The following is a 60948-nucleotide window of genomic DNA, read 5'->3' on the forward strand; positions in this document are numbered from 1 at the left end:
AAATGGGAATATTTGATAATTCCCTTCGGAGCTGCATGCAAAGAGTTGCCACTCTCCGGCATCAGCTTGGATCAAATCCTGATGAAGTGAAACATCTTCTCAACCCACATCAAGCCCATTTTGTATCCTACATACTGTGGCATGAGGGTGAGAGTTGTAACGGGATCATTATCATGTCATAACATGTGTTATTGCGCTGGAAACATGATGCAAAGCCACCAGTCCGTTTTGTCCCTTGGATTGGTGAGGGGACTGCTGTGGCTTCACATTGCTGAGATGTGTTGTTCACACTGCAGTCTCCAGAGCACACCGTCTCCCTCATCACCACTTGCTGGGTGTGAAGCAATCTCCCGTTTTTGTTGTCATGCTACTGTTATTTATCTTGGCTATGTGGTAGGCCAGGGCCAACTGGCTCCTGTAGAGGCCAAGGTTCAAGCTATTGTTGAGGTTCCTGTTCCAAACAGCAAGAAAGCTTTAAGAAGGTTTTTAGGAATGGTTGGGTATTATCATAAGTTTTGTAAGAACTTTGCTGTCATCGCTCTCCCCCTAACAAAACTCTTAGGGAAGAGTGAAAGATTTGTATGGAATGACCTTTGTCAGGAGGCATTTGAACGTCTGAAAACCATCCTGTGTTATCACCCTGTGCTCAAGGCACCTGATTTTTCCAAGCCATTTTCTATAGCAACAGACGCTAGTGATGAAGCTGCTGGGGCCTATTACAGAAGGGTGTGGATGACATTGAACCCCCAATAGCTTATTTCTCAAAGAAATTTAATGTGCACCAGAAAAATTATTCAACTGTTGAAAAGGAACTGTTAGCACTTATTCTGGCTTTACAACATTTTGAGGTCTATGTTCAGAGACCTCATAATCTCTCTATTGCCCAGAGACCACTTATGGTTTACATGGGTTATAATCCGTTGGTGTTTCTAACTAAGATGAAGGATAAGAATAGAAGGTTATTAAATTGGAGTCTGATATTGCAAGAATGTGACTCAAAAATCAAACATGTGAAAGGAGCTGATTGTTTATCTAGATGTTAAGTTGGAAATTGTACACGATTTGCTCTGTCATCTGATGATCATACATGTATTGTTTCAAACTCTGTAATTTACATGTGGACTTAAAAAAATTCATCTTCGTCAAGAAAAAATTTTCTCTGAAGGAAGGGGGTGTGACGGGGTCCTAAATTACCCCTATGAACTGTGCTCGATTACCCCTATGAACTGTGGTTTTGAAAAGAGAGAGAGAGATAGAGAGAGAGAGAGATGAAGACTAACTTTTGGACTGTCACTTTAACGCACGGGGAGTAACTTTTGGATTTCTGCTGAGTTGGAGAGCACCGAGCAGCTCGTAAGTCACTATGGTGACTGAGGGCGGCGTTATTTGATGGACAATCCATGTTATGATTTTTCGGCAGTGTGTTTATACTTCCCAAGGACATGGCATGCTAGTGCATTTCTTACACAGACAAAGGAAGGAGGAGTTATTTGACTGACAGTTGGTACTCAGTACCGTGAGGTAAATAGGAGGTCAGATGATATAGACCTCAGACACATGTTTTGGGACACTGAATGAGCTTTGTTGTGCCCACAGAAAAAATGGGTTTTTGGAGGATCGATCAGTCGCTCTTGCAGTGAGAAAAGGGATTGACCGGTGGGGAGTTGTCCATGCGTCCAACCTTTGCCTAGGTTGATAGCTCCACCACAGAAAAACAGTCCCCTATGCTGTGGTCACAGTCGGTGACTTTTAAAGGATTTCAGAGGACAGCAAGAAGATCGACGGCGTCAGCTCACCTGAAGACTCAAATCTTTCCCTCTCTCTCTCTATCACTTCTCAACTCAACACCACGAACTGAACTGAACTGAACTTTACTCATCATCGTGAGACTGTATCTTTTTACCCCTAGACTTGAAGAAGCTTGATTTTCATATATTTCCACACTTACTGATATACTTACTTAAATATAATCATTGCTAACCTGTTTGATTTATCTACATTTATATTACTGTATTGTGTAGTTACTAATAAATATTATTATTGGTTAATAGCAATACTGGACTCCAAAGTGTTTTCTATTTCTGCTGGTTCTTTATTCCCATCACGGGGTATGTGACACTACCAATAGAGATTAATCAGAATCAATTCAATGAATGGAACAAAATGTTATCAAGATATATATAACAAGGTAAAAGGTCTGGAGTTCATCTCAAAACTTTGCAATTAGCCAAGGAAAAGGGGGGATGGGGCCTACCTTCTCTTAGAGATTATTATTTTGCAGCACAGTTGAGAACTGTGATATGCTGGTGCAACCCATCATATGACACTTAATGGAAAAACATTGAGGAGAGGATACTTCCCATCCCCATACAGGCAATTTTGGCTGATAACAACCTACAAAGGTACATAAATACTATTGATAAGCCATGGATGAAATGGACTCTTAAAATACGCAAAACCATTATAAAAGAATATAAACTAGAGGGAGATACTGCAATTCTTAAATGGTGTGTGTATGACTCGGATTTTATGCCGAATAAACTGGATGCTAGATTTGAGGACTGGACAACTAAAGGAATAACAGTTATTTGCAATATAATGAAAGAAGGAACTCTGTTCAGTTTTGAAATGCTTAAAGAGAAACACTTATTAGAAGAACAAGACTTTTATCGGTATCTACAGATGCGACAGTATGTTAATAGGAGAGTTAAAAATGTAACCAAGGCAGGTACATGTTTGATAGAGCTATTTAGAAAAGCATATAATTCAGATAATGGTAGTAGAATCATTTCAAACGTGGATAAGGGTTTGTCAAATCTTAAAACACATTCGATTTCATACATTAAAACAAAATGGGAGGAAGGAGAGATAATAATATCTGAGGAAGAATGGACAATAATATGGAGGTATCAATGGAAGCGTGCCATTTCACAGAAATGGGGGGAGTTTGGATGGAAAAAACTTGATAAGCTATTTTATTACACCCTCTCAGAAATCCCATTATGATAGCAACCTCCCTGTTTGCTGGAGAAATTGTGGAAATCAAAATGCAAACCATTATATTTTCTGGGATTGCCCCATTAACAAATACTATTGGAGTGAGATACACAATGCCCTACAAGACATTTTTCAATGTGAAATACCCTTAGAAAGTAAGACCATATATTTTGGGTATGTACTTCAGGAATGGTCGAAAAGAGGTAAATATTTAATGAATATACTGCTGGTAGCTGGTCAAAAGACTCTTACCAGGAAATGGTTATCACAGCAGAGCCCAACTTTAAACGCATGGATGGAAATTACAATGGATATTTACAAAATGGAGAAGATAACAGCATCTGTTAATCATAAGTTGGAACAATTTGATTCATACCGGGAAAAATAGTTCAACTACATAACACCTCATAGGCCTAATTTTATTTTCACAAATCAATAAATATGTTGTAAAAAAAAATCACTCCCTACCTGTACATAGTTTTCTCCTTTTGCTTGTTGTTTCTTTCCTCTCTTTTCTATAGGTGTATACCTCAGATAAATATTATGTGGAGATTTGTGGCAAATATGATTATATAATATATATGTACAATATCTGAAATACATCTTATGGAAATGTCTGTTTGATGGTGAACTTCAATAAAAAATAAATTACAAAAAAAAAGGAAGGCATACAGCGTATTGGCCTTCATCGACTGTGGGATTGAGTTCAAGAGCCGAGAGGTAACGTTACAGCTATATAGGACCCTGGTCAGACCTCACTTGGAGTACTGTGCTCAATTCTGGTCACCTCACTGCAAGAAGGATGTGGAAACCATAGATAGGGTGCAGAGGATGTTGCCTGGATTGGGGCACATGCCTTATGAGAATAGGTTGAGTGAACTTGGCCTTTTCTCCTTGGAGCGACAGAGGATGAGAGGTGACCTGATATAGGTGTATAAGATGATGAGGAGCATTGATCGTGTGGATAGTTAGAGGCTTTTTCCCAGGGCTGAAATGGCTAACATGAGAGGGCACAGTTTTAAGGTGTTTGGAAGTAGGTACGGAGGGGATATCAGGGGTAGGTTTTTTACACAGAGAGTGGTGAGTGCATGGAATGGGCTGCTGGCGACGGTGGTGGAGGCGGATACAATAGGGCCTTTTAAGAGACTCCTGGATAGGTACATGGTGCTTGGAAAAATAGAAGGCTATGGGTAACCCTAGGTAATTTCCAAAGTAAGTACATGTTCGGCACGGCATTGTGGGCCGAAGCCCTGTATTCTGCTGTAGGTTTTCTATGTTTCTGTTTTTGCAATATGATATGCCCTCTCTTTTGCTTCAATGCTGTCTTTGACTTCCCTTGTTAATCACAAGTCAAACACAGGCAAGGAGGATGTTGTGATAAAGGCCTTTTTCCGTGCTGTATTGCTGTGACTCTGTGACAGCTGCAGGGAAAGTGCAGTGCTGGTAGTCTATAAGGTACAAGATCATAACGAGGTAGATTGTGAGGTCAAGGGTCCATCTTAATATATTGGGGACCATTGTCTTAATTATCCTAAGTAATGAAATCTGTTCCTTTATTATGGAGGCACTGATTCTGACTTATTGATGGTGATTGGTAATTGAGTTAATTTATTTGTTGTGACAGGAAGTGGAGGAATTTACTTTTATTACCCAGCTGGCTGGGTTGACGGACCACCTTCCAATTGGAATGAGACTCTTCATTTCCATGACAGCAGAGGATGGCAACAAGAATTGCGATGAACTTTGAATCTCCTAAACTAACCCACCACCCAGTAAGTGCCAAAAGCTTCAAGAGGTCTACAAAACTATCTTTTAAATGGTATTTTTAAATATGTAAATTATAAACACAAATCATGATACTTTGATTCTGATGGAGATGTATGTTTACATGATATCGAGATATTGATTCTGGAGTATGAGCACTTTGAACATTTGGAACAGAGACCTGAAAACTGGGTCCATCATTAACTCCCCTCCTCTCTCCCAAATCGAGACCTTAACTAAAAATCCAGTACAGTATTGTCTTTTGCTTTTCCAACAGTTCCATGCAGTGGTTACAAATCTATTGCCAAACAAGTCAGTTCCGTGCTGCCGTCTGTCCAGTTCCTTCAGTGTAAGATTTCAGAGTCAGATCCATTTTACATTTGCAAGCAAAAGAACTCTACATCCGGACCCACATTTGAACTGCCTCCAAGGAATCTTGCTGATTTGAGGATACATTTCAGGTTCCATTGTATTGGTCTTATCGGTCATCACAGCCCTGATCAATGTTTTCATAATGAATAAATGAAAGTTGAAAATTCTAGAAATGTATTCCAATTGGTCTGACAGACTCACTCCCAGCACTGAGACAGATTATAATTTTTTTACATATACATTCCCTTCCTCTGGTGCAACTCCTTTTCCTTTTCTCCAGTGGTCCACTCTTCTCTCCCATTCAATTCCTTCCTTCAGCCCTTTACCTCCCTCCTTACTTCATCCCCCTCCCCACGCACTCACCCGGACTTGCCTATCGCCTGCCAGCTTGTACTCCTTCCCCACTTTCTGGCTTCTACCCCTTCCTTTCCAGTCTCGATGGATGGTGTTGGCTGTTGTACTCCCCTCCACAGATGCTCTCTGACCTGCTGAGTTCCTCCAGCACCGTGTTTTGTGTTGCTCTGGATAAAAATGTAGATGGGTGGGTGAGTTATTTTACAGACAACACAAAGATTGGAGCGGTGGTTAGTGTAGCATGTTGTTGAAAGGATACAGCAGGAGATAGACCTGTTATGAGTGGAGAAATGGCAGGTGGAACTTAATCTGGACAAATGTGAGGTGTTGCTTTTTGGAAAATGAAATACAAGGGGAAAGTGTATAGTTAACACCAGGACCCTTAACAGCATTGATATACAGAGGGACCTTTGGTCCAAGTGCAAAACTTCCTGAAAGTGATCATGCAAGTAGATAGGATGGTAAAGGTGTATTGAATGCTTGCCTTCACTAGTTGGAAAACTGAGTATAAGAGGAAATCATGGCGCAGACGTACGAGGTCATCACTTTAAAACAGATGAGGAGGAATTCCTTTTGCCACTGCCACAGAAGTGAAGATTAGTAGGTTCTTGATTAGTTAGGGCATTAAAGGTTACGGGGAGAAGACAGGAGAATGGGGTTGAGAGGGATAATAAATCAACTATAATAGAATGGCAGAGCTGAGTCAGTGGAATGGCCTAATTCTGCACCTATATCTTCTGGTCTAAAAGTTTGATTAGTATTGTGCAGTTCTGGTTGCCTCATTACAGGATGGAATGGAAAGCTTTGGAAAGAAAAGGTGTGGAAGACGTTTACTAGGATGCTGTGTGTGTGTTGGTGAGAGGTTTGACAAAGATGGGTTGTTTCCTCTGGAGTGTCAGAGGCTAAGGAGTGACCTGATGCAAGTTTATAAAATTAAGAAACATGGAGTAGATGGTCAGAACCTTTTAACTCATGGAAGAAATGTTAAGTACTAGAGGAAATGTGTTTGAGTTGAGATGGGGGAAAAACTTTACTTGCCCCACACATCTTTTTTTTAAAAAACACAAAAATTGGTGTTGAGATTGTTAAAACAAATATTCAGGAACTGAAGGGATATGATTTGTGCACAGGTAGAAGAGATTTAGTTTAATTTGGCTTCGTGGTCTGTTCCTGTGCTATGGTTTCTGTTCTAAAGTCTGCCACCTAGTGGTGAGAGACTACCATTTGTTTGTTGCTTTGATGTGCTTTAATTTCACATTCACTAATCGAATCAAAATAGAAACACTGTAAACTTTCTGGGTGGACAGCTACGGTGGTTAACCCTTAGCGTAATAGAACATAATAGCACTGTACAGGCCCTTCAGCCCACAATGTTGTGCTGACCCTTTAATCTACTCTAAGCTCAGTTGTCATGTTTCTAAGTTTTCTGATGAGACAAATCGACAGGTCATTATAAGTGGAGAGGAGAATGCATGAAGACATCATGGGGACGTGGAACTAATTGAACTGGTCTGTCACAGCAAAACCAACTATCCAGGCCTTGTGCTCTACCATCGTGCAGGAGGTACAGGAGCCTTGGCTCCCTCGCCACCAGGTTCAGAAACACTTGTTACCCTACACCAGTGTGGATAACTTCATTCATCACAACTCTGAATTGATTCCACAACCAACACTCATTTTCAAGGATTTTTTTAACAATTCATGTCTGTTTACAGTGCCTAAAAAGTAATTAGGGTAATTAATTTAGATCACTTTGTAGTGCTATGTTTTCACTTTGACACAAAAGAGTGTTTTTCTGTTGATCGGTGTCAAAATAGCCAAATTAAATCCACTGTGAGTCAATGTTGTAAAACAATGAAACATGAAAACTTCCGGGGGTGGAGGTTGGTCAAATACTTTTTATAGGCATTGCATGTATATTTTTTGTAAATTCTATTGTTTCTTTATTTTCCCATAAATACTTACAAGAAAATGAATCTCAAGGTAGTAAATATATATTGATGATAAATTTACTTTGAGAATATGGCAGGTGCAATAAAATACTTACTTTGGTGCACGAAACTGAAAAGCAGTGTATTCATTAAACAGACTAGAATATCCAAGTGGCCTGAAACACAAATGTCAGAGCCAACAGGTGCATGAATGCTGCAATGAGGAAGGGAAAGGGCATGATGGTCTTTGTTAGGAGAGTAATGAAGAATGGTATCACCCAGTTATATACCCAGATGTAGAGGTAGGTGCCATTAAAGAAACAGCAGGGACCAATACAGTTTGGCACCAGTGGTGTTGCAGGAGTTGCTGGTCAGTGGTGAACTCAACATACTACTGACTTAGGGACTCCAGCTCTGTGCTTACTTCTGAAGCTTGAGGTTTGAGATCAGTGTTTTCCTTCTAGATAGATGTCAACCACAGCTGACGTTCCATCTGCCTGAAGTGATTGGTTTTAAGGCACCAGTAACTTGCCTTTGCCCTTCCTCCTGCCAGTAGAAACAGTTCTGCCAGGCTTAGTAGCTAAAGCCACACATGAAGGGCAGGAGCTGGATTTGGATTTCAGAGGCTATTTGAGACGTACGCCATTGGGAGCATCCCCACCAGCTATGACAATCTTAAGGATTCATCGTCATAATAAAATGGCATCACACAAATTTGCTCATTAAATCTTTTACATCATTTATTGTCTGTTAAAATTATAGGTCACAATAAACATCAGCTTTAACAAATATTTTATTGCATGTCCACACTTGCATATAGCAGTAGTTTATAACCACTATCAATAAGAGTCCACAAACATTTTCATAAAACAAAAGCATTTGCCAGCTTGTTAAAGCACCAAGCACTGGTTCATCAGTTGCTGATGAGTTGTTGCTTCCCTTGACACCCACCACCACCACCACCACCAGAGGGCCTGTACTGCGCTGTGCTTTTCCATGTTATTTCCACGCAGCAGTTCACTGAACGTTAATAGTGAATCCCAATACTCAACGATTAGGACATTTGGAACCAGTTCCTTTGACTAGGTCCTTAATCAGTATATCAATGAGAAGACAGTGAGGCAAGTTCTACACAGTGCCAGGAAGTAAGAAACTGCACCATGTGGCACCACACAGACTATCTTAGAAAAACAAACACCAAAAAGTGCTCCAAGAAAAAGAGCAACCAAGAAGTTCCTTACGAGGAAGTAAAATTAAAAGACCCGTCCAGCTGAGGCACAACCTAGAAAACCATCAGACCACCTTGGAGAGTGGACTGTATGATGCTGGGGTCCGGGGAATATAAAGGAATGGAAAAACCTTAAGGCAATAGATGTTTTATCTCCCGTAGTGCCTAGACCAAACTGTTTAACCATATACAGGTGGCTACTCTCCACAGTCAAGGCGTAGTTTACATTTAGTGACTGATGAAGCGTGAACCAGTTTGCTGGTCTGAGAGCGGGAGATCACCTCTCACTGTCACGCTGCAGTTCATGATCACGTATTGCCTCAGGAAGCCCTCAACTGGCCAAACCTGTCCCCCTTAACATCCGACTTGCCCAAGCTTCCTTTATGAATTGCATCTGCCTTGCAACGTCTGCCCAGCTCCCTCACAAGGCAGCTTCAAACTGCAGGCTCAGAGCACAACATATGGTCTGCTCAAGATGTAGATCAGGAATCAGGAACTCTTTTCAGTATTTTGCAGCAAATTGACTTCAGCCCAGGTTTGGTTTGGAACAATAAATGCTGCAGACCGCAGCCCAGAGTAGTTCCAAGCTGTACCTAGAATACATCTTGACAGTCCCAGGCCCCGGCACAATGCAGTCAATATATTTTTTTGCTTTCTTTATTGATAGTGCTTTGAACTTTAAGGAAGGAGCGAAATCCTACATAAAAACTTTATGAAGGCATGCCTATGACAGCACCCGTTTCTACCATTGGGCTGCAGCTGTTCCTGGTGTCTAATGAGCAGAGCCTTTAGCTGTCAGCCTCTCCCTGCGGCCTGTGGTCCCCAGTGGGTTGCTGCTCACCCACGCTGCGGCTCAGCAAGCGGTTGATCAACTGGCTGATCTCATGCTGGCCTCGGTAGATGCGCTTTAGGTCCTGGGGCAGACAGCAACAGGATGTAAGGTTCAGGTAGCTGAGCTGTGAGCAGCTGCTCACCACCACCCTGGAGAACAGAGAAAGAGAAAAATCAAACATCTCTCCACAGACCTAAAGCAACAAACAGAAACATTTCCTGAGAGAACTGTGGTAATGAAAGGCAGGCTCTGCTTGCAGAGATTCTGCATGGAAAGGAAGATTTAATTAGACCGAATGCTTTTGTGACGAGAAAGCATTTCAGGATGTATACTGTATACATTTCTGACATTAAACTTGACCTTTGAACTGAATTAAGAAAAGATTCACTTTATTTGTCACGTGTATAGCGAAATAGCCATACACCATAAAGAAAGCAAAAGCAATGTTAACATTCATTTGGAGAGGACTAGAATATAAAAAGCAAGGATGTAATGCTGAGGTCTATAAGGCATTGGTCAGACTGCACTTGGAGTACTGTGAGCAGTTTTAGGCCCCTTATCTAAGAAAGGGTGTGCTGGCATTGGAAAGGGTCCAGAGGAGGTTCATGAGAATGATCCTGGAAATGAAAAGGTTAATCCATCGGGAGTGTTTGATGGCTGTACCAGCTGAAGGTTAGGAGAATGAGGGGAGATCTCATTAAACGTAGTACGTAAATGCCATTACATAGAAAGCACGGCAGTACCTCCACTTAGAAGTTTGAAAACATTTGGCATCGGTGTGCAGTGGAGAGTATACCGACTGGCTGCATCACAGGCTGGTATGGAATGCCCTCGCGTGGAAAATCCTACAAAAAGTAGTGGATATGGCCCAGTCCATCACGGGTATGGCCCTCCCAACCACTGAGTGCATCTACACAGAGCACTGTTGCAGTAAAGCAGTACCCATCAAGGACTGCTGCCACCCAGGCCATGCTCTGTTCTCACTGGTGCCATCAGGAAGGTGCTACAGGAGCCTCAGGACACACACCACCAGGTTCAGAAACAGTTATTATCCCTCAACCATCAGGCTCTTGAACCAAAGGAGATAACTTCACTCACCCCAACACTGACCTGTTTCCATAACTTATGGAGTCACTTTCAAGGACTTTTCATCTCATGTTCTCGATATTTATATATTTATTATTTCCTTCTATTCTTTTGTATTTGCCTTTTAAACACTGTTTATCCATCCTGTTGGTGTGGTCTTTCATTGATTCTATTCTGGTTATTGAAGTTACTGAGTATGCCAAAAGGATAATGAATCTCAGGGTTATATACAGTGATATATATGTACTTTGATCATAAATTTACTTTGAACTTTGATTAGACCACACTTGGGAGTATTGTATTCAATTCTGGGTGCCTCAGTAGAGGAAGGATGCGGAAGCTTTAAAGAGGATGCAGAGGAGATTCACCAGGACACTGCCTAGATTAGAGAGCATGTCACATGAGGCAAGGTCTAGTGAGCGAGGGCTTTTCACTTTGGAGCAAATGAGGATGAGAAGTGACCCGATAAAAGTGTACAAGATGATATCAGGCATAGATCGAGTGGACAGCCAGAGACACTTTCCCAGGAGGAAAGGGCTAATTTGAGGAGGCAAGATTTTAAGGTGATTGGAGAACAGTATTGGGGAATGTCAGGGGTAAGTTTCTTTTAAAAAACAGAGTGGTGGGTGCATGGAATACACTGCCAGGGGTGGTGGGGTGGTGGTAGAGGCAGATACATTTGGGAATTTAAGAGCCTCTATGATAGCCACATGAATAAAAGAAAAAAAAATTTCGGTGGCTCAGGCGCATTGAGTGTGAGTGTCAGTGTTGGAGCCCTACAGACGTCAGGAGAGATAGAGAAAAAAAAAGAGTATAAAAGGAGCAGCTTCGGGTAAGGCTGGGCTTTCCTGGCAGCACAACGTGATAAGTGTTGGTATCAGAGGCCAAAACTCAGCTGCAAATAAAATCAAGGGTCAAGCAGAGATGCCAGTACGCCAGTGATAGGAAGGCTTTGGCTTAACAGTTTTCAGTGTACGCACGCAGGCGGAGGCACAGATAAGAAGAGATAGCCTTTTCTTTAGTATAGAGGAGTCAGGATGGAATGCTCCTCCTGTCAGATGTGGATATTCAGGATACCTGACAGTTTCCCTGACGACTACACCTACAGGAAGTGCACCCAACTTCAGGGTCCAACTGACTGGGCCAAAGAGCTGGAACTGGAGTTGGATGTTCTTGGGATCATTTGGGAGGCTGAAGAAATTATAGGTGACTCTTTTGAAGAGGTAGTCAGACCCAGAGTACAGGCTTCGGACAGTAGATGGGTAACCACCGTGAGGAGTAAGAGGATTAGGAAGTATGTGCAGAGCGTCCTGTGGCCATTGTCCTCAGCAACAAGTATACCTATTTGGATACTACAAGGGGTTGGGGTGGGGGTGGAGAGACATCCACTGGGGCACAGCAGCAGCAGCCAGGCTGGTGGGTGTGTGGCCGGCTCTGAGGCTCAACAGGGAAGTGTAAAGTCAGGCAGTGCAGTAGTTATAGGGACCCAATAGTTGGGGGGACAGAAGGGAGATTCTGTGGCTTCAAAAGAAACACCAAGATCGTGTGTTGCCTCCCGGTTGCAAGGGTCCAGGACATATCAGAGCATCTGCAGGATATTCTCAATAGGGTGAACAGCCAGAGGTCCTGTTGCATATTGGCACCAACTACATAGGCAGGAAGGGGGAAGAGGTCCTGCACAGTGAGAATATAGAATTAAGCTACACAGGCCGATTAAGGTGGTTAAGGCGGCTTATGGAACGTTTGCTTTTATTAGTCAAGGCACTGAGTCCAAAAGTCAAGAGGTTATGTTGTAACTTCATAAAACTCTGGTTAGGCCACATGGAGTATTACGTACAATTCTGTTTGCCCCACTAGGAAAGATGCTGAGGGTGTAGAAGATGTTTACCAGGACTCTGCCTGGTTTAGAGGGCATGTGCTATCACGACAAGCTAGATAAGTGTATTGTTTTCTCTGGAGCAGCAGAGGCTGTGGGGAGATCTGATAGAAGTTAATAAGATTATAAGAGACTTCGATAGAGTAGACAGAGAGCATCTGTTTCTCAGAATTGAAATGTTTAATACCAGAGGACGTGCCTTGAAGGTGAGGGGGTAGGTTCAAACTGGATGTGAGGGGTAAGATTTTTTACTCAGAGTCGTAGATGCTTGGAATGTGCTGCCTGGTATGGTGGTAGAAGCAAATACATTAGAGTCTCTTAAGAGATGCTTGGACAGGCACACGGATGTGAGGAAGGTGGAGGCATAGGACATGCTATATAGGTAGGAGGGATTAGTGTTTGGGTGTTTTTAATTTGCTTTTTAGCTGGTTCGGCAAAACTTTGTGGGCTGAAGTGCCTGATCCCGTGTTGTACTCTTCTATGTTCTATGTTTAAAAATGGAGGGCTATATGGAAGAGAAGGGTTAGATTGATCTTCAAGAGCACATTAAAAAGTTGCACCACATCATGGGCTGAAGGGCCTGTACTGTGCTGTGGTGTTCTGTAGTCTCTGTGATATTAATTGGTCTTTTCACACTTCAAATCTACAATATAGCAAAGGTGAGCACCACACTGATGACTACCTGACAGCATCCAGGGTGACTTTTGTCCCAGCCAGGTTGAGGGAGCGTAGGATGACATTGCCCTCAGTCCCTGCCAGGATCCCCATGGTTAGCTCAAGGTCCTTCCCTTTGTAGAACTGACCACTGATATCCAGCACCTCCAAAGAGTGTCTCCACTTCAGAGCTATTTGCTGTGAGCCCTGCTTAGCCAGCTGTAGCGTGCTATAGTCTCGTCCCAGGAACAACCGCGAGAGGTCTGGTGATAGAACAAGCAGAGAGTTTCGTAAGAACCCAAGAGATTCTATAGATGCTGGAAATTATGCTCAGCAGGTCAAGCAGCATCTAAGGAGAGGAATAGTCAACATTTCAGGAAGGGTCTTGGCCCAAAACGTTGACTGTTGACTCCTTTCCATACGTGCTGCCTGACCTGCTGATCTTCAAAAGAAATCACTTTGGCTCGTTAGCCTCAGATACTATAAGATTGTCAGGGCAGGCCATTCGGCCCCTCAAGTCTGTTCCACCATTCAGTAAGATCCAACTTTCCTTATGTTTGCTCTCCCCACATGTACTGGTTTTGGTTTATTATCATCACATGTACTGAGGTACAGTGAAAGCTCGTCTTCTGTTCATGCAGATCATTTAATTACACGGTGCATTGAGGTAGAACAGTGGAAAATAATAACAGAATGCAGAATAAAGTGTTGCATTCAGAGGAAGTGCAGTGCAGCTAGACAATAAGGTGCAAGACCATAACACAGTAGATTGTGAGGTCAAGTGTTCATCTTATCGTACTATGCAACCGTCTTATTACTGCAGGGTAGAAGCTGTCTTGAGCCCACGGCTGCAAGAAACTGCAGAGAGTTGTGGATACAGCTCAGCACATCACAGAAACCGTGGACTCTGCCCGCAGTTCTTGCTGACTCAGTAAAGCAGAAGGACACCACCCACTCCAGGCATTCTCTCTTCTCCCCTCTCCCAACAGGCTCAAGGACAGCTTCTATCCCACTGTTATCAGAGTCTTGAATGGACTCCCTTGTACAATAATATAGACAATTGACCTCACAATCTACCTTGTTGTGATCTGTTTACCTGCTTTTCTCTGTAGCTTTACCATTACACACATGAAAAAACTCTAAGATAAAGAACACAATAATAAAAAAACCACAATAAAGATAAATACACAGATAGCTTTGATACATAGATTACATGCATGCCCGTAAAATGATGCCAGACACAGGAGTGTCTGTACATAAGGTGACTGACAGGATATGATAAAGTAGTGGTGGTTGGGGGGTGTGGAGGGGTGGGTTAGTGGGTGGAGGTGTTGATCAGCCTTAGTACTTGGGGAAAGTAACTGTTTTTGAGCCTGGTGGTCCTGGTGTGGATGCTACGTAGATTCGTCCCTGATGGGAGTGGGACAAACAGTCCATGAGCAAGGTGGGTGGGAGCCTTCATGATGCTACTGACTCTTTCTATATACATGTCCTTGATGGTGTCAGTGATGCGCTGGGCGGTTTTGACTACCAGTTGTAGAACCCTTCTGTCTGCAGCAGTGCAGTTTCCACACCATGCAATGATGCATCTGGAGAATGATGTGAGTATAGATGTGCATACTGCAGCTCTCGTCAGCCTCCTCAAAAAATCAGTGAGCTTTCCTTTCTTTTTCCTTTTCAATCTTTTTATTAATTTCAGCATCATAAACATTACAGAAAATAGATACAGAGCAATTGGAATTACACTATTGATAAATAGTTTATACAAGTATAAACTCAGTTGACACATAATTAATGAGCCTCCCAAAATCTCAAAAAGTACAAATATAATATAGGAAAATATAAAGTGAAAATATAAAAATATCATGAATAAAGAAAAAATACATGTAAGGGGGTTTCGATTTTTTATGTTACTGCGGAGGCTAATTAAAATGGTGTCTTTGTTATGTTAATCTGGGGAATGCGGCTTTGTTGTGTTAAACGTTGAGAAAGTTTGCGCTAGCAGCTTGTTGTGGTTTAGAGGGTGATAAGAAATACGTTACTAACCAATTGGGATAATTGTTATGGTTTTGGTGTATTTGAAGATACTGTATGCGCGGGGTTTTGGGGCAGAAGGCGGGAGAGCGAGACAGAGGATGGACCAGGTGCTGTGAGTCCGCTAACGGGGTCGGACCCCGAGCGGGACGTTCGGCGAGGAGACGGAGACGGACTCGTGTGGAGCGTCTAGTCGACCACCGTTGTTGGTCCCAGGCGGTCGGTCGAGGTGGTCCGAGGGGGGGGTCACAGGGTGAAGAAGAAGGTCCTTGAGCTCCAACGGTTTTTGTGCACGAAGAGATTGAACTTTGATAAGTGTGGCGCCTTTTATTTTCCTTTTATATTTTATTCTCTTTTAATTATATAGTTCCAGTAATATCTATAAACTGTAAATCATTTAATTGCATCTGTTATTTGGGCGGGGTGGGGTACCTCACACAGCATCCACACAAACGAATTATCCAGTTTGGCGGGGCCGAGGCTGTTTCCCTAGACGACAGCGAGCCGAGCGACCCTGAGGGTGGCCAGGGGGGAGATAGAGATAGAGATAGAGATAGAGATAGAGATAGAGATATACACACACCCCAAAAGAAAAAAAAACCTAAACCAACTAGAAGAAAATTAAACTAAACTGAAGAAAAAGAAAAGAAAAAGAATGGGCTATTATGATACCTCAGATAAGACCATTAGTGTCGTTAACTCTGCTCCTCTCTCCGTATATTGAAGTAACAAAACAGAATTGGAAAGGGTCAAATTACATCATATGAAAGTATTGAATAAATGGTCTCCAAATCTCTTCAAATTTAATAGAAGGGTCGTAAATGACGCTTCTAATTTTTTTCTAAATTTAAACAAGACATAGTTTGAGAAAACTATTGAAATGTAGTAGGAGGATTAATCTCTTTCCAATTCAATAATATGGATCTTCTAGCCATTAGTGTAACAAAAGCAATCATCCGACAAGCCGAGGAGGTCAGATGATGTTGTTCTATCACTGGTAAACCAAAGATTGCAGTAATAGGATGAGGTTGTAGATCAACATTCAAAACAGCTGAAATAATATCAAATATGTCATCCCAATATTTCTTCAGCAAAGGGCATGACCAAAACATATGAGTTAATGAAGCTATCTCAGAATGACATCTATCACATACAGGATCTATATGAGAGTAATAACGAGCTAATTTATCCTTGGACATATGAGTCCTGAGCTTTCCTGATTGTGTGGAATGTGTTCTGGAACCATGACTCTTTATTCTGAACTGTTATTGTTTTACCTCAATGCACTCAGTGACAATTTGACATATTTGAGACCAAATAATAGTGTCTTACATTTTTATAAAAGTCTCTCATGACACACAAATCCTCAGAGAGGAATCAAACAGAGGAAGAGGAGAGAGACAGTTCTCCCTACCTTGGCAGGGCAGAAGCTGTAGTGACGCCGGTGTGATCCGATAACAACCTCGGAGGTCCAAGCTCCGCAGCTTGGTCGACAGGTGCAGCAGCTTTACCAGAACCTCATCTGTGACCAGCGAGCATGAGGTGGCCAAGCACAGCTCCTCCAACTCAGAGAAGCCGACCTCAGGGGAAACGATCGCTGTGGAAACCCTTGGGAACCAGGCCAGATTCAGCAGTCTTAGAACCTGCACCAAATGACACAATTGGTTAAAGACTGGCAGTAGCTGGTTTACTGCAAAGAGGCAAGTTAACACAGACAGTAACTTCTACATATCAAAGGATTTGAGCACCTGAATCACCCTAGCATAGAAAACCACAAGCCAAGTGCTGCTAAATGGCAGTAACACAATGGGAGCCCTCCTGATCAGTACGGGAGCAAAAAGGCTTGCTTCGATGCAAAGTGATGTGATGCATTTCTACAATATAGGACAACGCAGCACAGGCACAAACCCTTCAGCCATCATGGCTATGACAACCACAATACCAAATTAAACTAAACATAATGAGCAATTGAGACTGCTAAACAAGAGAAGAGCCCATGGTGTTACAGGAAAGATACTATATAACCATATAACAACTACAGCACTGAAACAGGCCATCTCGGCCCTTCTAGTCTGTGCTGAACTCTTACTCTCACCTAGTCCCAGCGACCTGCACTCAGCCCATAACCCTATACTAGCATGGACAGAGCAGTGGCTGACTGGCAGGAAGCAAAGAGTGGGAATAAAGGGGGCCTTTTCTGGTTGGCTGTCATTGACTTGTGGTGTTCCACAGAGGTCTGCTTCTTTTCGTATTATATGTTAAGCTGTATGACAGAATTGATCACTTTGTAGCCAAGTTTGTGGATCATACCAAGATAGGCAGAGGGGCAAGTAGTGTTAGGGAATCAGGGAGTCTGCAAAAAGACCTAGCCAGATTAGGAGAGTGGGTAAAGAAGTGGCAGATGGAATATAGGGCAGGGAAGTGTATGGTCATGCACTTTGACAGAAGGAACAAAGGTGTAAACTATTTTCCAACTGGAGAGAAAATTGAAACAGCAGAGGTGCGAAGAGACTTGTGCAGGTTTCCCTAAAGGTTTACTTTGCAGGTTGAGTCGGTGGTAAGGAAGGCAAATACAATGTTAGCATTCATTTCAAGAGGACTAGAATATAAAAACAAGGATGTAATCCTGAGGCTTTATAATGCATTGGTCATATAAGGATATCTAAGAAAGGATGTGCTGGCACTGGAGGGGCTCCAGAGCAGGTTTACGAGAATTATCTCAGAAATGAAAGGGTTAACGTACAAGAAGTGTTTGATGACTTTGGACCTGTACTTGCTGGAATTTAAAATAATTAGGGGAGGGATCTCACTGAAACCTATTAAGTATTGAAAGGCCTTGATGGAGTGAAAGTGCAGAGGATGCTTCCAGTAGTGGAACAGTCCAGGGCAGGCTCAGAGAAGAGGGAGGGCACTTCCGAACAGAGAAGAGGTGGAATTTCTTTAGCCAGAGGGTGGTCAATCTGTGGAGTTCACTACCACAGAAGGCTATGAAGGTTAAGTCATTAGGTACATTTAAAGTGGAGGTTGATAGTTACTTAATTATTCAGGGTGTCAAGGGTTATGGGGAGAATGCAAGAGACTGGGTTTGAGAGGGAAAGTAAATCAGCCGTGAATGAATGGCAGAACAGACTCGATGGGCCAAATTTCCTCATTCTGCTCGTATGTCTTATGGTCTTACAGCATCGTAAAGAGACAAGCCAACATGGATGGTGAAATCTACATAGTGAAGGGCTTGAGCACCTGAATTACCCAGGCTACGAGCTAAGTGTTGGAAGATGGCACTGACAGATGGGTGCCCACTAGTCCATATGGTGGGCTGAATGGCCTGCTTCCATGCTTTGTGACTCTCTGCCTTTCTGGAGCACAGAATAGCATAGCATGGGTACAAGCCTTACAGCCAATGATGTAAATTAAATGTTTTTTCGGTTGAGGACCAGTACTATGAAACACTGGTCTATCTTCTACCTGCCTGCATGTGCTCAGTATCTCTCCATTCTTACCCGGTTTGTGTACCTGTCTAAACCACAACTATCGCATCTGCTTCCCCCACCACCCCTGGCAGCCATTTCCACACCCTTAAAGCCATTGAAAAGTTCAAAGTAAATTTGTTATCAAATTTCATATATGTCACCATATACAACCATGAGATTCATTTTCTTGCAGGCATTCACAGTAAATGCAAAGAAACACAATAGAATCAATGAAAAATTGCACACAACAAAACACAAAAAGAAAAATAGTAATAAATAATAATATAAATAAGCAATAAATATTGAGAATATGAGATGAAGAATCCTTGAAAGTGAGTCCACAGATAGTGGGAACACACATCAAAGTTGCTGGTTAACGCAGCAGGCCAGGGAGCATCTCTAGGAAGAGGTACAGTCGACATTTCGGGCCGAGACCCTTCGTCAGGACTAACTGAAGGAAGAGTTAGTAAGAGATTTCAAAGTGGGAGGAGGAGGGGGAGATCCAAAATGATAGGAGAAGACAGGAGGGGGAGGGATGGAGCCAAGAGCTGGACAGGTGATTGGCAAAGGGGATATGAGAGGATCATGGGACAGGAGGTCCGGGGAGAAAGACGGGGTGGGGGGGGGAAGAGGATGGGCAAGGGGTATAGTCAGAGGGACAGAGGGAGAAAAAGCAGAGTGAGAGAAAGAATGTGTGTATAAAAATAAATAACAGATGGGGTACGAGGGGGAGGTGGGGCATTAGCGGAAGTTGCAGAAGTCGATGTTCATGCCATCAGGTTGGAGGCTACCCAGACGGAATATAAAGTGTTGTTCCTCCAACCTGAGTGTGGCTTCATCTTTACAGTAGAGGAGGCCGTGGATAGACATGTCAGAATGGGAATGGGATGTGGAATTGAAAGAGTTAGTCCTTACTCTTAATAATTTCTCCTTTGGCTCCTCCCACTTCCTCCAAACTAAAGGTGTAGCTATGGGCACCCGTATGGGTCCCAGCTATGCCTGCCTTTTTGTTGGCTTTGTGGAACAATCTATGTTCCGTGCCTATTCTGGTATCTGTCCCCCACTTTTCCTTCGCTACATCGACGACTGCATTGGTGCTGCTTCCGGCACGCATGCTGAGCTCGTTGACTTTATTAACTTTGCCTCCAACTTTCACCCTGCCCTCAAGTTTACCTGGTCCATTTCCAACACGGCCCTCCCCTTTCTAGATCTTTCTGTCTCTATCTCTGGAGACAGCTTATCTACTGATGTCTACTATAAGCCTACTGACTCTCACAGCTATCTGGACTATTCCTCTTCTCACCCTGTCTCTTGCAAAGATGCTATCCCCTTCTCGCAATTCCTCCGTCTCTGCTGCATCTGCTCTCAGGATGAGGCTTTCTATTCCAGGACGAGGGAGATGTCCTCCTTTTCTAAAGAAAGGGGCTTCCCTTCCTCCACCATCAACTCTGCTCTTAAACGCATCTCCCCCATTTCATGCACATCTGCTCTCACTCCATCCTCCCGCCACCCCACTAGGAATAGGGTTCCCCTGGTCCTCACCTACCACCCCACCAGCCTCCGGGTCCAACATATTATTCTCCATAACTTCCGCCGCCTCCAACGGGATCCAACCACTAAGCACATCTTTCCCTCCCCGCCTCTCTCTGCTTTCCGCAGGGATCGCTCCCTACACAACTCCCTTGTCCACTCGTCCCCCCCATCCCTCCCCACTGATCTCCCTCCTGGCACTTATCCTTGTAAGCAGAACAAGTGCTACACATGCCCTTACACTTCCTCCCTTACCACCATTCAGGGCCCCAGACAGTCCCTCAGGTGAGGCGACACTTCACCTGTGAGTCAGCTGGGGTGATATACTGCATCCGGTGCTCCCGATGTGGCCTTCTAAATATTGGCGAGACCCGACGCAGACTGGGAGACTGCTTTGCTGAACACCTACGCTCTGTCCGCCAGAGAAAGCAGGATCTCCCAGTGGCCACACATTTTAATTCCACATCCCATTCCCATTCTGACATGTCTATCCACTGCCTCCTCTACTGTAAAGATGTAGCCACACTCAGGTTGAAGGAACAACACCTTATATTCCGTCTGGGTAGCCTCCAACCTGATGGCATGAACATTGACTTCTCTAACTTCCGCTAATGCCCCACCTCCCCCTTGTACCCCATCCGTTATTTATTTTTATACACACATTCTTTCTCTCACTCTCCTTTTTCTCCCTCTGTCCCTCTGACTATACCCCTTGCCCCTCCTCTGGGTTTGTCCCCCCTCCCTTGTCTTTCTCCCCGGACCTCCTGTCCCATGATCCTCTCATATCCCTTTTGCCAATCACCTGTCCAGCTCTTGGCTCCATCCCTCCCCCTCCTGTCTTCTCCTATCATTTTGGATCTCCCCCTCCCCCTCCCACTTTCAAATCTCTTACTAACCCTTCCTTCATTTAGTCCTGACGAAGGGTCTCGGCCTGAAACATCGACTGTACCTCTTCCTAGAGATGCTGTCTGGCCTGTTGCGTTCACCAACAACTTTGATGTGTGTTGCTTGAATTTCCAGCACCTGCAGAATTCCTGTTGTCCACAGATAGTGGGAATAGTTCAGTGATGGGCTTATCCCCTTCGGATCAAGAGCCTGTTGGTTGAGGGCCAATAACTGTTCCTGAACTGGTGGTATTTGACATTCTATGCTGGGCGATGGTGGGGGGGGGGTTGGCACGTGGCCAAGTGGTTAAGGCGTTTGTCTGGTGATCTGAAGGTCGCTCGTTCGAGCCTTGGCTGAGGCAGCGTGTTGTGTCCTTGAGCGAGGCACTTAACCACACACTGCTCTGCAACGACACCGGTGCCAAGCTGTATCGGCCCTAGTGCTCTTCCCTTGGACGACATCGGTGGCGTGGAGAGGGGAGACTTGCAGCATCGGCAATTGCCAGTCTTCCATACAACCTTGCCCAGGGCTGCGCCCTGGCAACCTTCCAAGGCACAAATCCATGGTCTCAGGAGACTAACGGATGCCTGTTAAAAAATGCCGGGGGGAGGGGGAAAATGTCTACCTTATATATACTGTATACCCCTTGTAATTTTTGTGACTTCCAACACATGCCAAATGCTGGAGGAACTGAAAGGATAAGGTAGCATCAACAGAGCAAAATAAATGATCAACGTTTCATCTGATGAGGGGTCTCAGCCCAAATGTTATAATTGTATTCCCCTCCATAGATGCTGCCTGACCTGCTGAGTTTCTCCAGCATATTCTTTGTATTGCTCAAGATTTCTAGCACTTGCAGAATCTTTTGTTGCTATAAACTTCAATAGGTCTCCCCTTAGCCTTTGTAGGTGGAACGTAAATGGATAGGCAAGGGTGTTCTTTATGAGTGAGGGGTCATTGAAAGAGAGTTCAATAGACAGGCAGTAATTTTATTTTCATTAGAAATAAAGCACCTTAACACACCACCCAATTAGACTCCTGTGACTAATTAACCCACTAACCCATACGTCTTCAGAATATGGGAGGTACCACAGCACGCAGAGGAAACCCACAATGCTACAGAAACTCCATACAGACAGTGGTGGGAATTGAACCCGAGTCACTAGCATTGTAATTACATTACACGAACCGCTACATTACAGTGCCATCACCCTCAACACCCCAAGTACCTGTAGTTTGGGGCAGCCAGTCTGTAGCATCTCAATGCACAACGGGAAGAAGGGATTAGTCTGCTTGATCTCGGAGTTGATCTCCAGTACTCTGAGTTCAGTACAGCAGCCAGACTAGGAGACAGGAGCACACAGATTAGGTGAAGGAAACTGTTAGCAAACTGGACCAAATACCAACCAGCTGCATAAAGACATCAAATAAAACATGGTGATTGTCAGCTAATTGGAAGATTGGATCTCACCTATATCAAAACTCCTCTCCAGTAACTTTACAGAGATAGTCCATCGTGGGTAAAGTCCTCGCCACCATTGAGCACATCTACACAGAGCACTATCGTAGGAAAGCACCATCTATCATCAAGGACCCCCACCATCCAGGGTATGCTCTCTTCTTGCTGCTGCCATCAGGAAGGAGTTACAAGAACCTCAGGATCTTCACCACAAGTTCAGGAACAGTTATTACCCCTCAACCATCAATAAAGCTCTTGAACCAAAGGGGATAACTTCACTCATGCCAATAGTGAACTGTCCCTTCAACCTATGGACTCACTTTCAAGGACTTTTCATCTCATGTTTTTGATATGTATTATTGTTTTCTTTGTATTTACTGTGAATGCCTGCAAGAAAATTAATCTCAGGGTTGTATATGACGTGTTGGCGTGTGGCCAAGTGGTTAAGGCGTTCGTCTAGTGAGTTGAAGGTTGCTAGTTCGAGCCTTGGCTGAAGCAGCCTATGTGTCCTTGAGCAAGGCACTTAACCACACATTGCTCTGCGACGACACCGGTGCCAAGCTGTACGGGTCCTAATGCCCTTCCTTTGGACAACATCGGTGGCGTGGAGAGGGGAGACTTGCAGCATAGGCAACTGCTGGTCTTCCATTCAACCTTGCCCAGGCCTGCGTCCTGGAAACCTTCCAAGGCACAAATTGATGGTCTCATGAGACTAACGGATGTCATAAATAAATATGATGATATATGTACTTTGATAATAAGTTTACTTTGAACTTTAAATCACCAGTAGTCTGATCATATAGATGAAATTCTGCTCTGAAAACATTTGAATAAGATTGTATGTTTCAGAATCAGGTTTATTATCACTGACACATTTCCTATACTGGGGGGGTCTAGGACTGAAGGGCACAACCTCAATTTAGAGGGACACCTACATAGTACAGAGATGAGGAGGAATTTCTTTCGTCAGAGGGTAATGAGTCTGTGGAATTCACTGCCACAGATGGCCGTAAGGGCCTAATAACTGGGTACATTTAAAGCGGAAGTGAACTCCACCACGAGTGTCCCAAGCCGACCGCAAAAGGAGGCGGGTTGGGCATGGGGCTAGTAACCCCATCCTGTGGAGAAAAAAAAGCAGTGCTACTGAAACACCAACGGAAGCTCTAAAGACACCATCCCTGGGACAGGAAGGATAAACCAAGAGGCAGGACAGAGGACTCTGGCGAGCTACTGTCAGTGGCCTTTGCCCCAGCAGGTGCGTTGGGGCTTAAGTAAAGCAGAGGTTGGTAGGCTCTTGATGCCTTGACTCAGAAGTTATGGGGAGAAAGCAGGAGAACAGGGTCGAGAGGGATAATAAATCAGCCATGATGGAATGCCGCAGCACCTGCGATGGACCAAATGGCCTAGTTCTGCTCCTAAGTCTTACCTGATGTGAAATTTGTTGGTTTGCAACAGCAATAACATTTAAGAACAGTAAGAACATTTAAAAATATATAAATAACAAAAATAAATACATAGTACAAACAATAAAAGGAATAATAGGTGGTGTTCATGGCTTCATGTGTGTGTGTGTGTATATATATATATATACACACACATTTAATATAAGTATACAAGCTCTCACATATTTGGCGATACTCAGACTTGTACATATGTTTTTATGATTGCTTTTACATTTTACATTGTGTTTTATGCTTCTTGTTTTTTTGAAAAATGCTGCATCGGATCTGGATCTGGAGTAACAATCATCTTGTTCTCCTTTGCACTCATGTAATGAAAAATTACAATAAACAACCTTGAAATTGTGCTGGGTGGGGGGCTGGTCCCTCCTGTCAGTGCTGTCCTCCAGGGTTGGCTCAGTGGAAGGCAAGCTGAACTGCATTCATCTGCAGCTGCACTTGCGCGACATGTGGAACTGCTGTGGGCTGTTCTTCCAGAAACGTGGCTCCGGGACAACATCCCATGTACCATCATTCTACAGGCCACGACATCCAGGGGCTTGGGCTATATATGTTTTTGTGTAACTGTATGTTTTACTGACAATGTAATTCTATGTGCAATATCTGCCTTGTGCTGTGTGACTGTTGGTACTATGCTTTGCATCTAGGTCCCAGAGAAATGCTGTTTTGTTTGGCTATATACATGTGTATGGGTGAATTACAATGAAAACTTGAACTTGAATCTTGAGGGGATGTGGGCTTCACAGGTTGAGCCAGCATTTAATTACCTGTCCCTAGTTGCCTTCAAGGAGGTGTGTGGCCTTCTTGAATCGCTGCAGTCCCTGGGATGTGAACACACCCACAGTGCAGTGGAGGAGGGAGTTCTAGGACCTTGACCCAGTGACACTGAAGGAATGGTAATGTATCTCCAAGTCAGGATGGAGTGTGGCTAGGAGGTCGCTACTGAACATTCACAAATTTCCTAACAGCAGGTGACCAGAGTTGGATACAGTATTCTGGAGGCAGTGTTCATGGATTATTCAGAAATCTGATAGTGGAGGAGAACAAGGTGACCCTAAAACATTGAGTGTGTTTCTTAAGGCTCCTGTACCTCCTTCCTCATGGTAGTAACGAGAAGAGAGCATATCCTGGGTGATGGGGTCTTTAGTGATGGATGCCACCTTTTTGAGGCATCGCCTTTTGAAGATGTCCCAAATGCTGGGAAGGATAGTGTTGAGATGTTTCCTATGGAGGATCCCTCCATATCAGATGGTGATGCAACTAGTCAGAATGTTCTATCAAAATTTGCTGGAGTTGGAGATAACTCAGAAAATGTGTAGCTCGGGTGGTTGATGGTAGGGTCGCTAGAGTCTTTGGTGACATACCAGATCTCTTCAAATGTCTAATGAAATATGACTGCAGGCGTGACTTCTTCATAACTGCACAAATAAGTTGGGCCCAAGACACATCTTCAGAGATGTTGAGACCCAGGAACTTGAAGCTGCTCACCTTTTCCACTGCTGATCCCTTGTACAACCAAACAAAATAACGTTTCTCAAGACCATGGTGCACCCACAAAACATATCACTCACACACACACACAGGATACAAAACAAAATATTACCATAAATAAGTGAAAATATAATATAAAAAAGACTATAGTATGCAGCACAAAGAAACAGTAAACCGCTCTCTGTCCAAGTGACAAAAGCTCAGTGGTGAAAGGGTATTTATTAGTCTCACAGCCTCAGGAAAGAAGCGGTTACCTAGTTTGGCAGCCCTAATCCTGATGCTCCTGTACCTCCTTCTTGTTGGTAGTGGGTCAAAGCGATTGTGGAATGGGTGGTGGAGAACCTCAACAATACTTCGGGCCCTTCATCTGCAACACTCCTGGTAAATGTCACAAATGGGGGGGGGGGGGGGAGAAGAGGCAGGAAACCCCGGTGTCCTCTCAGTTCATCCCTTCCTTCCCACGGCACAACCCAATTATACTGGGATCCTGCAACTCCATCCCATTGCCCACCTCCTGAGCACAAGGTAACCTTACCATAATGGCATTCAAGATGTTGTGCCGGTGATTGTTGTACGTCACAAAGAGCTGTCTGAGGTTCAAACCTGCTGTCTCCAGAAAGCTGACTACTGCTGCTGTGTCAACCTGCAAAGCAAGGTCAGAGATAGTCAATCAATCAGGACCCCTCAAACCCTCTTTACCTTCGTAAGATCTAGGATCAGAAGATCAATTAGATCATGCCTAATTGTATTTCAATTTTGGTTCATGACTTGGCTTCCACATTCCTGTCTAATCTTCTTTCCTTATTTACAGATAGAGTGCAGAACATGCCCTTCTGGTCCTTTGAGCCACAGTGCCCAGCAACCCCCATTTAACTCTAGCCTCATCACAGCACAATTTACATAACACCATAAGAAATAGGAACAGAATTTGGCCATTTGGCCCAAAAAGTCTGCTCCACCATTTCATCATGGCTGATCCATTTTTCCTTTCAACATCAATCTCCTGCTTCCCCGCATCCCTTCATGTGTTGACCAATCAAAAATCTATCAGACTCTGCCTCAAATATACATAAAGACTTGGCCTCCAGAGCTACCTGTGGCAAAGAATTCTACAGAATCACCACTCTGTCTGAAGAAATTCCTCATCTCCGTTCTAAACAGACACCCCTCTATTCTGAGGCTGCATCCTCTGGTCTTAGACTCTCCCACCATCAGAAACATTCTCTCCACATCCACTCTATCAAGGCCTTTCACTATTCGATAGATTTCAATTAGGCCACCCCTCATTCTTCTGAATCTAATGAATACAGGCCCAGAGCCATCAAACGCTCTTCATATGGTAAGCCATTCAATCCTGGAACCATTATCATGAACATCCTTTGAACCCTCTGCAGTTGCAGCACATCCTTTCTAAGATAAGGGGCTCAAAACTGCTCACAATACTCCCAGTGAGGCCTCACCAGTGCTTTATAAAGTCTCAGCATTACATCCTTGCTTTTATATTCTAGTCCTCTTGAAATGAATGCTAACGTTGCATTTGCCTTCCTCAGCACAGATTTTTTTTTTAATTTTATTTTTATTTGGATAAGGAGTTCACAATTATCATGTACTTTTTTCACACATATAACCTTTTCCATTTTTTTATATGTATAAAACTACAATTATTTATACATTCTTAAGTACACATTGAGATGATATAAAAGCAAAATAAACATTTAAATAGATAATTATGTACTGTGGTAAATCTAATCTATTAGGCTAAGTAATGAAATTAGTTGTTAAGAAAAATGGTAATAATAGTTTCCATACAACCCTTCTGGGCCATTTCCACTGGTCCAAAATGTTGCATACAAGCCTATATACCAACCATTGTAGGTGTTTATATCCCAATTTGTTCGTGCTTGTTCCTGCCCGCAGACATAATTATCCAATCCCTATGTACTTATTTACTTAATTTTTTCATTTTTTTTTATCCCTTTCCCAAATCTTTCCCTTTACTTGTGTTAATTCTCTATTTTCCAAAAAAAAACAACAAACATTTAGACTAGGGGTGCTTGCGTTAGCAATATTACTGTGTTGATGAGAAGAGCAATATAAATCATTAGGAGAGTCATCTAAAGTCTGCTCGCATTGGGGTTATATATTCAATCCATTTATTCCAGATTTGATAAAATGTTTCTTTTTGAGTTCTCAGGGAGTAGGTCAACTTTTCCATTTTAAATATTTCCAAGATAATTTCGTACCAATCTTCTAATGTAGGTGGTATTGGATTTAGCCATTTTCTAGTGATTGATTTCTTACTTGCCGCTAAGAGGGCCTGCAGCAACTTTATATCTTCCTTCTGTTCAAGGAACAATACATGCCCCAAATAGAGCGTCTCAAAGTTCAGAGGTATTTGGGACCCAAGTACCTTAACTAATGTTCTATGAATACCTTCCCAAAATAGACTTAATTTAGGGCAATCCCAGAAAATATGAAAATGATTTGCCTCCTTGGAGCCGCACCTTCTCCAACACATCACATTTGTATCTTTATATTTTTCCTGATATGGGGTCTTGAAGTATCTTATAATGTTTTTCCAACAATGTTCTCTCCAAGTCAAAGAATTAGTCGAGGACCATTGAAAGCTGCAGATTTTCCCCCAAGCCTCCTCTGAAAGTACCAACCCCGCTTCTTTCTCCCACTTCTCTTTAATATACAGTGTATTTACATTTTTAGCATGGGAGAGTGCATTATATAGGCGAGAAACTGATTTACTAGGTATTGAACTGCAAGCCGAATTCAGAATCTTGAAAAATTCTAATTCTACTGTTGATATATAGGTCTGTATATCTACAACTCTGGTTAACATAGTTTCGTATTTGAAGGTACCTAAAAAAGTCATTATGTTCTAGGCCATGTTTGTCCTGCAGGATTTGGAAACTTTGTAATACTCTTTTATCTATAAATGAGAGGTAGGTTGTAAGACCTTTCTTTATCCATAGCTCAAATCTTTTATCTCCTCTGTTGGGAAGGAATTCGGTATCATATGCACACCATCTAAAGAGTTTTAACATGTTATTAATTCCACATGAATTAACCACCTTCTGCCATACTTTTAATGTAAGATTTATCCAAGCATTATTAAATTTTTCCAACTGGGCCATCAATCCTTTGTCAGCTATTGAGGCCTGAAGAGGAAAACTGTCAACTAATCCAAATTCTATTTCCTTCCATCTAGCCTTATATTCCCTATTACACCAATATAACAGAGGGGTTATCTGTGAGGCATAAAAATAATTTCTCAGGCAAGGAAGAACCATACCTCCTCCTTCCTTCCCTAACTGTAAGGTGTTATATCGAATTCTAGGTTTCCTTCCTTGCCAAATGAAGCGGGAAATCCATTTGTCCCATTCCCTGAATTGATTATCATCCACCTCCACTGGTAAAGTACGGAAAAGATATAATAACCGAGGAAGAATATTCATTTTTATAGTATTTATCCTTGAATTTAAACTTAAAAAGGGGATAAGATTCCATCTATGCATATCTGCTTTTATCTCTGAGATTAATGGCCCATAATTTACCTGTGACAGTGTTGAAAGATCCTTCGGCAGGGTTATTCCTAAATATTTTAATGATTTAGCTTCCCACTTAAGATCATATGTATCCTGCAATTTTTTGGATGGTGTATAATTTAGGGACATAACCTGCGTTTTCTTTACATTTATTTTATAACCTGATATTTTCCCAAAGTCATCCAACAGTGTAAACAATCCTATAAATGATTTTTCTGGTTCACTCAGATAGACCAAAACATCATCCGCGAATAACGCCACTTTCTGTTCAATCCCTGCCACCTTGATACCTTTTACGATTTCGCTCTGTCTTATTAGTTGGGCAAGGGGTTCAATATATAGCGCAAAAAGGAGAGGAGAAATTGGGCATCCCTGTCTAGTGCCTCTCTCTAAAATGAAGGAGTCAGAGAGGTCCCCATTTATCTTAATTCGGGCTGTAGGGCTGTCATATAGAGTCTGAATTACTTTAATAAACCTTTCTTGAAAGCCGAATCTTCCTAACACTCTGTATAGGAATGCCCAACTAACCGAATCAAAAGCTTTCTCAGCGTCCAATCCTACTACCATTGTCTCTGTCTCGTTCTTATTAACCTGTTCTAATATGTGCAGAGTTCTCCTTATGTTGTCCTGTGTTTGTCTTTGTTGAATAAATCCAGTCTGGTCTAAATGGATTAGGCCAGGTAAAAGCTTTTCCAATCTGCGCGCTAATATAGATGTAAATAGTTTGTAATCTAAATTAAGAACACTAATTGGCCGATAATTGCCACATTCTAGTTTATCTTCACCCTCTTTAGGAATAACTGAAATAATCGCTTCTCTCCAGGAAGGTGGAGTTTCTCCTCTCTGCAAGATCCAATTAAAGGTGTTAAGTAGTAATGGGGCTAACTGTGTCTTCAGGGACTTGTACCACTCAGAGGTAAACCCATCAGAACCCGGGGACTTTCCAGCCTTTAACCTAAAGATGGCCACGTTCAGTTCTTTGACAGTTACTGGTTCTAATAAACTTTCATTTTGTAAATCTGTAAGTTTAGGTAGATCTAAAAAATTCAATACACTGTCTATATAGGGCTCATTGGGGGCCCGGGGTTGGGAGTACAGCTCTCGATAATATGTTTCAAAACTCTCTTGAATTTTCCCTATTGTACTTTCCACAAGCTTTGTCTTTGGATTCTTTATTTTATGAATTGTATTGTCTGCTTGTTGTTTTCGTAATTTATATGCTAATAATCTAGCTGATTTACCTCCTACTTCATAATTCTTTTGTCTCAGGTAAAGAAAATTTCTTTGAGTTTCCAACGTATAAATATCATCAATTTCACTTTGCAATTTCCTAATTTCCTGTTTTCGATTTGAATTACTTTTGTTGCTACCTACAACTTGAAGTTGTTTTAATTTTCCTTGAAGGTCTGCTAATTTTTGTGCATTGATTTTTTTTCATGTGAGTAGTAATGGAAATAATTTTCCCTCTCAGTACAGCTTTCAATGTATCCCATAAAATCACTGGTGATGTTTCTCCCGTGTCATTAAGGTCTAGATATTCTTTGATTTCTCCCCTTAATCTCTCCATTACTTTCGGGTTATTGAGTATATGTGAGTTTAGCCTCCATAGTGTTTTCCTCATTTTCCTTTCCAGGATTAGAGACATAGAGACTGGGCTATGATCCGACAGATCAATTGTTGCAATATTACAGTTTTTTATCCTGAGTCTATCTGTATTAAAGATAAAGAAATAGTCTATCCTTGAATAGGCTGAATGAGGGAAAGAGTAATAAGTATAATCTTTACTAGTAGGGTGTAATTCCCTCCAGGCATCTATAATTCCCAACTCCTCCATCAATGAATTCACTTTCCGAGTCAAAGGTTTATTCTGAGTAACTATTCTTGAAGAATCTAATATAGGATTTAATCTAATATTAAAATCCCCTCCACAAATTACTACCCCTCGAGAACTGACCATTAGGTCAAAAATGTGTCTATAAAATGACCATTCACTACCTGGAGGAGCATAAACATTCAGCAATGTTATTTCTGTACCTTCTATTCTTCCTGTGATTTTTACAAACCGTCCTTCTTTGTCTCTAGTCTCTGAAATATGTTCATAATTAAGAGTACTTGATATTAAAGTAGCTACCCCTCTTTTGTGACTCAATTTATATAATGAATAAAATACATGCTTAAAGCCCATTCTTTTTAATTTTCCATGTTCAGATTGGCTCATATGTGTTTCCTGGAGGAAAGCTATTTGTGCCCTCTCTTTTTTCGATTTAGACATAATCTTATTTCTTTTAATTGGATTCAAAACCCCATTAACATTATAGGAAATTATTTTTACCAATTCAGTTTGCATTTTTCTCTAGTAGAAAAAAAGCACTCTCCTTTTCTAACCAAACAGTAAGCAATCCCTTCTCAACAGTAAACCAAGACATATAACCACACCCTAGACATTTCTGAACGTATAACATTTGAAAATTTTCCCCGACTTCCCACAGTGAGGCCTGAGCACCTACCCGCCTCAGTTCAGAGGGATAACCTCTATCTTCACCCTGTGTTAGAGGGCCCTCAGCAGTTTGAATAATCATAGAGAATTTTCTCCTATTTATGTCTCGACCATATTGCTATCATTCAAGTTATTCCGCCTAGATTATTTTCAGTTACCAGTTTTCATTTTACTTTTAAGTCCGATTTACTCTTTTCAGTCATTTCTCTTAATTAATCTGTATTCTCTATACATTCGCGTCTGAATATTTGCAGCTTTTCCTTGTAGTTTGACACTCTGGTTCGAGTGGAGCGTCCTCGCCCCACTAACTGCCACGACTTCTGCCGAATCCTCTCCAGTAGCGACTCCGGTTGGGTGATAACTTTAATAGGTAGTCCCCGGTCCGCCAGGTCCGACGTTGCCTCCTCCACCGTAGCGTAAATTTTTGTCCCTTCGTCGTAAAAGACTCTCAGCCGAGCTGGATACAGGGTCTGGAATTTGATGTTGTTTTCCTTCAGGACTCTCCGTGTTTCCGTATATTCCTTCCGTCTGGCAAGAATCCCCGGTGCGTAGTCGTGGTCTAAACTGATTTTACAGTTGTTCCACATGAAACCTTTCTTTTGCCATGCTCTTTTAAGCACCTCTTCCTTCGTTCTGTAACTGAGAAATCTGACCAGAATCGATCTGGGCTGGGCGCCTGCCGGGGGCTGTGGTGCCAACGCGCGGTGAGCCCTTTCTATCTGTAGGTCTTTTGCGGCCGGCATATCAAGGTTCTCTCTAAGCAGCTTCTCCACGAAGGGAATCATCAATGCGGGTTTACCTTCGGTTCCTTCGGGAACTCCGTAGATCCTCACATTTTCCCTTCTCGAGCGGCCTTCTTGATCTATTAGTTTCCACTGGAGTTGGTCTTGTAGCTTCAGCATTTCTGCTATCACTTCCTCGGCATTTTGTAGCTTCTCTTCAATTCCAACAATCCTCGCTTCGGCTTCATCTATCCGCGAGTTAGTTTTTACTATTTCTCCTTTAATATCTTCCAGCTGTTTGCTGTTATCTTGTCGGAACTCGCGAATCTCTCCGAGAATCAAAGACAGAGTCACCGATTCCCCCTCATTATCTCCATCCTGGTTTGCCGTGGGAGAGCTAGGCCCATTGCCTTGCTGCGTCTCTTTATGTTTATCAGCCTTCGAAGCGGACTTTTTATTCTTGTTCTTAGACATCATCCTTGCCCCTTTTATTAATATAGTTATGCAATATTAAGTATTTGTCTAAATTCGATTTTGTGGCAGTTTACCTTCTTTTTTGTCGAGAGACCTTTTCCTTACGCCGCCATTCCCTTGATGACCCAGAAGTCCCCCCCCCTCAGCACAGATTCAACCTGAAAATTAACCTTTATGGAATCCTGCACATGACTCCCAAGTCCCTTTGCACTTCAGATTTTTGAATTTTCTCTCCATTTAGAAAATAGTCAGCCCTTTCATTTCTGCTACCAATGTGCATGACCACACAGTTTCCAACGTTGTATTCCATCTGCCTTTTCTTTGCCCATTCTCCTAGTCTGTCTAAGTACCCCCTCTTCTTCCTCAAAACTACCCGCACATCCACCTATCTTCAAATCGTCTGCAAACTTTGCAACAAAGTCATCAATCCCATTATCCAAATCATTAACATATAACACAAAAGAAAGGGGAGGTGCAACGAGACCTGGGTGTCATTATACACCAGTCATTGAAAGTGGACATGCAGGTACAGCAGGTGGTGAAAAAGGCGAATGGTATGCTGGCATTTATAGCGAGAGGATTCGAGTACAGGAGCAGGGAGGTACTACTGCAGTTGTACAAGGCCTTGGTGAGACCACACCTGGAGTATTGTGTGCAGTTTTGGTCCCCTAATCTGAGGAAAGACATCCTTGCCATAGAGGGAGTACAAAGAAGGTTCACCAGATTGATTCCTGGGATGGCAGGACTTTCATATGAAGAAAGACTGGATGAACTGGGCTTGTACTCGTTGGAATTTAGAAGATTGAGGGGGGATCTGATTGAAACGTATAAGATCCTAAAGGGATTGGACAGGCTAGATGCAGGAAGATTGTTCCCGATGTTGGGGAAGTCCAGAACGAGGGGTCACAGTTTGAGGATAGAGGGGAAGCCTTTTAGGACTGAGATTAGGAAAAACTTCTTCACACAGAGAGTGGTGAATCTGTGGAATTCTCTGCCACAGGAAACAGTTGAGGCCAGTTCATTGGCTATATTTAAGAGGGAGTTAGATATGGCCCTTGTGGCTACGGGGATCAGGGGGTATGGAGGGAAGGCTGGGGCGGGGTTCTGAGTTGGATGATCAGCCATGATCATAATAAATGGCGGTGCAGGCTTGAAGGGCTGAATGGTCTACTCCTGCACCTATTTTCTATGTTTCTAAAAAGAATCGGTCCCAACACTTTGGAACACCACTATTCACCAGCAGCCAACCAGAAAAGGCTCTTTGCCTCCTGCCTATCAGCCACTGCATTATCTATGCTAGAATCTCTCCTGTAGTACCATGGGTTTGTAGCTCGTGAAGCAGCCTCATGGGTTAAAGGCCTTCTGAAAATCCAAGTACACAACATCAAGCGATTCCCCTTTGTCTATCCTGCTTATTAGTTCTTCAAAGCATTCCAACAGATTTGTCAGGCAAGATCTTCCCTTGAAGAAACCACCCTGACTACAGCTTATTATCATATGCTTCCAGTACCCCAAAACCACACCCTTAACAATCGACTCCAACATTTTCCCAACCACTGAGGTCAAGCTGACTGACCTATAATTTCCTTTCTTCTGCCTCTGTCCCTTCTTGAAGAGTTGCAATTTTCCAGTCATCCGGAACCATTCCAGAATCCAGTGATTCTTGAAAGAACATTACTAATTTCACCACAATCACTTCAGCCAACTCTTTTAGAACCCTTCGTGTATACCATCTGGTCCAGGTGACTTCATTTACCTTCAGACCTTTCGGTTTCCCAACAACCTTCTCTCTAGTTATGGTAACTTCACATACTTTATGAACCCTGACTCCTGGAATTTCTACCATACACAGTGAAGATGGATGGAAAATAATTAGTCAGTTTGTCTGCCATTTCTTTGTCCCCCATTACCACCTCTCCACCATCATTCTTCCGGCGCTCTGCTATCCACTCCCCCCTCCCTTTTACACTTTACGCATCTGAAGAAACTTTTGGTATCCTCTTTAATAACATTGGCTGGCGTACTTTCTGATTCCATCTTTACCTTTTTAATGTTTTTTTAGTTGCCTTTTGTTGGTTTTTGAAAGTTTCCTGACCCTTTAACTTCCCACTAATTTTTGTTTTATTATATACCCTCTCTTTGGCATTTATGTTGGCTTTGACTTCTTTTGTTAACCACGGTTGTGTCATCTTTCCTTTAGAGTACTTCTTTCTTTTTGGGATCTATATATCCTGTGCCTACTAAATTGCTTTCAGAAATTCCAGCCATTGCTGCTCTGCCGTCATCCCTGCCGGTGTTCTTTTAGAAACGATAGAAACCATAAAAAAACTACAGCACAGAAACAGGCCTTTTGGCCCTTCTTGGCTGTGCCGAACCATTTTCTGCCTAGTCCCACTGACCTGCACACGGACCATATCCCTCCATACACCTCCCATCCACGTATCTGTCCAATTTATTCTTAAATGTTATAAAAGAACCCGCATTTACCACCTCGTCTGGCAGCTCATTCCATACTTCCACCACTCTGTGTGTGAAGAACCCCCCCCCAATGTTCCCTTTAAACTTTTCCCCGAAGAAAATTTTTAAAGTATTCCACAGGATGAATGCTCATATTATTTTTGTACAAGAAACTCAAGTCCGGAAAGAGGATAATCAACGTTTCTTTAGATTCTGGAAGGATCAACAGTATCATGCGAATTCACACGCTAAAGTAAAAGGCGTTTCTATATTTATAGATTTGTCAATTTCATTTACGCACTATGAGACGATTTCAGATTCTAATGGCAGATTTTTATTGATTACTGGCTCGCTATTTAACAAAAAAGTTGCCATGCTCAATGTTTATGCTCCAAATGTTGACTGTCTTGGTTTTTTCAAGAATCTCCTCACATCTCTTTCCAATTTAAATGAATATATGCTGATTATGGGTGGTGATTTTAATTGTTGTTTCAACCCTTTGTTAGATAGATCCAAGTTTAATCAAGCACTTCCGAATAAATCGGCTACCCTTATTAACTCTTTTATGATTGACTCTGGAATCTCAGAAATTTGGAGATTCTTGCATTCAAATGACAAAGAGTTCTCTTTTTTTTCCACATGTACATCAGCATTATTCAAGAATTGACTACTTTCTTATTGACTCTCAATTAATTCCTTTTGTTACGAGTTGTGAATATGATTCTATTGCTGTTTCTGACCATGCACCGTTGAAATTATTTATCAATTTAAGGGATATATCTTCTAATTCTAGACAATGGAGATTTAATATCTCTTTGCTTCAAGATTCAGATTTTGTTAGGTTTATTGATGAACAGATTAAGTTTTTCTTTACAACGAATTCCACAGATGATATTTCCAGTGGGATCCTCTGGGATACTTTTAAAGCATATGTTCGTGGACAAATTATTTCATACACTGCTGGACTAAAAAAGCAAACTAACAAGGAAATACTTAAACTGGTTAACAAGATTAAAGAAGTTGATAAGAAATATTCTATAGCTCCTAACCAAGAACTTTATAAACAGAGAATTGAACTTCAAATGGAACATAACCTTTTATTATCATCTTCAATTAATCAAAACTAAGAGTCAATTTTATATACATGGTGATAAAACTGGGAAACTTTTAGCTAATCAATTAAAATCGGCCTCAGTTAAACGACAGATTCTTAAAATTAGTAAACAAGATGGCACTTTAACAGTTGACCATAACGAGATTAATAAATCCTTTCAAGCATTTTATACCTCTTTATCAATCAGAATTTCCTGATGACTCCACTATAATGTATGAATTTTTTAAGAAATTGAATATTCCAAAATTATCATCTAATGAACATTCAAAACTAGATGTACCTATTACTGTAGAGGAAATAAAGAATGCTATTTTTTCAATGAATTCAGGTAAAGCACCTGGTCCAGATGGATTTACAGTAGAATTTTTTAAATTTTTCTCAACTACACTAACTCCTTGACTATGTAGTGCTTTTAGGGATGCAGTTTCAATAGGTAAATTACCACAATCTTTCTATCGAGCTTCTATTTCCCTAATTCTTAAAAAAGATAAGGATCCTACTGAATGTGCATCTTATAGGCCTATATCTCTGCTGAATGTTGATTCTAAGATTTTTTCTAAAATATTGACAAATGATTGGCGAATGTATTACCCCAAATTATTTCTGCTGATCAAACTGGATTTATTAAAAATCGTTACTCTTTTTTTAATATTAGGAGATTAATGAATATCGTTTATACGCCTTCACCCAAAATTCCAGAATGTGTCGTTTCATTGGATGCTGAAAAAGCTTTTGATAGAGTTGAATGGGTATATTTATTTAATACCCTTGAGAAATTCAATTTTAGTCCGATATTCATTTCCTGGATTAAACTGATATATTTTACCCCTTTGGCCTCAGTATTTACTAACAACCAAAGATCCCCTTTCTTTCATTTATTCCGTGGTACTAGGCAGGGTTGCCCTCTTAGTCCACTACTATTTGATATTGCTTTGGAACCACTAGCTATTGCCATTCGTGACTCCCCTAATATATTTGGTATTACTCGTGGAAATGAGACTCATAAATTATCACTATATGCAGATGATCTACTATTATATATTTCTAACCCAGGAAAATCTATTCCAGCAGTATTAACTTTGCTTGCTCAGTTTAGTAGCTTTTCTGGTTATAAACTGAACCTAAGTAAGAGTGAACTCTTTCCATTAAATATGCAGGTTCCTACTGATAGAAATTCTCCATTTAGATTGATTACTGATTATTTTACTTATTTGGGAGTTAAAATTACTAAGAGACACAAGGATCTATTCAATTTCAACCTCTTACCATTAATTAATCAGGTTAAACAACTGATTACCAAATGGTCCCCTTTGTCTCCATCATTGATTGGCTGTATTAATGCTTTTAAAATGATTATTTTACCCAAATTTTTATATTTATTTCAAGCGATACCGATTTTTATTCCTAAATCTTTTTTTGATATTATTGACTCTAAAATTTCTTCTTATACATGGCAAAATAGAAATCCCAGATTAAGTAAAAAATACTTACAGAAATCTAAGAAAGAAGGTGGTTTGGCATTGCCTGTCATAAGATTTTACTACTGGGCAATTAATATCCGATACTTAATATTTTGGACACAAGATTGGAATATAACTCCAAGCCCACATTAGGTAAACCTTGAAGGCCATTCTGTACAAGGGTTTTCTTTAGCCTCCATTTTAGGAACTTCATTGCCTTTTGCACTATCTAAATTGAATAAACAAATTTTCAACCCTATAGTTAAACATACATTGCGAATATGGTTTCAATTTCGTAAATTTTTTGGTCTGAATGAATTTATGTTATCAAGTCCTATTATATCTAATTTTTTTTCCAACCTTCGGTAATGGACCAAGCCTTTTTGATATGGAAAACGAAAGGCATAATATGTTTTCACGATTTATTTTTGGATAACTGCTTTGTCTTTTCAGCAGTTATCTGAGAAATTTGATTTGCCTAGATCCCATTTTTTTAGATAATTACAAATAAGAAATTTTTTAAATATTATGTTGCCTACCTTTCCGACTTCTAATCCTTCTGGCACTCTTGATAAAATTTTAGGCTTTAGTCCTTTGCAGAAGGGATTAATAGCAATAATTTATGATATAATTATGAAATTACAGCCAGATATATCTGACAAAATTAAAAATGAATGGAAAAGGGAACTTCAACTTTCCCTACCTACAGAGAAATGGGATAAAATTTTTCAATTAGTTAGTACTTCTTCTATGTGTGATAAACATACTTTAATACAATTTAAAGTAGTACACAGAGCTCATATGTCCAAAGATAAACTAGTTCGTTTTTATTCCCATATAAACCCTACTTGTGATAGATGTCACTTTGAAGTGGCTTCTTTAACTCATATATTTTGGTCCTGTCCTCTTTTGGAAAAATATTGGAAAGACATTTTTGATATTATTTCAACAGTTCTAAGCTTTGATTTAAAACCCCATCCTATTACAGCAATCTTTGGATTGCCAATGGTAATCCAATGGTAGATTTTTGTCTTCTTCAGCCTGTCGAATGATAGCTTTTGTTACTTTAATGGTGAGAAGATCTATTTTGTTGAACTGGAAGGAAACTAATCCTCCAACTACATTCCAATGGTTTTCTCAAACCATATTAAGTTTAAATTTGGAAAAAAGTGATATTTTTGACCCTTCAGTTAAATTTGAAGAAACTTGGAAACCTTTTATGCAACATTTTCATATGATGTAATCTGACCTTTCCGAATCTTTTTTCTAAACTTAATTTATATGAGGAGAGGAGCGGAGTTAACGACATTATTGAACATGTCCGATGTAAGCTGTTGGTCTAGCCCTGTTTTGTTTTTTTTTTCTTGGGGTTTTTTTTGTTTATATATTTTTTTCTTTTAATTTCTTTTTTAATGTTTAATTTCATAATGAGTTTGGAAGTCTTTTATATCTATGTTACTTAAAATTCACTTTATATATGTTGATGAACATTTTTCCAATCTCTGTGTACCAACTTTGTTATTGAGTTTGTAATTTTGAAAAATTAATAAAAAGATTTAAAAAGAAAGAAAGAAAGTAAACTTTTCCCCCCTCACCCTTAACCCATGTCCTCTGGTTTTCTTCTCCCCTTGCCTCAGTGGAAAAAGCCTGCTTGCATTCACTCTATCTATACCCATCATAATTTTATATACCTCTATCAAATCTCCCCTCATTCTTCTACGCTCCAGGGAATAAAGTCCTAACCTATTCAATCTTTCTCTGTAACTGAGTTTCTCAAGTCCTGGCAACATCCTTGCAAACCTTCTCTGCACTCTTTCAACCTTATTTATATCCTTCCTGTAATTTGGTGACCAAAACTGAACACAATACTCCAGATTCGGCCTCACCAATGCCTTATACGACCTCATCATAACATTCCAGCTCTTATACTCAATACTTAGATTAATAAAGGCCAATGTACCAAAAGCTCTCTTTACGAACCTATCTACCTGTGACGACACTTTTAGGGAATTTTGTATCTGTATTCCCAGATCCCTCTGTTCCACTGCACTCCTCAGTGCCTTATCATTAACCCTGTATGTTCTACGTTGGTTTGTCCTTCCAACGTGCAATACCTCACACTTGTCAGTATTAAACTCCATCTGCCATTTTTCAGCCCATTTTTCCAGCTGGTCCAAGTCCCTCTGCAGGCTCTGAAAACCTTCCTCACTGTCTACTACACCTCCAATCTTTGTATCATCAGCAAATTTGCTGATCCAATTTACCACATTATCAACAAGATCATTGATATAGTTGACAAATAACAACAAATAACACTGATCCCTGTGGCACACCACTAGTCACAGGCCTCCACTCGGAGAAGCAATTCTCTACTACCACTCTTTGGCTTCTTCCATTGAGCCAGTGTCTAATCCAATTTACCACCTCTCCATGTATACCTAGAGACTGAATTTTCCTAACTAACCTCCCATGCGGGACCTTGTCAAAGGCCTTACTGAAGTCCATGTAGACGATAACCACTGCCTTCCCTTCATCCACTTTCCTGGTAACCTCGTCGAAAAACTCCAAGAGATTGGTCAAACATGACCTACCACGCACAAAGCCATGTTGACTCTCCCTAATAGGTCCCTGTCTATCCAAATGCTTGTAGATTCTGTCTCTTAGTACTCCCTCCAATAACTTACCTACTACCGACGTTAAATTTACCGGCCTATAATTTCCCGGATTACTTTTCGATCCTTTTTTAAACAACGGAACAACATGAGCCACTCTCCAATCCTCCGGCACCTCACCTGTAGACAGCGACACTTTAAATATTTCTGCCAGGGCCCCTGCAATTTCAACACTAGTCTCCTTCAAGGTCCGAGGGAACACCTTGTCAGGTCCCGGGGATTTATCCACTTTAATTTTTCTCAAGACAGCAAGCACCTCCTCCTTTTCAATCTGTACAGTTTCCATGATTTTACTACTTGTTTCCCTTAACTCCATAGACTTCATGCCAGTTTCCTTAGTAAATACAGACGCAAAAATCCTATTTAAGATCTCCCCCATTTCCTTTGGTTCCGCACATAGCCAACCACTCTGATCTTCAAGAGGACCAATTTTACCCCTTACAATCCTTTTGCTCTTAATATACCTGTAAAAGCTCTTTGGATTATCCTTCACTTTGACTGCCAAGGCAACTTCATGTCTTCTTTTAGCCCTCCTGATTTCTTTCTTAAGTATTTTCTTGCACTTCTTATACTCCTCAAGCACCTTATTTACTCCCTGTTTCCTATACATGTCATACAACTCCCTCTTCTTCTTTATCAGAGTTGCAATATCCCTTGAGAACCAAGGTTCCTTATTCCTATTTACTTTGCCTTTAATCCTGACAGGAACATACAAACTCTGCACTCTCAAAATTTCTCCTTTGAAGGCTTCCCACCATGATCAAGTTGAAACTAATGGTGTTATGATCACTGGAACCAAAGTGCTCCCCTACACAGACTTCCGTCACTTGTCCTAACTCGTTTCCTAACGGGAAATCCAATATTGCATCCCCTCTAGTTGGTCCCTCTATATATTGATTTAGAAAACTTTCCTGAACACATTTTACAAACTCTAAACCATCTAGACCCCTAACAGCATGGGAGTCCCAATCAATGTATGGAAAATTAAAATCCCCTACCACCACAACTTTATGTTTCCTGCAGTTGCCTGCTATCTCTCTGCAGATTTGCTCTTCCAAGTCTCGTTGACTATTGGGTGGTCTGTAATACAATCCCACTAATGTGGCCATACCTTTCCTGTTTCTCAGCTCCACCCATAAGGACTCAGTAGACAAGTCCTCTAATCTGTCCTGCCTGAGCACTGCTGTAATATTTTCCCTGACAAGCAATGCTACTCCCCCACCTTTCATTCCTCTGCCTCGATCACATCTGAAACATCGGAACCCTGGAATATTAAGTTGCCAGTCCTGCCCGTCCTGTAGCCAAGTTTCACTAATTGCTATAACGTCATAATTCCACGTGTCAATCCACGCCCTCAACTCATCCGCCTTCCCCGCAATACTCCTAGCGTTGAAATATATACACCTCAGAAGATTTTTACCACTGCTCACAACCTTTCTATTAGCGGATTTGCTTGAACTTTTAACATCATTTATTTCCAATCAGTTGTGGCCAACTCCTCTTTCATGCCTCTGTAATTCCCTTTACTCCACTGTTATACTAATACATCTGACTTTAGCTTCTCCTTCTCAAATTTCACAGTGAATTCAATTATATTATGATCACTTTCCTCTAAGGGTTCTTTTCCCTTAAGCTCTCTAATCACTATTGGTAAATTGCACAACACCCAGTCCAGACTCGCAACCACAAGTTGCTCTAAAAAGCCAATTCATAGGCATTCTAGAAATTCCCCCTCTTGGGATCTAGCACCAGCCTGATTTTCCCAATCTACTTGCATACTGAAATCCACCATTCCTATTGTAACGTTGCTCTTGGCCTTCATTTTCTATCAGTTTGAGGTCTGCATATAACTCCCATCACAGTCTTTTTACCCTTGCAGTTCCTTCATTCTATTCACCAAGATTTTACACCTTCTGACCCTATGTCATCTCTTTCAAATGATTTGATTTCATATTTTACCCACAGAGCAATGCCACCCCCTCTGCCTTCTTGCCCATCCTTTTGGAACAATGTGTATCCTTGGACATTAAGTTCCGAGCTATAACCTTCTTTTAGCCATGATTCAGTGAGGCCTAAAACATCGTACGTGTCAACCTGTAACTGTGATACAAGTTCATCCACCTTATTCCCGTATACTGTGCACATTCATAGACAACACCTTCAGTCCTGTATTCACCCTTTTCAATTTTGTTTGCCTTTTACATTGCAACTCATCCTGTTGACGGCAATTTTGCCCTATCACCAGCCTGTCCTTGCTAGGAATCTCACTACTCACTGGCTTTGTTTGTAAACCAAGCACCTCATCCTCAGCACTATACTCCGGTTCCCATTCTGCTGCCAAATTAGTTTAAACCCTCCTGAACAACTCTAGCAAAGGTGCCACAAGAGTCTCAGACTCCTCGGGTTCACGTGTAACCGATCCCTTTTGTACAGATTGCATCTTCCCCAGAAGAGATCCCAATGATCCACAAGTCAGAACCCCGCCCCCTGTATCAGTTCCTCAGCCACGCATTCACTTGCCAAATCATCCTATTCTTACCCTCATTGGCATGTAGCATGAACAGCAATCTAGAGATTACTATCCTGGAGGTCCTGTTTTTCAGCTTTCTACCAAGCTCCTTAAAATCTCTCTTCAGGACCTCTCAACTTACCTACCTATGTCATTGATGCCAATATGTACCAAGACTTCTGGGTGCTCACCCTCACTCTTGCAAATGTCATGGAGCCAGTCCAAGACATCCCTGAACCTGGCTCCAGGAAGGCAACATCCCACCTAGGTGTCTCTATAACACCCACAGAATCTCGTCTCTGTTCCTCTGACTATGTATGGAATCTCCTATCAACACTTCACCTATCTCCTCTTCATCTCTTCACCCAGTCACTGTGGCTTCCCCCAGTAGGTCATCCCCCTCAATAACATCTAAAGTTAGATATCTATTATTGAGGGGAATGGCTACAGGTGTACTCTGCACTGGCTGTGTATTTTCCCTCCTTCTCCTGACTCTCACCTGTCTCCTACAATCTAGAGGTGACTACCTCCCTCCAGGCTCCTGTCTATCACCTCCTTATTCTCCCACACAAGTCCAAGGTCATTGAGATGCAGCTCCAGTTCCTTAACAAGTTCTCTCAGGAGCTGCAACTCGGTGCACCTGGTGCAGATACGTTCAGACTTCCCACGTCCCACACAGAGTACAAAACACTGTCACTGAACTACTATGCCCAATAGATGAGGAAGGAACAAATAAGGACAGTAAGAGTGAAACCAACCAGAGCCTTTACCTTGCCCTGCCTGATGAGCCAAAGTCGCTCTGCTTGCACGCAGACATTGAACGGTAGCCCTTTTTACGTACTACCTCTTGCTGATTAGCCGCTCAATGCAGAGAAACTGCCAGAAAGCAGTTACAAAGGCCAATTAACCTACTAACGGGTAATCTTTTTACTGTAGGAGGAAATGCACACATTCCACTGGGAGAACGTGCATACTCCTCACAGAGAACATCGTATTGAACTCCGAAGTCCAACACCCTGAGCTGGTATAGTGTCATGCTAACGGCTACATTACCGTGGCACCCAATTACATCAGTTCAATTAGATTAGATAAATTCAATTAGATCGTGACTAATCGTACTTTAATTATCTCATTACTTTGCTTGCATGTCCCTTTCTTATCTCCTCAACAACATATTGTTCAAGAAGCAAAGAAAACTGTAAATCATAAGAGATTATGCAGATGCTGGAAATTCAGAGCAACACACAAAATATTGGAGGAACACTGCAGGTCACACAGTATCTATGGAGAGGAATAAACAATCAACGTTTTGAGATGAGATCCTTTATCAGGATAGGAAAGGAAGCAGGCAGAAGCCAGAATGGAAAGGTGTACAAGCTGGCAGGTGATAAGTGAGACCTGGTGAGATGAAGATGGGTGGGTGGGGAAGGGGGCTGAGGTAAGAAGCTAGGATATGATAGGTGGAAAAGATAAAGAGCTAAAGAAGATGGGGCTCATCAGCTGTGGTTGGCAATTCTTCCGGGAGAGGCAAAAACTCTGATCTCATACAGAGGGGCTTTGAGGAAAGAGAAGCAGAATAAACGGTGTAAAGACAGTAAGGTAGAAGGGCTGAAATGTGTGTACCTCAATGCAAGAAGCATCAGGAACAAAGGTGATGAACTGAGAGCTTGGATACATACATGGAATTATGATGTAGTGGCCATTACAGAGACTTGGCTGGCACCAGGGCAGGAATGGATTCTCAATATTCCTGGATTTCAGTGCTTTAAAAGGAATAGAGAGGGCAGAAAAAGGGGAGGAGGGGTGGCATTACTGGTCAGGGATACTATTACAGCTACAGAAAGGGTGGGTAATGTAGCAGGATCCTCTTTTGAGTCAATATGGGTGGAAGTCAGGAACAGGAAGGGAGCAGTTACTCTACTGGGCGTATTCTATAGGCCCCCTGGTAGCAGCAGAGATACAGAGGAGCAGATTGGGAGGCAGATTTTGGAAAGGTGCAAAAATAACAGGGTTGTTATCATGGGTGACTTTAACTTCCCTAATATTGATTGGCACCTGATTAGTTCCAAGGGTTCAGATGGGGCAGAATTTGTTAAGTGTGTCCAGGATGGATTCCTGTCACAGTATATGGACAGGCCGACCAGGGGGAATGCTATACTAGATCTAGTACTAGGTAATGAACCGGGTCAGGTCACAGATCTCTCAGTGAGTGAGCATCTGGGGGACAGTGACCACCGCTCCCTGGCCTTTATAATTATCATGGAAAAGGATAGAATCAAAGAGGACAGGAAAATTTTTAATTGGGGAAAGGCAAATTATGTGGCTATAAGGCTAGAACTTACGGGTGTGAATTGGGATGATGCTTTTGCAGGGAAATGTACTATGGACATGTGGTCGATGTTTAGAGATCTCTTGCGGGATGTAAGGGATAAATTTGTCCCGGTGAGGAAGATAAAGAATGGTAGGGTGAAGGAACCATGGGTGACAAGTGAGGTGGAAAATCTAGTCAGGAGGAAGAAGGCAGCATACAAGAGGTTTAGGAAGCAAGGATCAGCTGGGTCTATTGAGTAATATAGGGAAGCAAGAAAGGAGCTTAAGAAGGGGCTGAGAAGAGCAAGAAAGGGGCATGAGAAGGCCTTGGCGAGTAGGGTAAAGGAAAACCCCAAGGCATTCTTCAATTATGTGAAGAAAAAAAGGATTACAGGAGTGAAGGTAGGACCGATTAGAGATAAAGGTGGGAAGATGTGCCTGGAGGCTGTGGAAGTGAGCGAGGTCCTCAATGAATATTTCTCTTCAGTATTCACCAATGAAAGGGAACTTGATGATGGTGAGGACAATATGAGTGAGGTTGATGTTCTGGAGCATGCTGATATTAAGGGAGAGGAGGTGTTGGAGTTGTTAAAATACATTAGGACAGATAAGTCCCCGGGGCCTGATGGAATATTCCCCAGGCTGCTCCACGAGGCGAGAGAAGAGATTGCTGAGCCTCTGGCTAGGACCCTTATGTCTTTGTTGTCCACGAGAATGGTACCGGAGGATTGGAGGGAGGCGAATGTTGTTCCCTTGTTCAAAAAAGGTAGTAGGGATAGTCCGGGTAATAATAGACCAGTGAGCCTTGCATCTGTGGTGGGAGAGTTGTTGGAAAAGATTCTTAGAGATAGGATCTATAGGCATTTAGAGAATCATGGTCTGATCAGGGACAGTCAGCACGGCTTTGTGAAGGGCAGATCGTGTCTAACAAGCCTGATAGAGTTCTTTGAGGAGCTGACCAGGTATATAGATGAGGGTAGTGCAGTGGATGTAATCTATATGGATTTCAGTAAGGCATTTGACAAGGTTCCACACGGTAGGCTTATTCAGAAAGTTAGAAGGCATGGGATCCAGGGAAGTTTGGCCAGGTGGATTCAGAATTGGCTTGCCTGCAGAAGGCAGAGGGTGGTGGTGGAGGGAATACATTCAGATTGGAGGATTGTGACTAGTGGTGTCCCACAAGGATCTGTTCTGCGACCTCTACTTTTCGTGATTTTTATTAACGACCTGGATGTGGGGGTAGAAGGGTGGGTTGGCAAGTTTGCAGATGACACAAAGGTTGGTGGTGTTGTAGATAGTGTGGAGGATTGTCAAAGTTTGCAGAGAGACATTGATAGGATGCAGAAGTGGGCTGAGAAGTGGCAGATGGAGTTCAACCCGGAGAAGTGTGAGGTGGTACATTTTGGAAGGACAAACTCCAAGGCAGAGTACAAAGTAAATGGATCTCGGGGTACATGTCCACAGATCGCTGAAAGTTGCCTCACAGGTGGATAGGGTAGTTAAGAAAGTTTATGGGGTGTTAGCTTTCATAAGTCGAGGGATAGAGTTTAAGAGTCGCAATGTAATGATGAAGCTCTATAAAACTCTGGTTAGGCCACACTTGGAGTATTGTGTCCATTTCTGGTCACCTCACTATAGGAAGGATGTGGAAGCATTGGAAAGGGTACAGAGGAGATTTACCAGGATGCTGTCTGGTTTAGAAAGTATGGATTATGATCAGAGATTAAGGGAGCTAGGGCTTTACTCTTTGAAGAGAAGGAGGATGAGAGGAGACATGATAGAGGTGTACAAGATAATAAGAGGAATCGATAGAGTGGATAGCCAGTGCCTCTTCCCCAGGGCACCACTGCTCAATACAAGAGGACATGGCTTTAAGGTAAGGGGTGGGAAGTTCAAGGGGGATATTAGAGGAAGGTTTTTTACTCGGAGAGTGGTTGGTGCGTGGAATGCACTGCCTGAGTCAGTGGTGGAGGCAGATACACTAGTAAAGTTTAAGAGACTACTATACAGGTATATGGAGGAATCTAAGGTGGGGGCTTATATGGGAGGCAGGGTTTGAGGGTCGGCACAACATTGTGGGCCAAAGGACCTGTACTGTGCTGTACTATTCTATGTTCTATCTTCCTCTGCCTGCAACTACACCCACTCATGGGGAAGGCTTCAGAAGTAAACCCCGAAAAAAAAAAAATCCTTAGCTGGAGTCCCTAAGGCAGTCCTACGCTGAGCTCAACACTGACTGGCGGACCTTCGCCTGCGGCTCGATGGAGTAATACATAAATTTTGCGGCTGCCTTTAATTTCTCCTTTTCCCCAGTTTAAACCTTGAATTTTTAACTTTTATTTCTCGGATCTTCGAAGGAAATAGTTATCATTATGTCATATCATTTAAGAAGTGGAAAGCAGCCTCTTGAATCCAGCAATGGAAAGGGAAAAACTTTGAAAGAAAAATTGGAAGATATGCCTGTCTGGGCTGAGCGGTTGGAAAGTGTGTTGATGGCTCTCAACAACAAAATAGACAATAACACTTTTGAGTTGAAGTCGTTCCGACAGAGTTTTCAGACTATTGAGGAAAATATTATTTCCTTGAATACTGACTTTAAAGAATCGAAACGTCAAATTGTGGATATTTCAACCCGCTTGGAACAGGCTCAATGTAAAATTGTCCATTTGGAGGCGGTCTCGTCGGAATAATATACGAATTATCGGACTAAAGGAAAGTTCTGAGAGTGGGAATTTATTGGGCAATTTTGCCAATTTGTTTTAATCTTTGTTTCCGGATATTCTCCCTCAACCTCCTGATATTGAAAGAGCTCAGAGAATTTTCATTTCGAATTCTCAGATTTCAGGTAAACCTCGGCTTATTTTGGTCAACTTTCTTCGCCTTAAAGTTAAAGACCAAATCATAAAATGTGCAAGGAAACAAAAAGGTTTTAAATTTAACGGTTCTGAGATCCATTTTTATGAAGACTATCCACAGGACATTATGGAACAGCGGATCAAATTTGTCCAGCGATGAAAATTGCTCATGCAAAGGGATTTTTTCCATTGCTTCACTACCCTGCTGGACTAAAATTATTTCCTAACAATTCTGCACCTCATGAGTTTTTGGATCCCGAAGCGGCATTGGACTTTGTTAACTCTATCGTGGAGTCGGCTGTCGCATAAAGGATATTTCGGTTGCTGAATAATTTTCTGAAAGAAAACAGGCTTTGAAGATTTTTGATATGCTGAAGATTTCCTTTGATTGATGAACTATTTAAAGAAGAGGTGAACTTCTTGGTTTGACTAATGAATTACTTTTTTGAAGTCTGGTATATGGAGTGAACTAACACAGCGGACAGATTATTAACTGGTTTGATTATCTGCTTCTTTCTTCCTTTCCTTTTATTAATTAAGTGATAGCTTTCATAGTTTATATAGACTCTTTCTTATATAGTGAGGAGTGTTTAGAATAGCTTTAGTTTCCTTTGTTAAAGTTGGGTAGTAAGCTAAAGGAATAATGGTGTCTTTTTCTTGCTAGCGATTGTTTAGGTTTAATAGCGTTGTTTTGATGCTTCTGGAGACTGTTTTTGCATTCCTAGTTTCTTTTCAATGATTAACTTTTTTCTGCTTCTCTGTTGGGCTTTCTTATCTTCGGGTCAAGAGCAGGGATGTGATGTTGATGTTGATGTTGATGATAAGGCACTCATGAGACCACACTTGGAGAATTGTGTGCAGTTTTGGGCTCCTTATTTTAGAAAGGATATACTGACATTAGAGAAGGTTCAGTGAAGATTCACGAGAATGATTCCAAGAATGAAAGGGTTACCATATGAGGAACGTCTGGCAGATCTTGGCCTCTATTCCTTGGAGTTCAGGAGAATCGGGGGGGAGATCTCAAAGAAACATTCCAAATGTTAAAAGGCCTGAACAAATTAAATATGGCAAAGTTACTTCCCATGGTAGGGGAGTCTAGGACAAGAGGGCTTGACTTCAGGATTGAAGGACATCCATTTAGAACTGAGATGCAGAGAAATTACTTTAGTCAGAGGGTTTGTGGAATCTGTGGAATTTGTTGCCAAAAGAGACCGTGGAGACCAAGTCACCGGGTGTATTTAAGGCAGAGATAGATAGGTTCTTGATTAGCCAGGGCATCAAAGGGTATGGGGAGAAGGCAGGGAAGTGGGGATAACTGGAAGAATTGGATCAGCTCAAGACTGAATGGCAGAGCAGACTCGATGGGCCGAATGGCCTACCTCTGCTCCTATATCTTATGGTGGCACGGCTCATTGGGTGGAAGGACCTGTTTCGCACTGTATCTCTCAATAAATAACCGGGGAATTCATTCACAACTCAGCTGCAAAAACTTACTAACATCTTACCACTGAGTGCTGGAGATTCAGACTTTCCAGCTTCTGGGAATGGGTGGCCAGCGCTTCAAAGACATCAGATGAGATATCGTTACAGTTGGTCAGTCGCAAGGAGGTTAAGTGAGGACAGGACTCAGCGACAACCTGGAGAGAGATGGTGACATTGTAAGAACAGTGGAACAACTTAGTCTCTACATCTTAAGTTGGACTCCACAACTCACGTTACCAGCACTGTTTGTTTATTTATTTATTTATTTATTTATTATTAGTATTTGCACTTTCTGTCTTCTGTTGTGCATTAGTTGTTTGTCTGACTTGTGTGTAATTTTTCATTGATTTGATTGTATTTTCAAATTCAAAATGTTTAATGTCATTTCTAGTACACAATGTAAAGAAGAATGAAGTAATTGTTACTCTGGATCTGATGCAGAACAAAAATAACTCAATAGGATAAAAAACAATAAATATAAATACATAACACATCTGATATGAATAGATTGATTGTACTCTTTATTCTACTGTGAATGCCTGCAAGAAAATGAATCTCAGTGTAGCACAAGTACATTGAAATTAAATTTACATTAAACTCAACACTCTGCTCCTAAGTCAAACAGAATTAGAGTGCATAAAACAGATCTACTGTATTGGAGATCTCCATGGATGAGGGATTTCAGTGACAACATTAGACTGGAGAAGCTGGGCCTGTCTCCTTGGAACAAAAAGAATGGAAGGAAATTTAAATTGGTAACTTGGTGTATTGTTGTCACATGTTCCAAGGTGAAGAAAGAAGAAAGGTAAGCAGACATCCCACCCTGCAAAAACTCATTTCAGGCAGGGAGCACCACCATTTCAGGGAGGTAGCACCCCACCCCTCTCCCCCCCCCCCGCAACCCCATATCCCCCCCCACCCCCAGTCGACCTCCAAGGGTGTATGTAATACTTTGTTTAGTAATTTTGTCTAATCTGTAAACCAAGTTGGGAATATGCAGAAAATGTGACATTAAAATATGTACTTATATGAAATTATCATGTTTATTCTATTACAACTTTAAGCAAGTCTACAGGGGGTTTGGCCTCATCACGAAGGACATCAATAGCGCAGCTCCTTAGCAGCTAGCCAGCTAGTTTAAATAATGTTAGCTATGCTAATGAACGAATGACACCTGTTAAACTCACCTCAACAAGTCTTTTACATTTTAACCGACCATGGGCAATAGAAAAGTCACCGTTGCAAACAGTGCAGCGAGCAACACTGTCATTCTTTTTGAGGTCGACTGTAAAGCCCGCCCACAGAGAAAACTGATAGGTCTACTTAGCAGGGGTCCCCAATATTTTTTGCACTGCAGACCGGTTAATATTGACAATATTCTTGCGGACCGGCCGATGATGAGGGGCAGGGGTGTTAATCACGACCGGAATATAGGTAATAAGTCAACTACAAGTCACTTATAAGTGGCTAATACACTCAATTTCATTTCTAAAAGGGTTTATCTAATGAATTTAATATTAAACACACAGCGCATATTTTCCTTGCGTGAATATAGTGAGAAGTCAATTATAAGTCAATAGCATCATAACATTTTAAGTAACGTTTAGGTATTAAATACAGTGCATATATTCCTCGTATGAACATATAAAATCATTGTAACACACCAATATCGCTGAATCAGTGGGAGCCCTGGACTTGTTTCCCTGCAACAAGACGGTCCCGTCGAGGGGTGATGGGAGACAGTGATACTCAAAGGGGGTTCCTTATGTCCAGTCTATTCCACAATTTAGTTTTCGTTGCATTCATTGCAGAAAACTCCACTTCGCAGAGATACGTTGGAAATGGAAGCAACATGGGTTCTTTTAACTAGCCTGAATGCTCTATTTCTGTTTTTTACAGCCTGACAACATTCTTCTGTCCACCATGGTACCAGTTTTCTATTCATCCTATTTTTACTCCTAAGTATAGATCCTTCTGCTGCCATGATAATTGCTGAAGTCACCTGACTGTTTAATTCATCTACATTTCCAGAAATATCAATCTTTGTCAACCCTTCTTCACTCAACTTCTGGAACTTACCCCAATCTGCTTTTTCAAACACCCACTTTGGGGTTCCACCACCTGGTCTTACTTCAACTCTTTCACCCACTGAACACAAAACTGGGTAGTGATCACTGCCTACTGTTGAAGCAGTCCAAACTCCCCAGTTACTAATGCCAGCCAAGGTATTAGACACTAACGTAATATCTAACACTGACTCAGTTCCTGTTGTTATATCTATCCTTGTGCCGCTACCATCATTCATACACACCAAATCCCTTTCTTCCATCAAATCTTCAATTACCTTTCCATTTGGATCTGAAATCTGATCCCCCCTATATTGTGCTATGAGCATTGAAATCTGCACACCACACTACTTTATGTCTGTTTTGTCCTTGTATCTTTAATAGGCTGTCCAAATCCAACCTTTTACATGGATTGTAGTAGTTAATTATAACCACTCCCTCCCCTCTCTCCCACACTTCCACCACTATGTATTCCTGATCATCTCCTTTTTCCAGTACCCTATATGGTATACCTTGCTTGATTAACATAGCACAACCCCCTCCTCCCCCTAGATTTCTATCTTTCCTTATCATTGTATACCCATATACCACAAAGTCTAAAGTTGGTTTTAACCAAGTTTCCTGAATACACACTACATCCGGTTTTACAACTGTTTCTTTAATAAAGTGCTTGAATTCCTGGCTATTGGCCAGTAAGCTCCTTGCATTCCATTGTAAAAGAATCACCATAATTAGTATTAACCAACACATGACACTTCCTGGCTTGACTGATTACTGAGGTTCTCCCTCACTTCCTCCCATGTCAGTCCTACTAACCCTAAATGGTTTACTGCTGCTTTTACCACCAGCTGAATTTTGTCACTTTTTGACTTTACCTCAGCCGTACTATTAATCACTCCTGCAATGAATGTTACTGGAGCCTTTTTGTCTACATAAATCCTGTCATTTGTTCTTTGTTGCATCTCTTGTATCCCTATTGCTCCCTGTTCATTAGGAGCATTATTCTGTTCTCTTGACATTCTTATAGCTTCTGCATAAGTGATCTTTCTTTTCACTCTTATTTCTTGAATTTTAGTCTCCCGTCTGACAACCTCACACCCACTATATGCAACATTATGAGCTCCTCCACAATTGCAGCATTTTGGTTGAACTCCTGTTCCGCACTTTCCATATTCATGATCACCCCACATCTAGCACATCTCCTCTGCCTTTTACAGTTTTTAGCCACGTGTCCAAACCTTTGACAATTATAGCACCTCAATGGCTTTGGCACATACACCCTTACTGGGTAACTCATGAAACCCAGGAACACCTTCCTTGGCACTCTTTCTTCTTCAAATTCAATCAATACTGATTCACTTTCCTTTTTCACTCCCTCCTTTGTTGTTTTCAGTCTTTGAACATTCATTACTTTCCCTCCTTTGATATTCCTCTTTATCTCCTGCATATTTATACTCATTGGTATCCCCGTGATCACTCCTTTACAACCACTGTTTTGTGCTCCCACCCTCCCAATGTATTCCACCTTGCATTTTCCTATCTCTTTTAGCTTGAGTGCTTTCTCAAGTTGTTCCTCATTCGCACATCTTACCAATAAGTTGCCATCATTAAGGACTTTTGCAAATACTATTTCCTCTACCTTATTTGTCAGAATTGTTGTTAGCACAAACGGGTTAATTTTCTTCATATGTCCCTGAGCCTTCTCATTAAACCTAATTATGACAATACCTCCTCTCTGAGCTTGTTCATCTTCCTCACTTTCAGAGCTTTCTCCACTATCATTTCTTACTCTTTTATTCCCTTTGTCTTGGTTTTTATTCATCTGACCCCTCTCTACCTCCTCATTCCCTTTATTTCTCCCTTCACAATAATCCACCTCTCCCCAGCTGCCTACCTCTGGTCCCAAGTCTCTATCCCTCTCCTTCTCCACTTTCTTTCCCTCAACTCCACCTCTTATCTTGTCCGCCATTACCGGACCCACACGACCCCCTCCCAGCAATTTCCGTTCCTTCCCCACTCTCTTTCCCTCAACAGGTTCCAAAACACACTCACACATCAAACAAAACACAGCCAGCTTCCAGTCAAGCCAACTAAGCCACTCCTCCTGGCATCCCTGCCAACCAATTCAGCAGTTGGACTTTCCAGATACAGGTGTATTTTTACTACAATCAATTGAAACACCTTGATTGCACATTGCGATCTCCATTTAACTAATTATGTGACTTCTAAAACCAATTGGCCGCACCAGTGATGATTTGATGTGGCATAATAAAAAGGGTGAATACTTCTGCAATCAATTATCTGGAGTTATATATTTGTAATTAATTTAAATCACTTTGTAGAGATCTGTTTTCCCTCTGAAACAAAAGTGTCTTTTGCTATTGATCAGTGTCAAAAAAACCAGACTAAATCCACTGTGATTCAATATTCTAAAACAATAAAACATGAAAACTTCCAAGGGGATGAATAGTTTTTATAGGCCCTGTATATATACTTACTGTAATTCAGTTTTTTCTTTGCAATATTTATCACATATTGCACTGTACTGCTGCCACAAAGTGAACAAATTTCATGACATATGCCTGTGATATTAAAACTGATTCTGATTCTGAGGTCATGATCTGTTCTTACTGCTACCATCAGGCAGGGGGTACAGGAGCCGTAGAACACACACCACCAGGTTCAGGAACAGTTATTACCCCTCAGCCACCAGGCTCTTGAACCAGAGGGAATGACTTCAACTCAATTTCACTTACCCCAACATTGAACTTTTCCTGCAACCCATGAACTCACTTTTAAGGACTATACAACTCATATTCTTAATATTTATTGCTCATTTATTTTTTATTTTTTCTTTTATTTCATATTTGCACAGCTTATTGTGGTTTGCACTGTGGCTGTTTGTCCATTTCTGTCGTGTGCAGGTCTTCAATGAAGGGACTGTTCCATGTTGTATCTCAATAAAAAATTACGATGACATATAGGTACTTTAATAATAAATTCTGAGGAGCCGAACTGAAACAAAGTGATGCCTCTGATGTGTCAGGAGAGAAAGTTATTGGCTTACCTTCAGGGTGTAACCCACGAGGCTGTTCCAGTGGCAGAGAGAGAACACGCGAAGTTGTGAAAACCTGTGTGTAAAAAAGCACATCAATGCAGATCAATCAGTTGGCAACTCCTCTCTCTGTTCCCTACCTCTATAGTAGGAAAGGAACCTGAATTCGGAGAACCAATAACTATCTACACATTAAACTCATTTCACCGCACGTTTTTATCAACTTGGGTAGCACGGCCAGACATAGGAGCAGAATTAGGCCATTCTGCCATTTATTTTCCCTTTCAATCCTGTTTTCTCTCTGTGACCTTTGATGCCTTTACTAGTTAAGTACCCATGAACCTCTGCTTTAAATATACCCAATAAATTGGCTTCCACAGCTTATAACAGTGGGATAGAAGCTGCCCTTGAGCTTGGTGGTACGTGTTTCCAGGTTTTTGCATCTTCTGCCCAATGGGAAAGGGAAGAAGAGAGAATGTCCGGGGGGCGGGGGGAAGGTTTGGTCATTGATTATGCTGGCTGCTGTATCAAATCAGCGAGTCCATTGAGGGAGGCTAGTTTCCATGATGTGCTGGGCTGCATCCCGAAGACATGGAGGTTGGGGGGGGGGGGTGATTGGCCAATGTATGTAGGCAAGTGGTGGAATCTTGGGCAGGGAGAATCAAAAAATGGATCCGCAAGGACTCAGTGGGCCAAATGACCTTTGCTGTTGTCTCTCTTACAGAGGTAGAATCCAGGTAAGAGGGTTGACAGGAATAAGGGGAGAATAAAACAGGATTAGTACTAGGATTAATATAAAAATAGGTGCAGACTCAGTGGGCCATAGGACTATGTTTAAAATACCGTATGAATGTTTGATGGCTCTGGGTCGGTACTCACTGGAGTTTAGAAGAATGAGGGGAGATCTAACTGAAACTTAACAAATATGAAAGCCCTACATAGAGTGGATGTGAGAGGATGTTTCCTATAGTGGGGGAGTCTAGGCCTCAGAATAGAAGGAAGTCCATTTGAAACATTGTTTTGCAGCAGCAGCACAATGCCAATACATAATAAATTACAATATGAAATACATACTGTACATAAAACAAATTAAATTAAATAAGTAATGGAAAAAGGGAGCAAAGAAAAAGGAAAAAAATAGTGAGTTTGTGTTCAGGGTCCATTCAGAATTTGGATAGCAGAGAATAAGCTGTTCCTGAAACATCGAATATGTGTCTTCAGGCTCCTGTACCTCCTCCCTGATGGTAGGAATGAGAAGAAGGCATGTCCTGGGTGACGGGGGTCCTAAATGACTGATGCCGCATTGCCTTTTAAAGACGTCCTCGATGCCCTCCTGGGGTATGACTCGATTCCTCTGCAGACTTGCAGTTCTTGTCCTCAAGTTTAAGTCCACTCAGAGACAGACCATTTCATTTCTCTTCACGGTACATCAGAGCCCTCATTGATGTCCCCCAGCTGAAAATACATCAGGTCTCTGACAACCCCAACCAATCATGTCAAAACCACTAATAACAACACTTCTGCCTTAACAAACCTGTTCTCTGTCAGCCAGCTTAAGGTGTTCTGGATTTTTTGCTGAACCGGAGGCTGCAATTTATTTCCAGGCCTGCCCCAGCAACGAGAGATGGTAACCTTGCGCCACAGTGTGGGGGTTTCAGCGGCTGCGTTCCATAGCTGACACACTCGAGCCATTCTGTTTCAAAATGCAGGATCAAAGATCAGATCAAAAGAACACCTCAGCCAAAAGATAGAGATTAGCTTTAACTGTCACACGTAAATCCAAATGCATTGAAACAACCAACACAGTCCAAAGAAAATGTGTGGCCTACAAATGTCGCACACTTCCAGTGCCAACAGAGCATGCCCATAACTTACTAACTCTAACCCGTACACCTTTGGGATGTGGAAGGGAAGTGGAACACCCAGAGGAAACACACAGTCACACGGAGAATGTACAAGCTCCTTGCAGGCAGTGGTGGGAATCGAATCCCCATTGCTGGCGCTGTAAAGCACTGTGCTAACCACGCTACCATGCCGTGTATATCCAGTCTGTAACTCTCAGGATGCAGCAGAGGCATTCTTGTTCTATCCAACTGTATGAAACAGAAATTTAAAGTCACCATCCCACCTCCAACTTTGAGCTCTCTCACGATCCTCCCACCTCCCAAATCCAGAGTACTCCCAAGTTCATTGACGGTACAGAACACCCAAAGGGTTAATTAACTAGTATAAACCTGGAACACCACACACCAAGTGCTGGAGGAACTCAGCAGGTCAGGAAACATCTATGGAAATGAACACATTTGACGCTTTGGGCTAAGACCCTTCATCAGGACTGAAAAGGAAGGGGGAAGATGCCAGAATTAAAAAGGTGGCAGGGAGAGAAAGGAGGACAAGCTAGAAGGTAATAGATGAAGCCAGGTGGGTGGGAAAGGTGAAGGCTGGAGAAGCAGGAATCTGATAGGAGAGGATAGTGGACCATAGGAGAAACGGAAGGAGGAGGTGATAGGTAGGTGAGAAGAGGTAAGGAGCCACAGTGGGGTCTCGAAGAGGGAAGGGAGTGGGGAAAAGAAAAAAATGTGGAAAAAAAAGTTACCCAAAGGAGTAATTGATGTTCATGCCATCAGGTTGGAGGCTCCTAGACCTCCTCTACCCTGAGAGTAGCCTCATTGTGGCACACGTCAGAACAGGAATAGGGATAGGAATTAAAATGGTTGGTCACCAGGAATTTCTGCTTTGGCGAATGAAGTGAGGTCCCCAATGTATACTGTAGATGAGTGGTGGAATCAAAGGGGAGCTAATGGGAGTGCAGGGAGAATGAAATAGGATTGGTTGTGGGATTGGCATCAATGGGTGTTTAATAATTCGCACAGACATTGGGACAAAATTCCTGTCCTTGTCTAAATTCTGTACTCATCACCATCCACCTCCCATGGGAACCAGTTACCACCCCACCCTCCCCTCCATCTCCAAATCCCACTTTCATCAGCCCTACACTCACATGCCACTAGTCACCACACATGTGCATCAATACCTCAATGCAGAACATAGAACAGCATATCACAGTACAGACCCTTTGGCCCACAATGGTGTGCTAAACTTTTAACCCACTAAGATCAATCTAACCCTTCCCTCCCACATAGTGCTCCATTTCTCAGTCATCCATGTACCTAAGAGTTGAGAGTCGAGTCATATAACACTACAGCACAGAAATAGGCCATTCAGCCCATCTAGTCCATGCCAAACTAATCTGCCTAGTCCATTGACCTGCACCCGGACCATAACCATCCATGTACCTATCCAAATTTCTCTTAGGTGTTGAATTTGAACCCACATCTACCACTTGCACTGGCAGTTTGTTCCACACTTTCACCACCTTCTATGTGAAGTTCCCCCTCATGTTCCCCTTAAACATTTCACCTTTCACTCTTAACCTCTAGTTCTAGTCTCACCCAACCTCAGTGCAAAGAGCCTGCTTACAAATTACCCCATCTATACCACTCATAATTTTATATACCTCTATCAAATCTCCCCTCATTCTCCTACACTTTAGAGAATAAGGTCCTGACCTGTTCAACCTTTCCCCATAACTCAGGTCCTCAAGTCCTGACAACATCCTTGCAAATTTTCTCTGCACTCTAAATATTTCTAATGTATCTGCCTCTACCACCACCCACACATCCATGCATCTACCACTCTCCAAATAAAAAGCCTACCTCTGAAATACCCCTATACTTCCTTCCAATCACTTTAAAACTACGCCATTTCATATTCACCATTTGGCCCCGAGAAAAGGTCTCTGGCTGTCCACTCAATTTACGCCTCTTATCATCTTATACACCTTTATCAAGTCACCTCTCATCCTCCTTCACTCCAAGAGAAAAGCCCTAGTTCACTCAGTCTATCCTTATAAGACATGCTCTCTAATCTCGGCAGCAACCTAGTAGATCTCCTCTGCACCCTCTCCCACCTTGGCCCCTCACCTGCAGAGAAATGGTACAGCTCCACTGGATGACACCACGTAACTGAAGATATGAACCAATACTTCAATCGGAAGCTGTTGACCCCACCAGTCGACTTCCTCTTCTTTCTGGTCCTCTGGTTCTGGATCTGTTGCTTTGTCCTGATCTTCAGCACATTTGGAGCTGGTGCCCCTCATCTCCGCACGGGCATTAGGCGTCTTGTTGAGCCAGTAGTTGTTTCTCTTGCCACTTGACTTTCTGGGCCTGGGCCTCCTCTGCCCATTACCCCCATTGGAAGTCATCAGGAGCCTGTCACTGTCGGTCTCATGGACCGTATCATTGGTGCCATTGCACCGCCTTGTCCGCACCATCTACTTCGCTGGCTTGGTTGTCACCCAGCTGCGTGATCCACCCCGACTTTCCACACTCCCTTCCCGTTTGCGAGATGCCTGCCTAGAGGTGTAGGGAGACAAACAGCCTCCTATCGGGGTGTCCCCTCTCAGTCCTCCTCGTGAAATAATTTGGCTGGACAAGTCCTTATCCAACAGCAAAAGCACAAAGAGGAATGTCACAGTGTCACTAGAGAAAGAAAAAAAAAATCATCATTTCACTGTTTGCTGACTGCAATCTCACCCGTGGCAGTGAGGTAAAATACTATATAGACCAGGCCCTTCGGCCCACAGTATCTGTGCCAACTATGATGCTGTTGCAGTGAGCGTCCATCATCGAAAGCCACTCCCCCGTGGTAGCCAGCGACTGACCCATTTAAGAAGCATTGCAGCCCATCTCACTAGCTGCTGTTTAGCTGATGAGACCACGGCATCACTGGAGTTCACATCTAGCACATGGAAAGCAACTGCTCTCCTTTTGCTCTGTGGATCACTGTGACCCAAATCACAGATGGTGCCACAGAAAGTGGAAGTTTGCTGCAGGAAGAGAGGGCCTTGCGCACAAGCAGTAGGAACAGAGTATAACTTGAAGGGTTTACTGAATGTTTAGTGTGTCTCGCCTGGCAGATGACCAGAGAAGGTCATCATTTAAGCTGACAGGAAGGCAACAGTAACTGAAATAACCACGCGTTACAACAGTGGTGTGCTGAAGACCATCTCCGAACAGACAGCTCGTTGAACCTCAAAGTGGATGTACTATAGCAACAGAAGACCACACACATACAGAAACACACTTCGTATACTTGGATGCCACAGTGGCGTAGCAGTTAGCGCAAAGCAATGGCAGCTCAGGGTGTCGGAGTTTCAAGTTCAAATCCAGCATCATCCATACGCACTCTCTGTACGTCCCACACGTGGAATGTGTGGGTTTTCCCTGAGTGTCCTTCCTCAGTCCAAAGACATACTGGGTAGGTTAAATGGTCATTGTAAATTGTCAAGTGATTAGTTTAGGGTTAAATTGGGATTGTGGGGGTTACTGAGGCGGTCGGCTTGAAGGGCAGATTCCACACCATCAGCAAAAGAGCTCCCAACCACTAAAGAATTTACTGGATACGCAAGAAACAACGGGTGCTGGAATCTGGAGCAACAAACAATCTGCTGGAGAAATTTGGCAGGTCAAGCAGCATCCCAGTGGGGAGAGGGGTGGTAAGGAATCGGTGATGTCTCGACCCAATTCCTCACCAGTCCCCTAGCCACAGCTACCTTTCAACCAGCAGACTGCTGCACACACCACTGTTGTAACACGTGGTTATTTGAGTTACTGTTGCCTCACAGTCAGTTTGAACCAGTCTGCCATTCTCCTCTGACCTCTATCATTAACAAGGCATTTTCACTCACAGAACTGCCACTCACTGTATGTTATTTGGTTTTTCACACCATTCTCTGTAAACTCTAGAGAATGCTGTATGTGAAAATCTCAGGAGATCAACAGTTTCTAAGATACTCAAACCACCCCATCTGACAACAACAATCATTCCACGGTCAAAGTCACTTCGATCACATTTCTCCCCCCACTCTGATGTTTGGTCTGAACAACAACTGAATGTCTTGACCATGTCTGAGCACTTTCATTCATTGAGTTGTTGTCACAGGATTGGCCGAGTAGATATTAGCATTGATGTGCAGGTGTACGGGTGTAGCTGATAAAGTGGCCGCTGAGTGTCATAATGAGAACAAAAGAAATAAGATGATGGTGAGGCCTAATTTGGAGTATTGTGTGCAGTTCTGGTCACCTACCTACAGGATTGAAAGAATCAGGGAAAATTTACAAAGATGTTGCTGGCACTTGAGGACCTGAGTTATAAGGAAAGATTGAATAGGTTACAGCTTTATATCCTACAGTGTAAGAGAATGAAAGAAGATTTGATAGAAGTTTATGAATGG

At 42.1% G+C, this 60948-nt stretch overlaps 1 pseudogene; it reads right to left on the reverse strand.

Annotated features, from left to right (window-relative positions):
- Positions 1–9434: 9434 nt before the first annotated feature.
- Positions 9435–59890, reverse strand: LOC134340868 (F-box/LRR-repeat protein 6-like; annotated as a pseudogene).
- Positions 59891–60948: the final 1058 nt, after the last annotated feature.

Source organism: Mobula hypostoma, chromosome X2 (genome assembly GCF_963921235.1).
Source record: "Mobula hypostoma chromosome X2, sMobHyp1.1, whole genome shotgun sequence".
NCBI lineage: Eukaryota > Metazoa > Chordata > Chondrichthyes > Myliobatiformes > Myliobatidae > Mobula > Mobula hypostoma.